The sequence below is a fragment of the Lathyrus oleraceus genome, chromosome 2 (assembly GCF_024323335.1).
Source record: "Lathyrus oleraceus cultivar Zhongwan6 chromosome 2, CAAS_Psat_ZW6_1.0, whole genome shotgun sequence".
Taxonomy (NCBI): domain Eukaryota; kingdom Viridiplantae; phylum Streptophyta; class Magnoliopsida; order Fabales; family Fabaceae; genus Lathyrus; species Lathyrus oleraceus.
Window position 1 is genome coordinate 451752192 of NC_066580.1, and position 72089 is coordinate 451824280.

A 72089-nucleotide genomic window follows, 5' to 3' on the forward strand; every position below is an offset into this window, starting at 1 on the left:
GCTCACAAGGCGAGCCGTTTTACTTACGAATCAACGACATCGAACTATATCTCCGAGTCTTACGACGAATTCGGGAATATCGTGCTGCAAACAATCTCCCTCCTACCGAAATTCCTGATCTCAAAAATCTTTTTCCTTCACCAATACCCGAGATGGCAGAACCAGCTCGTGCTCTTCGAGATTACGCCGCTCCATCGCAAGATGAGCCGCATTCGAGTATTGCTCCACCCGCAATCGAAGCAAACAACTTCGAACTTAAACCTTCGCTGCTACAGGCAGTGCAACAGAATCAATTCTCTGGAAATCCTACCGAGGATCCAAACCTTCATTTATCCGTATTTGTCCAATACGCTGATACTGTTAAAGCTAATGGTGTCACTTCAGAGGCAATTCGACTTCGTCTTTTTCCTTTCTCGTTAAGAGATAAAGCTAGAAGATGGCTTCAGTCTCTTCCTTCCAACTCAGTCACAACATGGAATGAGTTGAAGAAAGTCTTCCTTGCCCGATATTTTCCTCCAAGCAAAACAGCTATGTTGAGAGCCCAGATAAATGGATTTAAACAGAAAGATAACGAGTCTCTTTTAGAAGCATGGGAAAGATACAAAGACATGATGAGACTTTGTCCACACCATGGTTTAGAGGACTGGTTAGTGATTCATACCTTCTATAATGGTCTCTTGTACAACACAAGGTTAACAATAGACGCGGCAGCAGGTGGTGCACTTATGGATAAACCTTATGCCGATGCTTATCAACTTATCGAAAGCATGGCCCAAAACCATTATCAGTGGGGAAGCGACCGAGCAATGGTAGAGAAACCTCAAACGAAAAGTGGCATGTACGAGATAAGTAGCCTTGATCATGTTAATGCAAAAGTGGAAGCCCTTGCCCAGAAAATTGAAAGTTTGAATGTATCACCTCCAACCACCGTGGTTGCCGCAACTCAGAATTGCGAAGTCTGTGGAATCCAAGGTCACACCCCTGCAGATTGTCAACTCCTAACAGGAATCCAAGCAGAGCAAGTGAATTATGCTCAAGGAAATCCCTACTCGCACACCTATAACTCAAACTGGAAGAATCATCCTAATTTTTCATATAAGAGTAACAATGCTTTATACGCACCAGGACAAGCTCCAAATCAAGCCCCAGCTATACCTCCTGGATATCAAAAGCCGACCCCATCTACACCTAACAATAATGTTCCTAGGAAATCCAACTTGGAAATAATGATGGAGAACTTCATAGCTTCTCAACAGCAAACCAATAAAGATTTCTTAAACCAGAATATACACACTAGCGAACAAATCAAACAACTAGCAAGTAAAGTAGATGCCTTGGCTACCCATAACAAAATGCTGGAAACACAAATATCACAAGTAGCTCAACAACAAGCGCCTACTGCTGCCCCAACTGGTACATTTCCTGGACAGCCCCAACCTAACCCGAAAAGCCACGCTCATGCAATCATACTAAGAAGTGGAACGGAAGTGGAAGGACCAGTAGATCCAAGAACTGAAAACCAAAACTCTAAAAAGTCAACTGAGGAAGAAAGTACACCTAAGGAAAAGGAAGAGAGTAATAAGGAAACCGTAGAAAAGAAAGAACCTTATGTACCTCCACCACCTTATAAACCACCTATCCCTTACCCTCAAAGGCTTATTAAAACCAAAGATGCGGGCCAATTTAAAAAATTTGTTGACCTACTAAAACAATTAAACGTCACAATTCCGTTTACATAAGCTATTACGCAGATGCCCTCATATGCTAAGTTCTTAAAAGAAATTCTTTCTAATAAAAGGAAACTTGAAGATAGCGAAACTGTTACACTCACTGCTGAATGTAGCGCTATAATCCAGAATATGCCTCCTAAACTTAAAGATCCAGGTAGTTTCTCTATACCCTGTCACATAGGAAAATTTGTCATAGATAAAGCCTTATGCGATTTAGGAGCCGGTATTAGTGTTATGCCTTTATCCATATGCAAGAAACTTGAAATGGGAGAATTAAGACCAACTAAAATGTCTATGCAACTAGCAGATCGTTCTGTTAGATATCCTGTAGGAATTCTTGAAAACGTTCCCGTGCGCATAGGTCAATTCTACATCCCAACTGATAACATGAAATTATATCACATTTTAGGACTTAATTCAATTAAATTATATTATTATTTACTTTAATTTATTTCATTTTATCAGATATTACGCGGTATTTCCTTTCTATTTATCTCAGGTATCTATTTGAAGCAAAAGTAAAAAAAGGAAGAAAAGGAGGTGCAAAAAGAAGTTTTTGGATACAAATAGCAAAAGCCAAGCCCAGCCCAAAGAAGGCACAGGCGTTGTGCCTGTGACGAACGTCACAGAGGTCGTGACGAGCGTCACGCTATATGCACTTGTGTGACGAGCGTCACACATGGTGTGACGGACGTCACACCATTCCCCTATATTTGAGGCACAAGGAACGCTTCAGAGACGTTGAGAGAGAGTTGAGCCCTATTTCCACGCCCAACTATTCTGCACGTCGAATTGAAGACTTTTGACGCGGAAGGCAGTTGCAGGAGGTAGCATATAAATAGTAGCTTTTTGGAAAGCTGAGGGGTCGACGCTTTTTCCAGAATTTTGCCGTTTTCGCATTTTTCTTCTTCCAGCAGCTTAGGCATATTTTTACAGTATTACTTTTACAAATTTCTATATTGTTTTCTTTTGCAATTCTATTTTCTTTTCTAGCTCTTAATTAATTTTTCGCACAATAGTTTCTACACCGGAAACTATTGTGTACCTTTTACCGGATCTAACCTTACGTTAGAATCTAGTCTTTTTATTCCTTCGTTTTATTTTTCTGCCTGATTGAAGAACTCAAGAACAAATCCAACCGGTCTGTGGTGGAGTGTTCAAGACTGCTATTTAATTATTCAGGTTCTTTATTTATTTGTTGAATTTATATATGCTTGTTTTTATTATTAATTTTTGCTGCTTGCCTGTGATGAATCTGTTTATGCATGTTATTTATTTAAGCCTGTTTAGCATGTCTGGCTAATTTATTTAGGTATCGGTATGTAAAGTAAGCGGAATGAAGGAATCAAAACTAAGTTGGTTTATCTAAAGTTTAAAATTAAAATCACTCTTTTTACGGTCTCAATTTACAGGTTTAATAACAAGGTTTTTGTACGAAAGTAAAAAAAAACATAAAGAAGTTAAAATCAATAGAGCGAGAGTTTGAGGTTTTGACTGGACAGTGTAAATTGGACATTAATTCTAGATCAGGGCGAGAGCAATTTTTAGAGTTAATTAAATGCTAACCTTTTTCAAAAAGTATTTTTAAAGATTGAATGTGAGGGCGAGAGTTAAGCATTTGAATTTAATTATATAACCTAAGTCAACAGAGCGAGAGTTTGAGATAAGGGTGTTTAAACGATTAGTGTTTTCTTAAAAAGAGTTTCTACGGATTCTATTGTTTTCAAAAAGTGGTTTTTGACTTAACTATAAGTGACAGCTACGTTAATATAAAATCATAGTTTATTCAACAGAGCGAGAGTTTGAGATAAAACTTTTAACCAATAGCGTCAACTGAAAAGATTTACTTTAAAACCAAGAAACCAACAAAGAATTGATTCCCTAATTACGACGAACTACATACCGATATCCGCTTAATTGATATTTAACCTAGATCTCATTTTAGTTTTAACTTTTCCCCAAACAATCAAAGTATCATCCGCCTTAGCTTTACGAAGTAACCTTAGAAAACGGTATATCGATTCATAAGTCCCTGTGGGATCGATATCTTTTAAAACTACGCGATAGAACTGTGCACTTGCAGTTTGTACCCCAATTCGACTCATAAAGTCGAGCGATCAAGTTTTTGGCGCCGTTGCCGGGGACTTTTTTTTTTAGTCGATATCGTAACTCTCCTGTTACGCTGTAGAGACTAAGGCTTTTTTTTTTCTTCTTTTCTTTCTTTCGTTGATTTGTATGCCACGCACTCGCTCACAAGGCGAACCGCTCTACTTACGAATCAACGATATCGAACTATATCTCCGAGTCTTACGACGAATTCGGGATTATCGTGCTGCAAACAATCTCCCTCCTGTAGAACTTCCTGATTTCAAAAATATTTTCCCTTCGATACCCGAGATGGCAGAACCAGCTCGTGCTCTTAGAGATTATGCCGCTCCATCGCAAGATGAACCGCATTCAAGTATTGCTCCACCCGCAATCGAAGCAAACAACTTTGAACTCAAACCTTCACTGTTGCAGGCAGTGCAACAGAACCAATTCTCTGGGAATCCTACCGAGGATCCTAACCTTCATTTATCCGTATTTGTCCAATACGCTGATACTGTTAAAGCTAATGGTGTCACTTCAGAGGCAATTCGACTTCGTCTTTTTCCTTTCTCACTAAGAGATAGCGCTAGAAGATGGCTTCAATCTCTTCCTTCCAACTCAGTCACCACATGGAACGAGTTGAAGAAAGTTTTTCTTGCTCGATATTTTCCGCCAAGCAAAACAGCTATGTTAAGAGCCCAAATAAATGGATTTAAACAGAAAGATAACGAGTCTCTTTTCGAAGCATGGGAAAGATACAAAGACATGATGAGACTTTGTCCACACCATGGTTTAGAAGACTGGTTAGTAATTCATACATTCTATAATGGTCTCCTGTACAACACGAGGTTAACAATAGATGCCGCCGCAGGTGGTGCGCTAATGAACAAACCTTATGCAGACGCTTACCAACTTATCGAAAGCATGGCTCAAAACCACTATCAGTGGGGAACCGAACGAACAATGGTGGAAAAACCTCAAACGAAAACTGGCATGTACGAGATAAGTAACCTTGATCATGTTAATGCAAAAGTGGATGCTCTGGTCCAGAAAATTGAAAGTTTAAATGTATTACCTCCAGCCACAGTAGTTGCCATAACCCAGAATTGCGAAGTCTGTGGAATCCAAGGTCACACTCCTGCAGATTGTCAACTCCTAACAGGAATCCAAGCAGAGCAAGTAAACTATGCTCAAGGAAGCCCCTATTCGCATACCTATAACTCAAATTGGAAGAATCATCCAAATTTTTCATATAAGAGTAATAATGCTCTATACGCACCTGGACAATCTCCAAATCAAGCCCCAGCTATACCTCTGGGATATCAGAAGCCGACCCCATCTACATCTAACAATAACACCCCTAGGAAATCCAACTTGGAAATCATGATGGAAAACTTTATAGCTTCTCAACAGCAAACCAATAAAGATTTCTTAAACCAGAATATACACACTGGCGAACAAATTAAACAACTAGCAAGTAAAGTAGATGCCCTGGCTACTCATAACAAAATGCTGGAAACGCAAATATCACAAGTAGCTCAACAACAAGCGCCTACTGCTGCCCCAACTGGTACATTTCCTGGCCAACCCCAACCTAACCCAAGAAGCCACGCTCATGCAATTATACTGAGAAGTGGAACGGAAGTGGAAGGACCGTCTGACCCAAGGATAGAAAACCAAAACTCTGAAAAGTCAACTGAGGAGAGTGAACCTAAGGAAAAGGCAGAGAGTAATAAGGAAACCGTAGAAAAGAAGGAACCTTATGTACCTCCACCACCTTATAAACCACCTATCCCTTACCCTCAAAGGCTTGTTAAAACCAAAGATGCGGGCCAATTTAAAAAATTTGTCGACCTACTAAAACAATTAAACGTCACAATTCCGTTTACAGAAGCTATTACGCAAATGCCCTCATATGCCAAGTTTTTAAAAGAAATTCTTTCTAATAAAAGGAAACTTGAAGATAGCGAAACCGTTACACTTACTGCTGAATGTAGTGCTATAATACAGAATATGCCTCCTAAACTTAAAGACCCAGGTAGTTTCTCTATACCCTGTCACATAGGAAAATTTGTCATTGACAAAGCCTTATGCGATTTAGGAGCCGGTATTAGTGTTATGCCTTTATCCATATGCAAGAGACTTGAAATGGGAGAATTAAGACCAACTAAAATGTCTGTGCAACTAGCAGATCGTTCCGTAAAATATCCTGTAGGAATTCTTGAAAACGTTCCAGTGCGCATAGGTCAATTCTACATTCCAACTGATTTTATAATTATGGATATTAGAGAAGATGAAGTTACACCCATTATACTGGGAAGACCGTTCTTAGCAACCGCCGGTGCAATCATAGACGTAAAACGAGGACGACTCACTTTCGAAGTAGGAGAAGAGAAAATTGAGTTCATTCTTTCCCAATTTTTGAAAGCACCTGCAATAGAAGATACATGTTACTTCATGGATATCATCGATGAATGCATAAAAGAAACGGAGTTAGAAAAAGACAAATCATCTGACTACCTTGTAGAAGACAAACTTAACCAATGTTTAGCAATAACACCGGACCCTACGCAATGCCTTAAGAAACCAACCTTAGACCTGAAAACACTTCCCAAGAATCTGAGATATGAATTCCTAGACTTAGAGCTTGAACGACCAGTGATAGTTAATGCTGACCTAGGAAGACTCGAAACAGAAAAACTCCTGCATATCTTAAGAAAATATCCAACCGCACTAGGTTACAACATCACCGATCTTAAAGGAATAAGTCCTTCTATTTGTATGCACCGCATCATGTTAGAAGAAGACTGTAAAACTTCTAGGGAACACCAGAGAAGATTAAACCCGATCCTGAGTGAGGTAGTGAAGAAGGAAATAACCAAGTTATTAGAGGCAGGTATCATATATCCTATATCTGATAGCAAATGGGTTAGTCCTGTACACGTAGTACCAAAGAAAGGAGGTATAACAGTCATTGAAAATGAAAAAGGAGAAACTATAACCAAACGAATCGAATCGGGATGGAGAATGTGCATTGACTATAGGAAACTAAACAAAGCAACCCGAAAAGATCATTTCCCTTTACCATTCATTGACCAGATGTTAGAACGATTAGCAAAACATTCACATTTCTGCTATCTAGACGGTTACTCAGGTTTCTTTCAAATACCAATTCACCCTGATGACCAAGAAAAGACAACGTTCACATGCCCTTTTGGTACCTTCGCTTATAGACGAATGCTGTTTGGCTTGTGTAATGCTCCTGCAACTTTCCAAAGATGCATGATGGCGATATTCGCCGATTTTCTAGAAAACATCATGGAAGTATTTATGGATGACTTTTCCGTATGCGGACAAAGCTTTGAAGAATGTCTTGAAAACCTAGAGAAAGTTCTAGAGCGATGCGTAAAAGTAAACCTAGTACTTAATTGGGAAAAATGTCACTTTATGGTACAAGAAGGAATTGTTTTAGGACACATCATCTCAAATAGAGGAATCGAAGTAGACAAAGCCAAAATAGAGGTAATCGAAAACCTTCAACCTCCGAAGACTGTGAGAGAAGTACGAAGCTTCTTAGGACATGCCGGTTTTTACCGACGATTCATTAAAGACTTCTCTAAAATAACTAAACCGTTGACCGGATTATTGATGAAAGATGCTGAATTCATATTCGACAATAAATGTTTAGAAGCATTTCAAACGCTTAAACAAGCACTGATCTCCGCACCCATAATGCAGACACCAGATTGGAACGAACCATTCGAAATAATGTGTGATGCCAGCGATTACGCTGTAGGTGCTGTTTTAGGACAACGAAAAGATAAAAAGCTTCATGTTATATATTACGCAAGTAGAACTCTAGATGAAGCACAAATGAATTACGCCACAACCGAGAAAGAACTTCTAGCAGTAGTGTTTGCGCTAGATAAATTTCGTTCTTACTTGGTCGGAGCCAAAATAATCATCTACACTGACCACGCTGCTATCAAATACCTCTTAACTAAAAAGGATGCAAAACCTAAACTCCTAAGATGGATCCTGTTACTACAAGAGTTCAATTTGGAAATCAAAGACAAGAAAGGAACTGAAAACGTAGTAGCAGATCACCTCTCTAGACTTGAGAACCTTGAACCGGAAAGAACAGCAATTAACGATGATTTCTCGTACGATAAGCTTATAGCTACTTTAGAAGAAAATAACGCTGATAGACAGGTAGAAACTACTTTAGCAATATCTGTTACACCGTGGTACGCTGACCTCGTCAATTATTTAGCTGCCGGAATAGTTCCATCTACCTTATCCTACCAACAGAAGAAACGATTCTTCTACGATATAAAACATTATTACTGGGATGACCCCTTACTTTTTAAAAGAGGTCCCGATGGTATTTTCCGTCGGTGTATACCCGAAGAAGAGGCAGAAAGTATAATCCAACACTGTCACTCCGCTCCTTATGGTGGACACGCAAGTACATCCAAGACCTGCTCTAAAATCCTACAAGCCGGTTTTTATTGGCCAAGCATATGGAAGGATGTACATGCAACTATTAAGAAATGTGACAGATGTCAACGCACAGGAAACATATCTAGACGTGACGAGATGCCACAAAAGGGCGTTTTGGAAGTCGAGATTTTCGACGTGTGGGGAATAGACTTCATGGGACCTTTTCCATCCTCTTTCGGCAACAAATACATACTCGTGGCAGTCGACTACGTATCAAAATGGATTGAAGTTATAGCTTCTCCAACAAACGACACACGAGTAGTAACTAGACTCTTTAAGAATATAATATTTCCAAGGTTTGGTGTCCCAAGAATAGTTGTCAGTGATGGTGGCTCGCATTTCATATCCAAAGTACTCGAAAAACTACTGCTTAAGTATGGCGTAAGACATAGAGTAACGACACCTTACCACCCTCAAACCAGTGGGCAAGTGGAAGTATCTAACAGAGAAATCAAACAGATACTAGAAAAAACAGTCGCCACTTCAAGGAAAGACTGGTCATTAAAATTACCAGAAGCTTTATGGGCATACCGAACTGCTTACAAAACACCCATAGGGACAACCCCATTTAAGCTAATTTATGGAAAATCCTGTCACCTCCCGGTAGAATTAGAACATAAAGCCTATTGGGCTATTAAAAATCTAAATTTAAACTATAAAGCCGCCGGTGAAAAGAGAATCCTTGATATAAGCGAATTAGAGGAACTCAGAAGAGACGCTTACGAAAATGCCAGAATCTACAAAGAAAGAACAAAACAATGGCATGACAAGCGCATATCAAGGAAAATCTTCAAACAAGGCGATACAGTCCTTTTATTTAACTCCAGACTAAAGTTATTTCCGGGAAAACTACGATCTAGATGGTCAGGTCCTTTTCAAATCACTAATGTTTTTCCCAGTGGAGCAGTAGAAATTAAAGGCAAATCTATGGAACCATTTACCGTAAACGGGCAACGTCTAAAACATTACCACTATGCAGAAAAACAATGAAGATTCGCAAGTCTTGCACTTAGACGAAATGCCTCCAGAAATCATAGATTATAATTGATTGTTTTTATGTCGAGCTTGCGACATTAAACAAAGCGCTTAGTGGGAGACAACCCACAATTATTTTATTATTTCCCTATTCTATTATTATTATTTTTTTTCTATTTTTTTCCTTAATTATTCTTTTAATTTCTGTTTAGTATTCATTCTTAATTTAATTTATTAAAAACTTTTCTCTTCTTTCGGCATTTGGCCAAATCCTGACTAAAACTCTTGTTTTTCTTTTCTCTAGCTAACACTAACCTGATGGGACATATTGATCGTATGGGTATCAAATTCAGAGGAACAGCTCAGAAACAAAAGTTTGAGGAACTAGCCACGAGAGAGATGCTACCTAGCCTGTATGCTGATGACTGGGCAATGACTGCCCTTGGACTAAGACAAAGTGTCCTGTATTTGCTGAATCAGATAGGGTGGGAAACCGCTCCTATCCGTAGACAGTTTGTCACTTACCGGAGACTGACTCTAGAATTCCTTAGTTCTCTGATCTATCTACCCAGCCATGGAAAAGGAATAAGCAGAGGTTTTATACAGTTCAGAATGTTTAACATGGAGTACCAATTTAATATCCAAGATTTTACCAACCTTTTAGGCTTCCCTACATCCTTTGACACATTCACAGTGAGCCAAGAGGAACTTTTCGAATATAGAGAACTTGAACACTTTTGGGGTAACTTGACTTGAAATGACGATCCCGAGGAACATGAGTTTCTCTCTGGAAACATACATAACCCGACCTTCCGTTATTTCCATAAGATCCTGACCCACACCTTATTTGGGAAGAAGCCAAATAGTACCACAGTTTCACGTGATGAACTCTTCATCATATTTTGTGCTTCCCAGAACCGTCCAGTAAACGGTGCCACTTTTATGTTAGCAAATTTGGACCACCTTATCCAAGATGAGCGAGCACCAATCCGAATAGGCGGTTTGATAACTATGATAGGTAATGCTATTGGATTACGTCAGCCTATACTTGACTTAAGCCCTTTTTGTGGCATTACTACCATGAGTATACCCTTCCTCTTCAACACTTTGTTTATAGCAAACCTAGGGTCTGATGAGTTTGAGCTTATTATTGATAACCAAGTTCTTTGCCTATTCACCATGCCCGATCCTAGGACTAGTGTTCACAACCGCAACAACTGGCTCTACAATCTGAACGAAACCCCCTCTCCTGCTAGATCCACTGAATCCATCCAGGATTATGAGATTTGTGATGACTATGAGACTTATGATGACCAGATTCCTTATGCTGAATCAGATCCTCAGACACCATCTGGATATTATGATATTGATCCTCCTCCTCAACCTGCTCAGACCGAAGAATCGACAATACCCGACCTTAGACATCATATGCCCGGAACTGATTATAACACTGCCATGGAAGCTTTGATGTCAGAACAAGATGCCCTCAGAGAAGAGTTCAGTAGCTTGAGGCACGAATTTCTGGGATACATGAACAGTATGACAAACCAGTTTCACGAGTTGCTATACCGTGTTAACTCCTTTGCTCCTCCGGCCAGAGATCGTGCAGATGGATAGAATTTATTTATTTTTCTTAGTTATTTAGTCTTAAGTTAGATTAATTATTTAATGTTATTTCAAATTATATTCGTATTTGTTTCTTTTTCGCACTTTTTGTTTTTCTCCATTGTTACATTATGATTATTTTATTGAAGCTATTTATTCATTTTATTATGTAATATCTATTATGCTCTCTACTGTTGCTGCCTACATGACTTATTAAAGAACAATATATTTATGCATCATTGTGCAAAGTAGAATGACATGCAGAAAATTAAATAGCAAAATAAAATAATCAAAAGCAAAACAAAACAAAAAAATAATAAAAATAAATTACCAAGTTATTCTGAAGAACGCTAGCTGAAGCCATGCCAAAAAGACTGTGTGACGAGCGTCACACAACCTATGACGGACGGCATGCTAAGTACCTGTTACGACCGTCACGCCCCTGTGACGAGCGTAACACCTTTCTGACTAGGTGAACGTTACAGTGCCGTTGGAGACGAACGTTACACCCTTTACTTTTTACCTTCCCCATTTATTCCCATTAACCCACATTTATTCACTTTTCAACCACCTCCTTTCCAAATTCCAAATTCTTTTCCTATAAATACCCATCAAAACCCCCTCTCCATTCACCACAAAACACTCTCTAATATCAAATACATTTCTTTCTTTCCTTTACCACTCCTTTAAATTCACTCATCAGTATGGCGGGAAATCAGAATTTCGGAAATATCATCTTCCGATCCGGAGATGAAAACTATCAAAGGGAGCAATTCGAGCGCTTTCAACAGCGAGGCGTCATCTCTACCAGGTATCCTGATTCAACTTGTTTACAACAATTAGGATTACTTCAAGGTATCGAGTGGATGCTCCGCCTTGCCGATCTAACCTTTCTATGTACGCATAATCAACCCACCTACCCATCCCTAACCTTAGAATTCTTAAGTTCATACGCGTACAACACTCCAGCCGGTGAGGACGAATTCTTAACCGGTACCGCAACCTTCCGTATGTTCAACATTGAGTACTCCTTAACCCAAAACCAATTGAGTACCATGCTACAATTTCCCACAGAAGGTCAAGTCTATCCCAGAATCCCTCCAAACCTAAACTGGAGCACAGTTGCTGCTTTCGAACTCTTTAGGAAAATATCCGGAGTAGATGCCAACAACTGGGAAGAGCTCCTCGTTTCCCATATACATAACCCAACTATACGGTACTTTATCTGTATCCTACAAAACACCGTTTTTGGAAGACCGAACAACAGCAAGGTCAACACAAAGGAACTCTTCTTCCTCGAATGCGTCTTCGAACCGCAGGCTAAGGTAAACGCCGCCTCCTTCCTATTTCATCATATCCGCACCTTATGTGCTAGAGGCCGTCAACCTTTTGTAATTGGTGGATTAATCACCACCATAGCACTTGGCTTAAACCTAGGGGACCAACTCCAAACTTTAGAATCTTTACCTCCCCTATTTATGGATATAGGCTACTGTCGGTCCAGCCGCCTAATAAAGAACCGACTAGGCGGAAAATATTACCTTATGGTGAATAACCAGGCCGTCCCAAGCGTTGTTCTCCCCAACATTTCCCTAACCGATGTCACCAATCCCAACCGCCACCTCTATGATCTGAATGCTCCCGAAGCTACCGAGCCTTCGCATACAAACCCGCCTGCAGACGAGTTTGAAGAAATGGAGCAAGGTGATAACGCTCCTGAACAACAATCAGTCCCGCTCAACCCTTCCGATACTGCAGCTGGCCCATCCTCCCGACGTCGTCGACGAAGAAGGCCTGCAACCAACGACGACATCATGGATGCCATTGATGGTATGCAAGCACAGAATCTCGAAATGATGCAAATGATGCGCCAAATGCAACAACAGCAGGCAGAGAGGAATACCATAACCGATCAGCGGTTCACTGAGTTGTTTAGCAGGTTCGACAACTTAGACTTACGTCAGCGATCACCAGGCCCAAGAACAAGAGGCGGACGGCAACCTTAACTTTTCTTTTCCCTTCCTTTTTGTATTTCATTTCGTTTCCTTAAAACATTGGGGACAATGTTTAATTTAAGTATGGGGGGGAAAACCATGTTCTTTCTATCCTCCATTTTCCTTTTCAAGTATGTATTTTTCTCTTCATTTTTATTTCCCTTATAAAAAAAATATATATATATATATATATATATATATATATTATTATAATATAGATTTATTTTAAATTAAGTCCCTAGCGTGAAAGCTTTCTATTATCTATTCCCCTCAAATTTTCATGAGCCATAACAGAAATTCAACACACCCGATAAGTATAAAGGTTGCTTATTTTATAAAACTTGAGTGAAATCAAAAACAAAAAAATTATTACCATAACAACGCTCTGAGAACCTCAACACATTAGATCAGGATAAGCACCTATTATACCAAGTCCATGGACTTTTAACCTTATAGTAACCCCGAGTAGTTTATACGAGAAGTCAGCACCATCTTAATAGCAAACTACGTGGAGAGCCGATGAATATAAGTGAATGATTCCCAAAGTGACATAAAGAGTATATATATATATCAGGAAATGCACTAATTAAGTTAGGTGATCCTTACCAGATCATTTAATCTAAAGGTTGCAGATCATATAAAAGCATAATACGAGAGATCCATTATGAGTTGGTTCAATAGGTATCTGGTACTGAACTTGGTAGGGCGGACTACGGTCCGATCCCCCGCAATTTGCAATGGACTGAATAACGAAGTTATCCGACTTATGTACCAGAACTTCTAGCTAAAAAGGGATCAGAATCACTAACCGGTTACTCCACTATGTGCGCGAAGAGATAAAGGGCTTAATGTGATTTCGCTAGAATGAAAACGGGTGAAATAAGAGTAAAGGAACTAAGACAGCTATAATGGCATTACTTGAACTGGTTTGCATGAGGTGAGGTTATCTGAGGTTGTGACGTGGTTGTCAATGTCAAGATTAAACTCAAGTCACTTCTAAACAAAGTTTACATGCAACCTAATACGAATTGATGCGTGTTTTGAAATTTCATCTGGCTAAAATTTTTAAGTTCTATACCGTATTTTGCTTGAGGACAAGCAAAGATTTAAGTATGGGGGAGTTTGATAACATGAAATTATATCACATTTTAGGACTTAATTCAATTAAATTATATTATTATTTACTTTAATTTATTTTATTTTATCAGATATTACGCGGTATTTCCTTTCTATTTATCTCAGGTATCTATTTGAAGCAAAAGTAAAAAAAGGAAGAAAAGGAGGTGCAAAAAGAAGTTTTTGGATACAAATAGCAAAAGCCAAGCCCAGCCCAAAGAAGGCACATGCGTTGTGCCTGTGACGAACGTCACAGAGGTCGTGACGAGCGTCACGCTATATGCACTTGTGTGACGAGCGTCACACATGGTGTGACGGACGTCACACCATTCCCCTATATTTGAGGCACAAGGAACGCTTCAGAGACGTTGAGAGAGAGTTGAGCCCTATTTCCACGCCCAACTATTCTGCACGTCGAATTGAAGACTTTTGACGCGGAAGGCAGTTGCAGGAGGTAGCATATAAATAGTAGCTTTTTGGAAAGCTGAGGGGTCGACGCTTTTTCCAGATTTTTGCCGTTTTCGCATTTTTCTTCTTCCAGCAGCTTAGGCATATTTTTACAGTATTACTTTTACAAATTTCTATATTGTTTTCTTTTGCAATTCTAATTTCTTTTCTAGCTCTTAATTAATTTTTCGCACAATAGTTTCTACACCGGAAACTATTGTGTACCTTTTACCGGATCTAACCTTACGTTAGAATCTAGTCTTTTTATTCCTTCGTTTTATTTTTCTGCCTGATTGAAGAACTCAAGAACAAATCCAACCGGTCTGTGGTGGAGTGTTCAAGACTGCTATTTAATTATTCAGGTTCTTTATTTATTTGTTGAATTTATATATGCTTGTTTTTATTATTAATTTTTGCTACTTGCCTGTGATGAATCTGTTTATGCATGTTATTTATTTAAGTCTGTTTAGCATGTCTGGCTAATTTATTTAGGTATCGATATGTAAAGTAAGCGGAATGAAGGAATCAAAACTAAGTTGGTTTATCTAAAGTTTAAAATTAAAATCACTCTTTTTACGGTCTCAATTTACAGGTTTAATAACAAGGTTTTTGTACGAAAGTAAAAAAAAACATAAAGAAGTTAAAATCAATAGAGCGAGAGTTTGAGGTTTTGACTGGACAGTGTAAATTGGACATTAATTCTAGATCAGGGCGAGAGCAATTTTTAGAGTTAATTAAATGCTAACCTTTTTCAAAAAGTATTTTTAAAGATTGAATGTGAGGGCGAGAGTTAAGCATTTGAATTTAATTATATAACCTAAGTCAACAGAGCGAGAGTTTGAGATAAGGGTGTTTAAACGATTAGTGTTTTCTTAAAAAGAGTTTCTACGGATTCTATTGTTTTCAAAAAGTGGTTTTTGACTTAACTATAAGTGACAGCTACGTTAATATAAAATCATAGTTTATTCAACAGAGCGAGAGTTTGAGATAAAACTTTTAACCAATAGCGTCAACTGAAAAGATTTACTTTAAAACCAAGAAACCAACAAAGAATTGATTCCCTAATTACGACGAACTACATACCGATATCCGCTTAATTGATATTTAACCTAGATCTCATTTTAGTTTTAACTTTTCCCCAAAAAATCAAAGTATCATCCGCCTTAGCTTTACGAAGTAACCTTAGAAAACGGTATATCGATTCATAAGTCCCTGTGGGATCGATATCTTTTAAAACTACGCGATAGAACTGTGCACTTGCAGTTTGTACCCCAATTCGACTCATAAAGTCGAGCGATCACCAACCGATTTTATAATTATGGACATTAGAGAAGATGAAGTTACACCCATTATATTGGGAAGACCATTCTTAGCAACCGCCGGTGCAATCATAGACGTAAAACGAGGACGACTCACTTTCGAAGTAGGAGAAGAGAAAATTGAGTTCATTCTTTCCCAATTTTTGAAAGCACCTGCAATAGAAGATACATGTTACTTCATGGATATCATCGATGAATGCATAAAAGAAACAGAGTTAGAAAATGACAAATCGTCTGACTATCTTTTAGAAGACAAACTCAACCAATGTTTAGAAATAACACCGGACCCTACGCAATGCCTTAAGAAACCAACCCTAGACCTGAAAAAACTTCCCAAAAATCTGAGATATGAATTCCTAGACTTAGAACTTGAACGACCAGTGATAGTTAATGCAGACCTAGGAAAGCTCGAAACCGAAAAACTCCTACATATCTTAAGAAAATATCCAACCGCACTAGGGTACAACATCACCGATCTTAAAGGAATAAGTCCTTCTATTTGTATGCATCGCATCATGCTAGAAGAAGACTGTAAAACTTCCAGGGAACATCAGAGGAGACTAAACCCGATCCTGAGTGAGGTAGTGAAGAAGGAAGTAACCAAGTTATTAGAGGCAGGTATCATATATCCTATATCTGATAGCAAATGGGTTAGTTCTGTACACGTAGTACCAAAGAAAGGAGGTATAACAGTTATCGAAAATGAAAAAGGAGAAACTATAACCAAACGAATCGAATCGGGATGGAGAATGTGCATTGACTATAGGAAACTAAACAAAGCAACCCGAAAAGATCATTTCCCTTTACCATTCATTGACCAGATGTTAGAACGATTAGCAAAACATTCTCATTTTTGCTATCTAGACGGTTACTCAGGCTTCTTTCAAATACCAATTCATCCTGATGACCAAGAAAAGACAACATTCACGTGTCCTTTTGGTACCTTAGGTTATCGAGGAATGCTGTTTGGCTTGTGCAATGCTCCTGCAACCTTCCAAAGGTGCATGATGGCGATATTCACCGATTTTCTCGAAAATATCATGGAAGTATTTATGGACGACTTTTCCGTATGCGGACAAAGCTTTGAAGAGTGTCTTGAAAACCTAGAAAGAGTTCTAGAATGATCTGTAAAAGTAAACCTAGTACTTAATTGGGAAAAATGTCACTTTATGGTACAAGAAGGAATTGTTTTAGGACACATTATCTCAAATAGAGGAATTGAAGTAGACAAAGCCAAAATAGAGGTAATCGAAAACCTTCAACCTCCGAAAACTGTGAGAGAAGTATGAAGCTTCTTAGGACACGCCGGTTTTTACCGACGATTCATTAAAGACTTCTCTAAAATAACTAAACCTTTGACCGGACTATTGATGAAGGATGCTGAATTCATCTTCGACAATAAATGTTTAAAAGCATTCCAAACGCTTAAACAAGCATTGATCTCCGCACCCATAATGCAGACACCAGATTGGAATGAACCATTCGAAATAATGTGTGATGCCAGTGATTACGCCGTGGGCGCTGTTTTAGGACAACGAAAGGATAAAAAGCTTCACGTCCTATACTACGCAAGTAGAACTCTAGATGAAGCACAAATGAATTATGCCACAACCGAGAAAGAACTCTTAGCAGTAGTGTTTGCACTAAATAAGTTTCGTTCTTACTTGGTCGGAGCTAAAATAATCGTTTACACCGACCACGCTGCTATTAAGTACCTCTTAACAAAAAAGGATGCTAAACCTAGACTCCTAAGGTGGTTCCTGTTGCTACAAGAGTTCGATCTGGAAATCAAAGATAAAAAAGGAACTGAAAACGTAGTAGCAGATCACCTCTCTAGACTTGAAAACCTTGAACCGGAAACAACATCGATCAACGATGATTTCTCGTACGATAAACTTATAGCTACTTTGGAAGAAAATAAAGCTGATAAACAGGTAGAAACCACCTTAGCTATATGTGCTACACCATGGTACGCTGATCTCGTCAATTATTTAGCTGCCGGAATAGTTCCACCTACTTTATCCTACCAGCAAAAGAAACGATTCTTCTATGACATAAAACACTATTACTGGGATGACCCTTTACTTTTCAAAAGAGGCCCTATGGTATTTTCCGTCGGTGTATACCTGAAGAAGAGGTAGAAAATATAATCCAACACTGTCACTCCGCTCCTTATGGTGGACATGCAAGTACATCCAAGACCTGCTCCAAAATCCTACAAGCCGGTCTTTATTGGCCAAACATATGGAAGGATGTGCATGCTGCTGTCAAGAAATGTGATAGATGTCAACGCACAGGGAACATATCTAGACGTGACGAAATGCCACAAAAGGGCATTTTGGAAGTAGAGATTTTCGACGTGTGAAAAATAGATTTCATGGGACCTTTTCCACCTTCCTTCGGTGACAGGTACATACTCGTAGCGGTTGACTACGTATCAAAATGGATTAAAGCTATAGCTTCTCCAACAAACGACACACGAGTAGTAACTAGACTCTTTAAGAATATAATATTTCCAAGATTTGGTGTCCCAAGAATAGTAGTCAGTGATGGTGGATCGCATTTCATATCCAAGGTACTCGAAAAACTACTGTTTAAGTATGGCGTAAGGCATAGAGTAACGACACCTTACCACCCTCAAACCAGTGGGCAAGTGGAAGTGTCTAACAGAGAAATCAAACGAATATTAGAAAAAACAGTCGCCACCTCAAGGAAAGACTGGTCATCAAAATTACCCGAAGCTTTATGGGCATATCGAACCGCTTACAAAACTCCCATAGGGACAACCCCATTTAAGCTTATTTATGGAAAATCCTGCCACCTCCCGGTAGAATTAGAACATAAGGCCTACTGGGCCATTAAAAATCTAAATTTAAACTATAAGGCCGCCGGTGAAAAGCGAATCCTTGATATAAACGAATTAGAGGAACTCAGACGAGACGCTTACGAAAATGCCAGAATCTACAAAGAAAGAACAAAACAATGGCATGACAAGCGCATATCAAGGAAAATCTTCAAACAAGGCGATACAGTCCTGTTATTCAACTCTAGGCTAAAGTTATTCCCGGGAAAACTACGATCTAGATGGTCAGGTCCTTTCCAAGTCACCAATGTTTTTCCCATTGGAGCGGTGGAAATTAAAGGAAAATCTATGGAAACATTTATCGTAAACGGGCAGCGTCTAAAACATTATCACTATGTAGAGAACAATGAAGATTCACAAGTCCTGCATTTAGACGTAATGCCTTCAAAAGCTATAGATTATATTTGATAGTTTTTATGTCGAGCTTGCGACATTAAACAAAGCGCTTAGTGGGAGACAACCCACAAATTTTCTTTATCCTTATTTTTATTTCTTCTTTAATTATTCTTCTAAATTTTATTTAGTATTCATTCTTAATTTATTTTAACTCATAAAATTTTTATTCTTTTCTTCTTTCGGCATTTGGCCAAATCCTGACTAAAACTCTTGTTTTTCTTTTCTCTAGCTAACACTAACCTGATGGGACAAATTGATCGTATGGGTATCAAATTCAGAGGGAAAGCTCAGAAACAAAAGTTTGAGGAACTAGTAGAGAGAGAGATGCTACCTAGTTTGTATGCTGATGATTGGGCAATGACTGCCCTTGGACTAAGAGAGAGTGTCTTGTATTTGCTGAGTCAAATAGGGTGGGAAACCACTCCTATCCGTAGACAATTCGTCACTTACCGGAGACTGACTCTAGAATTCCTTAGTTCTCTGATCTATCTACCCAGCCATGGAAAAGGAATAAGCAGAGGTTTCATCCAGTTCAAAATGTTCAACATGGAGTATCAATTTAACATTCAAGACTTTACCAACCTTTTAGGTTTCCCTACCTCTTTTGATACATTCACAGTGAGCCAAGAAGAACTTTTTGAATATAGAGAACTTGAACACTTTTGGGGAGGCTTGACTGGAAATGACGATCCCGAGGAACATGAGTTTCTTTCTGGAAACATACATAACCCGACCTTTCGTTATTTCCATAAGATCCTGGCCCACACCTTATTTGGGAAGAAGTCAAACAGTACCTCAGTTTCACGTGATGAACTCTTCATCATATTTTGTGCTTCCCAGAACCGTCCAGTAAACGGTGCCACTTTTATGTTGGCAAATTTTGACCGCCTTATCCAAGATGAACGAGCACCAATTCAAATAGGCGGCTTGATAACCATGATTGGTAATGCTATCGGATTACGTCAACCTATGCTTGACTTAAGCCCTTTTGTGGCATTGCGACTATGAGTATACCTTTCCTCTTTAACACTATGTTTATAGCAAACCTAGGGTCTGAAGAGTTTGAGCTTATAATTAACAACCAAGTTCTTTGCCTATTCACCTTGCCTAGTCCAAGGACTAGTGTTCATAACCGAAATAACTGGCTCTACAACCTGAACGGAATACCCTCTCCCACTAGATCTACTGAATCCATCCAGGACTATGAGATTTGTGACGACCAGATCCCTTATGCTGAATCTGACCCTCAGACACCATCTGGTTATTATGATATTGATCCTCCTCCTCAACCTGTCCCGACCGAAGAATCGGCAATACCCGATCTTAGACATCATATGCCCGGAGCAAATTATAACACCACCATTCAGGCTTTGATGTCAGAACAGGACGCCCTCAGAGAAGAGTTAGCTAATATGGGACAAGAATTTTTGGGATACATGAACAATATGACAAATCAGTTCCACGAGTTGCTAAACCGTGTTAACTCCTTTGCTCCTCCGGCCAGAGATCATGCAGATGGATAGAAGTTGTTTTTCTTAGTTACTTAGTTTTAGTTTAGGTTATTCATTAATTTTGTTTCAAATTATTTTAGTATTTGTTTTTCTTTCGCATGTTTGCTTTTGTCTTCCAATGTTACATTATGATTATTTTATGAAGCTATTGATTTATTTTACTTTATTATGACTTATGCAAATATCTATCAATAATGCTCTCTACTGTTGCTACCTACATAACTTATTAAAGATATATATATAGTATGAAAGTAGAGTGGCATGCAAGGCAAATTAAAAATATCACAATAGCAAAATAAAATAAACATATGCATAACAAAATAACTACAATAAAGTATAATGATAAAAACAAGGTACGTTGCAAGAATGACTGTGTGACGAGCGTCGCACAATCCATTACGGTCGTCACACCAAGTGCCTGTCACGCCCGTAACACCCCTGTCACGAGCGTGACACCTTCAGGCTATGTGAACGTTACTAACCGTTGGAGACACGACCGTTACACCACCCACTTTTTAGCTTCCCCATTTATTCACGTTTACCCACATTTATTTACTTTTCAACCACTCCCTTTCCAACTTCCAAATCTTTCCCTATAAATACCCACCATACTTTTCTTCATACACCACAAACCATTCTATAAAATCAATTTCATTTCCCTTCTCCCCTTATTACCTCTTTCAAACCACTTATCGGTATGGCGGGAAACCAAGATTTCGGAAATATCATTTTCCGATCCGAAGATGAAAATTATCAAAGGGAGCAGTTTGAGCGTTTCCAACAGCGAGGCGTCCAATCCACCAGGTATCCTGATTTACATTGTTTACAAGAATTAGGATTACTTCAAGGTATAGAATGGATGCTCCGCCTTGCTGATTTAACCTTTCTTTGCACTCATAATCAACCTACCTACCCCGCTCTCACCTTAGAATTTTTAAGTTCTTATTCGTACAACACTCCTACCGGTGAAGACGAGTACTTAACCGGTACCGCAACCTTCCGCATGTTCAACACCGAGTACTCCCTATCCCAAAACCAATTGAGCACCATGCTACAATTTCCTGTAGAAGGTCAAGTCCACCCTAGGATACCCCCGAACTCCCAGTGGCATATAAACGCCTTCGACCTCTTTAGAAAAATTTTCGGTGTGGAAACCAACAACTGGGATGTATTACTTGCTTCGCATATACATAACCCAACCATCCGGTACTTCATCCGCATCCTGCAAAACACTATTTTTGGTCGACCGAACAACAGCAAAGTCAACGCCAAGGAATTATTTTTCCTTCACTGCGTCTTTGCAGCAGATACACAGGTAAACGCTGCCTCCTTCCTATTTCATCATATCTGCACCCTATGTGCTAGAGACCGTCAACCTTTTGTAATTGGTGGATTAATCACCACCATAGCACTTGGCTTAAATCTTGGGGATCGACTTCAGAATTTACAATCTCTCCCACCCCTATTGATGGATATAAGCTACTGTCGGTCCAGCCGCCTAATCAAAAACAGGGTAGGCGGAGGTTATTACCTTATGGTGAACAACCAGGAAGTCCCAAGTGTTGTTTTACCCAACATTGCCCTAACAGATGTCACCAATCCCAACCGCCACATCTATGATCTGAATGCTCCCGAAGCTACCGAACCTACGCAAGCAAACCCGCCTTCAGACAAGTTTGCAGAAATGGAGCAAGGTGATCAGGTTCCTGCCCAACAATCAGTCCCGCTCAACCCTTCCGATAATGCAGTTGGTCCATCCTCACGACGTCGTCGACGAAGAAGGCCAGCAACCAACGACGACATCATGGATGCTATCGATGATATGCAAGCGCAGAATCTCGAAGTGATGCAGATGATGCGCCAGATGCAACAACAACAGGAAGCGAGGAATGCAATAACCGACCAGCGGTTCACTGAGTTGTTCAACAGGTTTGACAACTTAGAAGTACGTCAACGATCACCAGGTCCAAGAACAGGAGGCGGAAGGCAGCATTGACTTTAGTTTCCTTTTCTTTTTTGTATTTCTTTTATTTTCTTTGAAACATTGGGGACAATGTTTCATTTAAGTGTGGGCGGGGGGGGGGGGGGGGGGGGGGGGGGGGGGGGAACAACCTTGTTCTTTCAATCTTCCCTTTCCAAGTATGTTATCTTCCCCTTTTCATTGTTATTTCCCTTTCTTACATAAAAAAAAAACAAAAAAAAAATTTATTATAATATAGATTTATTTTAAGTTAAGTCCCTAGTGTGAAAAATTTCTATTATCTATTCCCTCAAATTTTCATGAGCCATAATGAAAATTCAACACACTCAGTAAGTATAAAGGTTGCCTATTTCATCAAACTTGAGAAAAATTAAGACAAAAATTATTTCCGCCCCAACGCTCTAAACAAACCTCAACATGTTAGATCAGAAAGGTGCCTGTTATACAAGTCCCTGGACTTTTAACTTTATAGTAACCCCGAGTAGTTTATACAAGAAGTCAGCACCATCTTAATAGCAAACTACGTGGAGGGCCGATGAATATAAGTGAATGATTCCCAAAATAAATAATATATATATATATATATATATATATATATATATATATATATATATATATATATATATATATATATATATATATATATATATATATATATATATATATCAGGAAATGCACTAACTAAGTTAGGTGATCCTTACCAGATCATTTAATCTAAAGGTTGCAGATCATACGAAAGCATAATACAAAAGATCCATTATGAGTTGGTTCAGCAGGTATCTGGTGCTGAACTTGGTAGGGCGGACTACGGTCCGATCCCCCGCAATTTGCAATGGACTAAATAACGAAGTTATCCGAATTATGTACCAGAGCTTCAAGCTAAAAAAGGGATCAGAATCACTAACCGGTCACTCCACTATGTGCGCGAAACGATAAAGGGCTTAATGTGATTTCGCTAGAATGAAAACAGGTGAAAAAAAGAGTAAAGGAACTAGGCTAGTTATAATAGCATGACCCGAACTGGTTTGCATAAGGTAAGGTTATCGGAGGTTGTAACAGTAGTTGTTGATGTCAAGATTAAACTCAAGTTACTTCTAAACGTGGTTTACTTGCAACCTAGTACGAATTGATGTGTACTTTGAAATTTCACCTGGCCAAATTTTTAAAACGATTTCTATACTGTATCTTGCTTGAGGACAAGCAAAGGTCTAAGTATGGGGGAGTTTGATAACATGAAATAATATCACATTTTTGGACTCGATTTAATTAAATTGTATCTTATTATTTGTTTCGATTTATTTCATTTTATTCTATATTACTCGGTATTTTTCCTTTTATTTGTCTCAGGTAATTTATTTGAAGCATAAGTGAAAAAGGAAGAAAAGGGGGTGCAAAAAGACAATGAAAAGCAAAATCCACAAAAGCCCAACCCACAATCACAAGCCAGGAGCGCTGGACATGTGACGAGCGCCACGCAAGGTGTGACGAGCGTCATGCCCTGCTGCCTTGTGTTACGAGCGTAACACATGGTGTGACGGACGTCACACCATTCTCCTATATTTTTGGCTTCAGAAGCGCAACAGAGGCACGTTGAAGCCTATTGTTACGCTTGACTCTTGGAACGTGAAAGCTGTGGAAACCGTTACAAGTAGACTAGTATAAATAGTCACTTCCTTCCAACCCTAAAGCTCTCTCTTCTTCGTCCCTTTTTTCTCTTCCAGCCGTGCAAGCATACTTTACAGCATTACCTTTTTACAGTTTTTACTTTATTTGCAATTTTTATTTCCTTTTCCAGCAAATCTTTTAGCACTTAATTAATTTTTCACACAATAGTTTCTACACCGGAAACTATTGTGTATCTTTTACTGGATCTAACCTTACGTTAGACTCTAGATTTTTATTCCTTCACTTTTATTTTCCTGTCTGATTGAAGAATTCAAGAACAAATCCAACCGGTCTGTGGTGGAGTGTTCAAGATTTCCATTAATTATTCAGGTTCTTTAATTATTGTTTGAATTTATATATGCCCTGCATTATCGTTTATTTATATTGTTTGCCTGAGATGGATTTATTTAAGCATGATGATTGTTTAGATCTGTTTAGCATGTCCGGCTAATTTATTTAGGTATCGGTATGTAAAGTAAGCGGAATGAAGGAATCAAAACTAAGTTGGCTTAATTACGTTTAAAAATGAAATCACTCTTTTTATGGTCTCAATTTACAAGTTTAATACCAAGGTTTTTGTACGAAAGTAAAAGACTAAAGAAGTTAAAATCAATAGAACGAAAGTTTGAGTTTTTAACTGGACAGTGTAAATTGGACATTAATTCTAGATCAGGGCGAAAGCAATTTTTAGAGTTAATTAAATTCTAACCTTTTTCAAAAAGTATTCTTAAAAGTTAAATGTGAGAACGAGAGTTAAGCATTTGAATTTAATTATATAATCTAAGTCAACAGAGCGAGAGTTTGAGACGAGGGTGTTTAAACGATTAGTATTTTCTTAAAAAGAGTTTCTATAGATTCTATTGTTTTCAAAAAGTGATTTTGGACTTAACTAATAAGTGACAGCTACGTTAATTTAAAGTCATGGTCTATTCAACAGAGCGAGAGTTTGAGAGAAGACTTTTAATCAATGGTGTCCACTGAAAAGATTTATTTTAAAACCAAGAAACCAACGAAGACTTGATTCCCTAATTACGACGAACAACATACTGATATCCGCTTAATTGATATTTAACCTAGATCTCATTTTAGTTTTAACTTTTCCCTAAACAATCAAAGTATCATCCGCCTTAGCTTTACGAAGTAACCTTAGAAAACGGTATATCGATTCATAAGTCCCTGTGGGATCGATATCTTTTAAAACTACGCGATAGAACTGTGCACTTGCAGTTTGTACCCCAATTCGACTCATAAAGTCGCGATTACATATGCAAAGAGAAATAGGTATCACCCAACAGAGTCGGAACGGGATTAAGAGTAGAGAAAATCCTAATAGCGTTCACATCCACAAACTTGTCGATGTTGGGGAACAATACCAATCCATAAATGAGAAGTACAAATATGGCTTCAAAGGCGTCCTCACTCATGGCCTTCCCATATACAGTAGCTTGAGCGATGAGGAACTCAGAAGGGAAACCTTGAATTCCACCTTTGGTAGTCATATGAGCACCAACCAGAGATTCATCTATGTGCAACATGTCTGCTATCTCTTGAGAAGTAGGAATACTCTCTAAGCCACTGAACGGCAACTGGTCTAGAATAGGTATACCCACAAGGTAGGCATACTCCTCAAGTGTAGGCAAAAGCTGGAAATCCGGAAACGTGAAACAACGGTACAAGGGATCATAAAACTGCACCAATACACTCATCAACCCTTCGTCCACCTGAGTAGTCAGAAGAGAAAGAAGCTTCCCAAAACGAGCCTTGAAACCCAAAGGATCTAATACATAGGATGCCAGATTCCTTAACTCTTTCAAATCTGGTTGTCTGAAACTGTACTTCTTTATATTCCTTCTTTGTCTTTCCATGTCTGAAAATTTGCAAATAGACCTCTTAAGTTCCTTGAAAATTTTCTTCGTTATTGATGATATGGATGCAAATGGGTGCATGAATGCATGAATGCAACAATCACACTCAAGGATCAAGAAAAACACACCAAACAAAGGTCATGGGATGGATCATATCATCCTTAATATCAATCATCCATTTTGGTGGATTATGGTTTACACCTTATCAACACCCAAGTTCCATTGATATTAAGGATACATGAACGGATCAACCATGAATCAAGGGTTTGTTGCAAGTCACGAGCATGGAGTTTAGGTTAAGAACCACCCAAAGGGAGTGTACTAGGGTTTAAACCTGCCAAACATGTTCTACAAGAGGTTCCCATAGTCATTATCCCATCTTTCGGATATTATCGGAGAAACGACTACTCGTATTCCAAAAAATATTCTCAAGAGAGACTCTTATGAGTGTAGTATCGTGTAACAATCGTATCAAATCTTACATTTGAACGACTTTCGCACTACATCCTAAGAATAGGCCAAGATGGGCTTGGTAAACTAAGGTCCTTGGCTTCTAAGGTCTATATTGGAAAGAGTAATGTCTAACCACAACTTACTTGTGTGACATTATTGATCCCAACATGACCTCCACCAAGTGAATGGACTTGCAAGTCAACTTGCTAAGGAATAACTCCACACAAGTCAACAAGACTATGCCATTCTCCTATCCTAAGTGCACTCGAGTCCGGGTATAGAACTCATCTCACAAAGATCACCAAGCATACAAGAAATTAATATCAAGCAAATCAATCATTACATACAATACAGTAATCCCAAATTGCACAAAAATATGTCGCAAAACAATACAACATGACAAACATGAAAAGTAGGCAAAACCCACTAGGCAAAAGGTCCCCAGCAGAGTCGCCACTTTTCTGTAGCGGAGTATTCGTTACCATTAGAGATATTGACTAAATCCAAGGTAAATCATACAAGTCGAGTCGCCACCGTACTTCTATTTATCCAAAGGAATGGTTAGAAAGCGAACAAAAACCTAAAAGTTTTAACAAAAACTAGTAAAAGAGAAACAGAGATCCGGGTAAGGGGGTTGGTTATGCAATGGGAAGGTGTTAGGCACCCAAAACATCCTAGGTACTCCTAGGGAGCCCTTTTCATACTTGTTTCAAGGTTGTTGTTTTGTGAAAGTTTATTTGTGCAAACATGATTGAAGGGATGAGAAGAGAATATAAAAGTTTATTTACATTTTGTGTTTGGATGGATAAACCCATTGCCTACGTACCATCTTAAAAAAGATTAGGATCAAAACCTCGTAGTTCGGGGTAAAAATCTCAAAACAAGTTGGTGAATTGATTGGTCCAAAAGCCTTGAGGTATTTTGTTATCAAAGGGAGAAAACTCAACCTAAAACCACAAATCCACCATGTGAGGATAACTTCAACATGCTAGTGAGGGGTTAACCCTATAATAAGCATGGAAGACTCATTGTCCATCACTAAGGATACAGGTGAGCATTACATCTACCACAAGGATAACTCAAACCTAATAGCTAAAGGTTATGGAAAATTTGATTAAGAAAGTGGCCATTGGAACCACAAAAAGACATTTGAGTGGGTTATATTTACCAATTAGAAGTATATACAAAAGTGGTCAAAGTGGGTTTAAAGTTTCAATTCAAAATAAGTATTATGAAAAGAAGGTTTGAAAATCAAAAGCATAAGGCTTAGGTTTCTAATGTTTGAAAACAATGGTTGAATGTTTGCACAAGGAGTTTTGGCTTGGGTTAGAGTGGGGAGAAGAAGAAGAATGGCTAAGGTCCTAAGTAAAGCAAAAAGATGAGGGATGAAGAATCAAAACCATAATAGAGTCCCTCTCTTGAGATCATATTGATGATCCAAGTAGCTCCCATCCTTTGGAATAAGCAATCACACAAAGCATAAGCAATCATCAAACAAGCCTCTTAAGAGATCCTCAATGTATCTTGTGTCTTTCACTTTGGATGAACATGGCAATGGTCCTCCAATTAAGCTCAAGTGGGAACCCCTAGCACAAGAACACACACATCAAAAGTTCCATGAAGTAAAATCAAGAATGGACAAGAGTGAGTTTAGAGATTTGGTCCATATTCATCATTAAGGTCCTTTTACTCCAATTTTGCATAAGGAATGTCCTAGAATCTAAGTCTATTTCTCCATTCTTTGCATAGGATATGTCCTAGAATCTAAGTCCACTTCTTTGCATTTGGTCCACAACAATCAAAATAAAAACACAAACACAATAGTATATACACAATTATGGGCTCAAGTGAGCAAAAGGCAAATGGCATTAACATAAACATGGGCTCAAGTGAGCAAAGAGAAAAGCAAATGGATAAAATGTGCAAGAATAGTAAATTGCATAAAAGTAAAGAGCAAAAAGTAAATGTTAATTGTTAATGGTTAGTGTTAGTAGTTAGTGTGCCATAAGGCAAATTTAGCGCTATGTTAAGCAATCGTAATTGGACTTATGTAGAAGTCACAACTATTTGAGGCCGGTCAATAATAATGTAGGCAACAACACAAGTTAGAAGTCTTGATTAGTGAACCAAGTTCCAACAACTTGCCATGCCAAAAAGGAAAAGAGAATTGATCTTGTATTAGTTTAAGTCCTTTGCATGATTTAGAAAACAACCTATCCTTAATGCAAAGCCATTCACTTAATCAATTGATCAAGATGAATTAGATTTGAATCAAGGAAGATTAAGTCTCCCTAATCAATGCTAACTTATCAACCTTCAACTCATTGATCAAAAACGAAGAAGAGGATGAAGAATGGATAAGGAAAATGGAAAGATCAAAATGCAATAGTGAAATAAGATGTACCAATCCATATGTATTGACCAAATGACATTGAAAGTCAAAGTCAAACAATGAGAAATCAAACATGAGGTGAAGATTGGAGATCAAACAATAAGCAAAATATTTTTGGCATTTTTAATATCAAAATAAACTTGAAAAAGAAAGGCCAAACTTCAAAATTACTTCAAATCAACCTTGAAAGGTCCAAGTAATTTATCCCAAGTTCAACAAGGTCAAACTAAGTTTGACAAAAAATTTCAGCATTTTTAAAAGTCAGAAACTATTTTTAATCAATTAAAAATGAATAAAAAATAACCTAATTGAACTAAAATCTCAAATAAATCTTAAATCAATTAAAAAATTGATGAGAATATTTTTCATAGATCCATCATTATTCAAATAGGTTAGGAAAATATTTTTGTATTTTTTGAATATCAAAAACTATTTAAAATGAATTAAAAATAACCAGAAAAGAGAAAATTCACAAAAAATATCAAATGATAAAATAAAAAATATTAAAAATCAGAAATAAAAACTAGAATTTATTTGGAGACTAATGCAATTGGTCCCATAATTTTTGGATAAAAAATGAGAGAGTTATGAATTTTGGAAATAAAAAGGAATTAAAGAAAATAAAATCAGAAATTAGAAAATGTGGAAAATCAGGAAGCGTTGGATCACGTTCATTAATTGACGTGGCCAATCTGATGGTCCTGAGGCGCGCGCTCATGGTGAACCTTGGTCAACCGCGTCACACAAAGAATTAAAAAAAGTCATAACAAACAAAGGCTGAGATTGAATCTGGAAATGAGATCCAACGGTCCAGACTCAAACTGGAAATGGGCGGCCACCAGAGCCACCTTCTTCTCCGGTGAGCTTCCAAATTCCGGCCAGATTTGCAGGTTTCAAACCTTCACCATTTTGCACGATCCTTATACCAAAATGAAGTTGGGGTGATGTACATCACCCTTGTAACCTTGAATCACACTCAAGATTCCTATAGGTTGAGAAATTTGAGGTGGAAGATTCAGGTATGAAAAATGCAGATCAAAGAAAAACAAAATTGAAGCTACCACTAGCTTGCCTCTCAAGTGAGGACTTCAGAAAACACTTTGGCCAGGAAAATAGATCAAAGAGATGAGAGATTCGAAGCAAATACCAGTTGAAAAACAAACTTGAATTCTGGAAACTTGAGCTTGATTCCTTGCATTCTTTGCCAAAACAGAAGATCAATGAGATGCAGGATGAAGGTTTAGAAGCTTTAGATCCAAGGATTCAACCAGATGTAGTTGAATTTTGGATCTGAAAAATTCGGAGAAAAATGAACTTTCTTCTTTGTTAATGGTTATGGATTCAATTGTGCAGCATCTTAGGCGCCATTAGGTTGAGAATTGAATGAAGAGGAGCATGTATTTATAGCTGAGCTTGAAGCAATGCAAGGCAATACTCGTGTGCGTGGAATTTGGACCCTTCATGCATGGGCCTGTACAGGCGCGTGCAAAGCCCAAAAGCTGATGCAAATGAATGCTGAACACAAACCAAGTTGAATTGGACGTGTAGTTTGAATGGCATTTGCTTGTGTATCAAGATTTCATGTGAATCCCATATTTGAACCTAAACATTCACCTCTTCGAAAATGCCAATTAGAAAATCCAAACATAAGCATGTGGGTAATGGTTGGAAAGGTTTTGATGTAAGGAACAATTGTTATGTTGGGAAAAAATCCATTTGAAGTGTGGAAATTGGTGAATTTTGAGTTTAAAGTGTAATGTGCAAAACATGTCAATGCAAGGTTTCCAAATTTGGCCAATGTTCAAGCCCTTCTGTTTTGATGATGAAAGCCTAAAATGAAAACACCTCCAACACCAAAGTTGTAGATCTTTTCAAGGCAATAAAAATGGACTTAAAGTTTGCATCATTTGGATTTTTTATGAAAGAGTTATGGGCACTTGAAGTTGGACTTTTTTGCCTTTTAATACATTTGGCCCAAAATGACCTATAATGTCTTGCATTATCACATGTATTTACTTTGAGATTTTGAAATTTTGTTCAACATAACATTTGAAGTAGACATCCTAATATTTCCAATACATTTGATCCCACCTCAAAATAATAAAAAATGAATGAGTTATGTCCTTGGGAAGTTGACCCACAATTAGGGTTTCAGTTAAAATGACCTATAATGTATTGGAATGGGAGATGGCCTTCCAAGCTTCAAATAAAATTTTGATGAACATTAAAGTTGTTCATATTGTCCTTAAGAACATTTTTTCTTTTGGAACCATCTCCATTTGACCAACACATAAAACGTTAGGTCTCAGTGCATTTCAAAATAGTCAGATGAATCGACTGATCAACTTCTCAAGTCCATGACTCATATCTTGATGAATTGATGATTGAGAAAACTCAAATAAGTTCAAATATTCATGAAATGATGAATTAAAGGTGTTCCCTTGATTTCATTTGATCATGGGCTGAGGTTGCTTCAAGAGCAAGGCATTGTGGTGCACAGATGAACTAGGGTTTCCATGGGGCACAAACCTCAAACCCTTTGACTTGCTTTGATCAAAATGATGAATTGAGATGCTAGGGAGGCATATTTGATGGATGAGAACTTTGGGAACCATTACCATGCTTGCTTTCATCTCCTCTTGGCCATATCTTTGTACCAATGATTTCCTTGAAGCCTTTGACCTTGTGATTACTCAAGCTACAAACAAAAGATGTTAGTGACATATTTTTGTGCTTTTGGTTAGTAAAAAAAATAAGAAAAGCAATGATATACAATTCAAGCATGCTTGGTGATCACAAACCACTCACAAGAAGTCCCACCCAAAGGCAAAGGGAACCAAGATGCTTATGATCCTTGAGGCAATGCAAGTGTAATGTTATGATGCCATGAGGGATCTTAGGGACAAAACTGGGGTCTTACAGTTGGAGGTAAGCGTTGTTTTTTCTTTTAAGGTCAATATCTCGGTAGACTTGGTCCAAATAAGCTTCAAAGTTATACAAGAATTGGACCATGGGATCAGAGACACTGTGATGGTTGAGCTTAGCCAATAACATTCAAATGTCAATACCAAGTCGGGCTTCTCCCTCTATAGCACTGAAGAGATCAACTTCAAAGATGTTTGCCTTCAGTTACTAGATCAAGAGTTTCACCGAGTCATCATCTCTTTTAGCCAACGAAGCATATAAGGATTGAGAGGATTTGAAACCAGTTGAAAACTTGTGCAGTTTTTGAAGCCTTTTTAGAGCATATGTCGAGTTATTTCTCTTAAGGGAAAGAATTTCTTCATGGCTCAAAGAAGTGTTGGATGATGAATCATGAACAACATGTTTGGTTTCTTTTTCCGTAACAGTGGCAGGTTGATTTTCCTTTTCTGTCAGAACAGTTTCACTCGGGATGATTTCTTCCTATTCCATTATTTAAGGGATTTTCGGTGTTTGTTGGTTGGAAGATAAGTTATCATGAATGGAGGCTAAGATTTCATCTAAATCTTCAATTCTTTAAGGATACAATTATTTAACATTAGCCTCCGCTTCAGAGGTTGGTTCGGTAGAGACATATACACCTTCATCGGTTGCTTTATTTTCTAAATGAACAGAAGAGAGTCTGGAATCAATAAAGTACAACCAATGAATATGAGAGAAGGTTTTAGAAAGAATCGAAAGAGGGATACCTGTTGGTTCGTCCACCATGTTTTCATCCAGTTTCAACGGTTCCTATAAATAAAAAATGGTTAGTTGGATTAAGAATCGAAGAATAATTGTATATTATGTGAAGCATTACCTTGGGATCATTTTCTTCGATCGGGGAACCTTTTAGCTTATCCTGCATTTGTTCCTCAGTAGGTAAGTTTTCTTCTCCTTTACCTTTATTGGAGGGACCATCAGTTGAGGTTGTTGTTGCTTTTAGAAGGATGATTTTAGGTGCAACACCTTTTTTACTGACGATTGATTTGGTGGGAGTCTTCGGTTTGGGCCTTGAGAAAATCAGAGTTTTTTCATTACCCTTTGAGCTTTCGATTTCAACCATGTGTTTCTATGGGTTTTGGAGTAGCCTATTTGAAAATATGGTTTAGTTTCACTGTCATTAGAGCCATTAAAGAGGAAATTGAATATGTACCTGTGTTGTGGTAGCCTTTTGAGATTTATTTTTCTTCTTGGTTTTGGTGGTTGCATGGGAGTCGGGATCACATTTTCGATTCTAAAAGGAAGGAAATATTAGAACCATTTCAAAAATTAACTAAGTATGAAGAAAGGAAAAAAAGCTCACCTTTCTCTATTGAGGTTCTTCTTTTTTCTTGTCATCACCAGCATTGGAAGGGCCTTCGACCTTGGTGTCGCCCTTTGTTGCAGTTTCATATACAAAAATATCATATGAGAAATCAAAGGTATAAAAGAAAAGAACTTAAATGACTAAATGTATACATGTTTTCTTTTCTGGGTTCTCTTGTAAGCTAGAAAAGGCAGTCGACGACCTCTTATGGAAATTATGTTCAGAAAAGTGGCCTTGAAAGTAGCTTGTCCACCTTTTGTCGAATTCCACTATTTCAAAGAAAGATGGCTGGAAGTGGAAGGTCGGTAACTCAAGAAATTTCTGACGAGCAAAGGCCATGCAATCTCTATATTCTGTCAGGGTGAATTTCCTCTTCAACCAGAAAATGTCATCCTCCCAAGAGTAAAGCGAACTTGGCAGCATTTAGATAAAACCAAGTTGTCTAGCTACCATATTGGGTTGATAGCCAATGAAGCCAAAACCAGAGGTTCCAGTTTCAATTCTAGTGGAGAGGAGCGTCGGAGTGAAAAAAGTTGCCCATACAGAATTTGACATTGCAGCATCTTCAAAAGTTACACCAGGGGACTTGTTTCAAAACCAAGATGGACCAAACCATCTGTCTACAAAATCAACCATGGTCGAAACAAAAGTTTTGGACTCAAAGAAGAGGTTGATATATTTCATAAAGGTTATTTGGGAAGGATTGTCATAAGAGGTGATTAAGGCAAGTCTGGTGCCTTTGATACTTCTGCAATCAGTTTCTTCAAGCAAAGCTTTCAACTTAATTATGTGCAACTTAGGTTCAAAGTTGGCATTCAACCAGAGTTGCAAGAGCCATAAAGAGCCAGAGATGAGGTATGATTTTTTGATTTTGGGGAGATGTTTTAACTTGTAAGAAGCATTCCCAAGTGATTGGTAGAGGTTGGCCATAAGAACTTTAGCTAAAGAAATTTTTTGACCCTCATGGAGTTGGATTGCAAGAGGGATAAACTTTTTAGCTATTTGTAATGATAATGAACAGAAAACATAATAAGAAAGCTAAAGGGTCAAGAAGGTTATGTGTTCTTGGTCTGAAACATCATCAGTTTGCTTGTCATGGTGGTCGATAATGAATTTCTTGAAGTTGAAGCATTCAATATCAAATTCATGGTCGGTTTCTATGGTGGGGTGGAAGTTTTGCCAAAAGGATTCAATTCCGTGATGGCTGCTATGTAGAATAAGGTTGGCGTAAGCATTCCACAAGGGAACTGAAAGGTGTTAGTCGAAACTTCCAAAAATAAGATTGATGCAATGTAACATGGTCGGGTTATACCTAGGGCCAGTTCGAGAAATTTGTATCATGTCGAAGATGCCTAAATCTTCCTATTATTTTTGTTTTTTGCTTCGACTTTGTTAAGCCAGGCAAGGAATTCTTTGCTTTGGGTAGGAGGAACAGATCGAAAGACACGTGCATGTGTCTTCATAAAGGACAAGTCGAGGAGCGTTCTTTGAACACAGAGGGCATAGTGACGGGATAACATGGAAAAAAGTTCTTTACTTTTTTAGTTTATGTTTTAGCAGTTGGATATGGTCCTAAAAATGCTATCAGTTTACCAAAAAGATTGAAGGCAATAAGTACCTGTTTTTGCTAACTAGAGATCCTGTCTTTAGCCATTGGCGGTTCATGGACGAAATCCCTTCCTTCATCGTTTTCTGATGGCAAAATTGTGTAAGCCATTGGATTCTTCCCGGTATCAAATTTGTTGGATGAATCGTTATCTGCCATTGATGAAATTTGCAGAGCTTGTTGTGAAGAAAAATGGTTTTTTCTATATGCAAAATGGTTGGAAGCAAAAGTGAAGAAGATGAAAAGAGAGTGTTATGGATATATATATAATTATATATATATATATATATATATATATATATATATATATATATATATATATATATATATATATATATATATATATATATATATATAAAGTTGATCTCCATCTCAGTATCAGACACTTGGAAAATGCGTGGCAATGTGAATCATTTTTCGTGTCTTGAGAAGTGGAAGAGTTGGTAAGAAATGGAGGAATTGATGTGAGTGGAACAATTAATAAGATGTGCAAAAGCATGATCTCCTAGAAATTAAGAGTAATTATGGGATTCTGAAAATATTTTTAGTGAAAATGACAACGCGTAGTAAAGTGGTAATGATGGTGATGACGTCATCGAAGAGGTTGGAGCGGTGTCGAAAATATGTTCAAAAATGTCACCTTTCTCCATTATGATGTAAAATTGAAACATGGCATTTTAGGGGGCAATTGTTATCTAAGATTTTCAACACTAGCACTAAACTAGCATTAATGTGATAAAAATCATGTAATATGAATTTAGTGTAAAGTTAAAATAGTGAATAATGGCCATAAATTTTGACAAATGTGACTTGTCGACAAGGAATGTCACTATGGTTGAAGTCGTAGTCGGACAAGGACTAAGGAGTTAGGGACTTAGTAAAATTCAGAGTTTCCAGGAAATTCTCCATGCAGTCGAATAAGGAATAAATGGATAAGATTAAATAGTTACTAAAAAAACATGTGGAAGCTTGTCGAAGATGAAGGCAACATGGAATTGAAGACGTGACATGTTATGTGTGGTCGACCGTTGTAGACGGTTATCTTAAGATTACTATATAAGTAGCGTTAACTTTGAGTTTTAGAGGTCCACAATTGTATTAAATTCTACATAACTCAAAGTATCTGTGCGATTGAGAAAAAAGTTTCATAATGTACGTATGCGTTCCAATTTTTATAAATTGAAGCCTTTTATATTCAAACCATTTCTGCATTTTTCAGTCACTTTATTTCTTATGTATTTCAATTTCAATTTAAATTTTAGTTATTACTTTTAAACTTCATTTTGATTTTCAGTTATTATTTTCAAACCACACATTTAGACATTTATGTCAAAATCATTTAAAGTTCATGATTCACATAAAATATTTCTTAGGATCTTTTCGAGTTTAATCCCTTAAGTAAATTGAAACTTGTTTTTGTTTACTAAATTTCACGGAAAACACATACCTCTATATAGCTTCTGGTCCACCTTGGTGCTACTTTCTTCCTTGTTCAGACAACATGTTGGATGCATAGGAGTTGACATAATCTTACAGTCTTCAAGATTAAACTTCTTTAGAAGCTCCTTTTTGTATTTGGCCTGATGAACATGAGTTTCATTTTTACTTCGGTTAATTTGAATTCCTAGGAAGAACTTTAATTCTCCCATCATATGCATCCCAAATCTCAGGCTACATAGTCTCCGAAAATTCTTTGCAAAGAGAGGCATTAGTAGAACCAAAAATTATGTCATCAACATAAACTTGGACAATCAAGATTTCCTTATTCAGAGTCTTTTCGAATAGTGCAGTGTCAACCTAACCTTTTTGAAAATATTTTTCTAACAATAAATTTCTCAGTCTCTCATACCAAGCTCTTGGAGCTTGTTTGAGTCCATAGAGTGATTTCTTGAGTTTAAAAACAAAATCTAGGTGGACAGAGTCCTCAAACCCATAGGGTTGTTTAACATACACCTCTTCAAAAATGACTCCATTTAAGAAAGAACTCTTGACATCCATTTTGAAATTCTGGCGTAGTCAGATTTCAGATGTTCTACTCCAAGTTATGACATCTTATCCAACATTGCTACAACTACAGCAAGCTAGTTATACAATTCAAACCCAGTACTGATATGCACACATTCACAGATGTCACGACATCTGCTACTATATCACCATAATATGGAAGAACACCCAGTTCTGTCCATCTGGTACAAAGACACAGCAGAGATCAACCATAGCACTTACTTCTGTTGAGCCTGCACAGTTATCAGCATGATGTCTCAACATTGACTTGAACATCACCTGTTACAGCATTACAGGTTTACCTTATTTTATAACAAACAAAATTATAACATGCAGAAGGTAAAAACACAAGTAATTGTTAACCCAGTTCGGTGCAACATCACCTACGTCTAGGGGCATACCAAGCCAGGAAGAAGATCCACTATCAGCAGTATTAATTCAGAGTTAAACTCCCCCGTTTACAACTCTTCACTTAATCCCTACCCAATGCAATCTATACCTAGGAACTCCTAGATAGAAACCTCCAGTTTCCATTCCTATCACAACAATTACAATGTAATGCAAAACATCTTGAACTTGCTTCACAGCTTCGTTCAAGCACATAATCACTCTTGCCTACAGGCTTTGAGTTACAAAAACTCTCAGCTTTGAACATTGAGAAACACATGGTAACCTTCCCACAGATTGGGAGGTTTACCTCACACACACCCCTAAATTTTCATTCTAAGAGGCTTACAAAAACTAGGTTACAATATGCTATTTATAACCTAATCACCCAACTGGATTTGGGCCTTCAGAAATCGCAGCAAACTTCTTCTTTGCTGTTACAAATATCAGCAGAAACTTTTTGCTACAAACAAGGTCTTCAATCTTTTAGTTCCTAAAATATCTCCATATTTAATTCCTAAAATATCTCCATATTTAGTTCCTAAAATATCTCAAGACCTCCACAAATAATGCCACATAGGATTCTAACTAATTTCCACATATTAGTGTGCTAACAAATAGGCTATTTGTTAGGTTCCTTAATTGTAGCTTGGTTGTTGGTTTCCTGGATTTTAGCCTGAGAAAAATGCTGAAACAGAAAAACTAAACAACCTACAATATAGCATATGCTGTCAGGAATGAATGTCACAACATTCAGTTTGACTTCCAAATCATTAACCATATGCTAAGTCTGTTTTTCCTGAAAACAAACTGTACAATTTGTTGTACTGTACAGAACCAATCTGTCCATACTTCAGTATCAGCGTACAATAATAAATGTCAAAACCTCCAATTTGACATTCACACATAGAGCCTTACATCAGGTCTGTTATCCTCTTGATAAGCAGACTGAGCTGTATACTGAAATGTAGCAGAAAATCAATCTGCCTATTGTTCAGTAAATGCTGTCAATGAATGTCATAACATTCAGTTTGACATCCAGACAGTAGGCCTTATGCCAGGTCTGTTATCCTCTTGATAAACAGTCTGAAACTAAATGTTGAGTTATAGCAGAACACCCACTGTTCTATTCCTCAGTATCTGCTGACAGGGATGAATATCACCACCTCCAATTTGACATTCAACAAATCCTGTATTAGCTAATCCTGCAGTAAGCTTCACACCATGTCATGACATCAGTCAAGACATTAGAATCCAGCTAGTGTTTTACCATACAATGCAGCCAATTAAACACCTACAAACTCCCCCTTTGGCAAATTTTTGGCTAAAACACTTTGATCCCCATAACAGAGTTCATAGCAGCGGAAATCACACATCTAGCAGGAAATAGACCTAGCTAATACACTCAGAGTGGCAGCACACTCACACATATGGAAGTTAAGTAAAAACTTCACATAACAGCACACATACAGAAGTTAAATAAAAACTTCATCACACATCAGCTGCAGGGGAGGGGATTTTGAATCTGTCATGAATATCTGTTTTAACACAATAACCTGTTGTCCTGGGGTATCACCTGTTACTCCCCCTTTTTGTCAAAAATGTTGCCAAAGCAACACTTTAAATTTCAGACCACAGAAAAAAACAGAATTACATACAAATAACAGAGTTACAGACTTGGTTTTGCCTCACAGTTTCAACCAAGTTAGCACCCACTTGATCTTGCTTCACAGCTTGGATCAAGTAGTCACACACTCTTTCCTAAAACCACTTTCTTATCTCCAGTGGTAGCTTGACATCTAGCACCACTACAACCAAAACAACAGTAGATGGTTACTCCCCCTGTACCACACAACTGTAACACACAGGCTCATTCTAATATATCATAATGAGACACACAACATCCATATTTCCTTATGACTGTAAGTTTTGGAAGGAAATAACAATATTGTCCAAGGCAATGTCATGACATCCGGTCAGACATTTTTCTGCTCACTCAGCCTTGACACACACCACATCATCCCACTAACTAATAAGGTGCCATACCTTGTTATCTGAGAACACATAGACCACAAGCTTGATGATTACTTGCAGCGCAAAGACAGAACTCCCCCTGTCATGAACAACCAACTCTCCTCTTGAAACTTGGAGGTCACACATGAACATATCCAACACCCCAAAGTTGGACCTTCACATACTTCCTGATTCAAAGAGAACCCAGACCACTTGATGAATGGAAAACATAAGACGCATCTTCATGTCTTCAAGAGAACACCCTCTGTTCAACCCTCTTGGCTGAACACATCCACACTCTGTGCCAATCTCTCTTCTAACCAGAACAGAAAACCACTTCACTAAGTGTTCTAACATTAGTTAGGACATCCTTCACAAAGAACACCATCTGATAGTCTTCAGATATCACTGAGTCACCAGCTTGATCCAAAAGAACCCAGACATAAATTGGGACATATACATTGTCATCCCATTACAAGAGACAATCTTCCATAGATAGCTCAGAACTTCTACCACAAGCTCCAAGAGATGAATAGAAAACACCTCCTTTTGTCTTCCACTTACTACTTTTCTGCTCAAAAGTAATTTGTCTCGGACTTTCCTCAAGAATAATCAGCTGCCATCTGTTGATTATCTTGATTCTTCGAACTCACTTCTGAGATAGACCAAATGCCACTGGTTGATTACCTCCTTCATGAATCCTCATATGAAAAAGTCAAATGCCATTCTTTGACCTCTCCACGTCTATCAGACCTCTCCCAAAGATATTCTGACCTTCCAAGTGAGACTTGAACTTCAAGCTACATGTTGAACAAAACTTAGATTTTCTAAGACATGAACATGTAACATCCTTTCTATCCAGCAACTCCAAAGAACTGCAACAAGGACGACCTTTTTGAAGTATCCAATCTACAACCCTGTAGACCCTTCTATCTCAAGTTGATGTGCCACTTCACCAACTAAGAATCTGATGTTGAACCAAATGTCACAACATTGTGTTTGGACATCTAGCTGTTGAATTCAGCTCCTTCTTCTGCCACTTGAAAGAACTTCCTTCCTTCACAGAACAAGAGTTCAATGTTCTCATAGACTTGATTGTGGAACCAAGTTTGAGTAAACAACCTCCATCCTGCGGGTTTGCAGTTAAGTCATCCAAGCTCACACCTTGATGAATTTCTGCTTCTTCTCCAAAGACATCAGACACTCTGATGCATGAGTCTTCAGAAGGACCAGTTAGAAACTAACCCTTCAGCTATACCAAGGATTCCACTTCCTAAAGCAAGGTTGTTTCCATGATGTTAAGAATGCTGCCACTTGTTCTTAACTTCATAGTGTGCATTAGCCAATGCACTTCCTTACTTAGATCAGAGATAAACTGAACCAAGTAACCACCATCAAGACTATGATGTCTTCTTCTTCTTGTACACACCAAGGCTGAACATGTTTCTTGCCAGGAAACCTTTTCAGAGATCATATGCTTTTGCTGCCACCAAAGAGATAGATCATAAACCAATGTACTATCCTTCCTGTGATTCTGCACAGGGTCTTGAAGAAGAGATGTTCCAACATCTTTAAGAACATCAGTTATCTTGAGTTCCAAGGATAATCAATTAACTACTTGTACTTGGCACAAGTTGACATTGATCTTAAATCCTTTCCCAATATTCCTTTCAGATACTTCCACCATAAGACTACTTTGAAAATACTCTTCTAGTGTCAACATCTTCTGCTTGCAAGCACTTCAACAGTTTTGAAAATCTTCTCAGATTAAATTCACCCTTAGGAATGAGAGAGATGAATTCTTCCTTGCAAATGTGTCACACAACCACCAGAACTCATGTGACACAGGTCAACAGCCAACCAGACCCTAGACTGACCAAATGTGAGGAGGTTAACCAAAACTCCCCCTCAAATTAACAATCATGGAAACTTCACACCAATATCCATGCATTGTACAGACATGTCTCAACATGACATACACCATCCCTACCAGTGGCACCTAACTCTAAGAGTTATACCTATACATACTCCAATCACTCCAATCAGACTTCAGCTGACCATAAGTACTAGTGAAAAACTACACCAGTCAATAGTAGATATGCATTGCCAGAGCATACTACCTCAACCAACCTCTGAATCTTCATATTCTCACTCCTTGAAGGAACTGCCACTTCTGAGCGAGGTGTTTGAGTAACAAGATTCATGGTCCCAATCCTCTTAAATGGAATAGCAGTCAGGTTACCCCATTATTGACTTCTATCATCCAGGGACTTGTCTTCCAGCACAACATAGTACTTCAGGGAACAACTATCCAACCCTGATCAAGTTATAGGAATAAGGCAAATAGCAGGCAATTGCACAATGTCACATCTCAACCAGCTCCACTTCTAGAGATCAGACTTCTAAAAGTGACCTTCTTGAGCACACACACAGTTGACCCTACCCTTGTCAACTTAGCACACACAGATGTCTCCTCTTCCAGGTCAGAAGTAGGTTCCAAACAAGGTCTCCCTTTGTTTGACACCTAAAACATCTGCTCTTCAACCAGTAGCTGCATACTTGTTGAACACCATGTTCTAACATCACATAGAACATTAATTCCACCTCCTTGGAACAAACTTTCCTTGAAATTCTTCAAGGTCTTCATATACATTACCCAAAAGAGTAAGAGAATCAGTGATCAGTTGATTCTTACCATCCTGAAGTGAGAGCGTCATGATGAGTGGTCTTGAGGAGACTCGAGTATCTTTGACATCTTCAATAGATTATGATGAAATCTTGAATACCGCAGCCTTTCATCCACATGAGTGGAAACTACATCAGAGTTTGAGTTTTTCCAGGTATTATGCAGCGGAAATCATAATACAACTCAACCTATGAACACACACCTCACCAGATCAGCCTCAAAGACCATACCAAGTTTGAAAGTGATTCAATATTGGCACAGTTGTCCCACACAAAGGCCAATTGCCAACCTCCAGAGACAGGTACACACCATTCCCGTCATGAACAGTTCATCCACCTACTTCAAGGGACCATTCAGGGAAATTACAGAACCTTTCACAGGTTCCAGCATCAGTACTAACATAACTCCTTGCAAGATACCAGAAAGTATCACCCATGGATCTCATCCAGAAACAGACAGGATGCCTGCTCTGATACCATTTGAAATTCTGGCGTAGTCAGATTTCAGATGTTCTACTCCAAGTTATGACATCTGATCCAACATTGCTACAACTACAGCAAGCTAGTTATACAATTCAAACCCAGTACTGATATGCACACATTCACAGATGTCACGACATCTGCTACTATATCACCATAATATGGAAGAACACCCAGTTCTGTCCATCTGGTACAAAGACACAGCAGAGATCAACCATAGCACTTACTTCTGTTGAGCCTGCACAGTTATCAGCATGATGTCTCAACATTGACTTGAACATCACCTGTTACAGCATTACAGGTTTACCTTATTTTATAACAGACAAAATTATAACATGCAGAAGGTAAAAACACAAGTAATTGTAACCCAGTTCGGTGCAACATCACATACGTCTGGGGGCATACCAAGCCAGGAAGAAGATCCACTATCAGCAGTATTAATTCAGAGTTAAACTCCCCCGTTTACAACTCTTCACTTAATCCCTACCCAATGCAATCTATACCTAGGAACTCCTAGATAGAAACCTCCAGTTTCCATTCCTATCACAACAATTACAATGTAATGCAAAACATCTTGAACTTGCTTCACAGCTTTGTTCAAGCACATAATCACTCTTGCCTACAGGCTTTGAGTTACAAAAACTCTCAGCTTTGAACACTGAGAAACACATGGTAACCTTCCCACAGATTGGGAGGTTTACCTCACACACACCCCTAAATTTTCATTCTAAGAGGCTTACAAAAACTAGGTTACAATATGCTATTTATAACCTAATCACCCAACTGGATTTGGGCCTTCAGAAATCGCAGCAAACTTCTTCTTTGCTGTTACAAATATCAGCAGAAACTTTCTGCTACAAACAAGGTCTTCAATCTTTTAGTTCCTAAAATATCTCCATATTTAGTTCCTAAAATATCTCCATATTTAGTTCCTAAAATATCTCAAGACCTCCACAAATAATGCCACATAGGATTCTAACTAATTTCCACATATTAGTGTGCTAACAAATAGGCTATTTGTTAGGTTCCTTAATTGTAGCTTGGTTGTTGGTTTCCTGGATTTTAGCCTGAGAAAAATGTTGAAACAGAAAAACTAAACAACCTACAATATAGCATATGCTGTCAGGAATGAATGTCACAACATTCAGTTTGACTTCCAAATCATTAACCATATGCTAAGTCTGTTTTTCCTGAAAACAGACTGTACAATTTGCTGTACTGTACAGAACCAATTTGTCCATACTTCAGTATCAGCGTACAATAATAAATGTCAAAACCTCCAATTTGACATTCACACATAGAGCCTTACATCAGGTCTGTTATCCTCTTGATAAGCAGACTGAGCTGTATACTGAAATGTAGCAGAAAATCAATCTGCCTATTGTTCAGTAAATGCTGTCAATGAATGTCATAACATTCAGTTTGACATCCAGACAGTAGGCCTTATGCCAGGTCTGTTATCCTCTTGATAAACAGTCTGAAACTAAATGCTGAGTTATAGCAGAACACCCACTGTTCTATTCCTCAGTATCTGCTGACAGGGATGAATATCACCACCTCCAATTTGACATTCAACAAATCTTGTATTAGCTAATCCTGCAGTAAGCTTCACACCATGTCATGACATCAGTCAAGACATTAGAATCCAGCTAGTGTTTTACCATACAATGCAGCCAATTAAACACCTACACATTTGATATAAAAAAAATATCATGATTAATAGCATATGAGGTAAGAAGTCTGATTGCCTTTAACCTGGCCACATGAGCAAAGGTTTCATAGGAATATATACCTTTTTGGTGATTGTAACCTTGAGCTACAAGTCTAACTTTATTTCTTACCACTTCTTCTTGCTTGTTCAGTTTGTTTCTGAACATCCATTTTATTCCAATAATGTTTTTCTGACTTGGTCTGGGAACCAGATCCCAAACATCATTCCTCTGGAACAGGTTCAACTCTTCTTGCATGGCTATAATCCATCCATCATATGATAAAGCTTCATCAACATAAGTTAGCTCTATCAAGCAAATAAATCCTAACATAGAGTTATCATCTCTAAATGTTGATCTAGTTCTTAGAGGATCATATTTATTCCCAATGATTAGCTCTTCGGGATGAAAGGATTTATACTTAAAAGATTTCTTGGGTAGAGTTGTAAATTATGAACCATCTTGGGATTCTTAATAATTTTCAGCTTATGGGTGAGCTTCCGAAATTGGGTCAACTTCTAGTATACCAGCATCTGAGTCTTCATCTTCTAAGCTCCTAATTTCTGAAGGGTCAACCTCTGGATGATCTTCAAAAGCCGAAATATATGCAAAACTTTCAACAAGCTCTGACATATGATAGTCGGGCTCTTTGTCATAAAATTTGACATGTATAAACTCTTCAATAATTCTAGTTTCAGAGTTATACACCTTGTATGCTTTAAAGCTTTCAGAGTATACCAAAAAGATACCCTTTTGAGCTTTAGCATCAAATTTCATTAGGTAGACTTTATTGTTCTGACTGTAACATGTACAACCAAATTGATGAAAATAAGATATTCCTGGATTTCTCCCTTTAAATAATTCATATGATGTTTTGTTCAAAATTAGTCTCATATAGATTATGTTCCGAACATAACAAGATATATTAACAACTTCTGCCCACAAGTATTTGGAAAGCTGGTTTTCATGGATCATTGTTCTAGCCATTTCTTGAAAATACTTGTTCTTTCTTTCTACAACCCCATTTTATTGAGGAGTTCTAAGAGAAGAGAACTCATGGATAATTCCATATTTTTGACAGAAGTTCTCAAATGGCTCATTTTCAAACTCACCACCATGATCATTTTTTACTTTTAAAATCTTTGATTCCTTTTCAGATTGAACTTGTGTGCAAAAGATGTTGAATACCTCATATGGTTCATCTTTAGATCTTAGTAGTTTAACCCAAGTCCATCTGCTATAGTTATCAACAATGACTAACCCATATTTATTCCCATTGATTAAAGCAGACCCAATATGATCAAATAAATCAATGTGAACTAATTCTAAGGTTCTAGAGGTAAAGACAACATTTTTAGATTTAAAAGAGGTTTTGTTAATCTTTCCTACTTGGCATGCTCACAGAGAGCATCTAAGTGATAGTTTAGATCTGGAAGCCCTTTAACAAGTTGTAACTTACTTAGTTTAGAGATCAATATCCAGTTAGCATGACCTAACCTTCTATGCTAGACCCATTTCTCATCACTCACTGACATAAGGCAAACTACCTTCTGATCAGTAAATTCAGAAAGATTAATTTCATAAACATCTCCCTTCCTTTTACCTTTGAATAAAATGGATTTGTCAGACTCATTGATAACTGAACAGAAGTTCTTATTAAACAAGACTTCATAACCACTGTCACAAAATTGACTAATGCTCAGTAGGTTAGGTTTGAGTCCACTTACTAACCAAACATTATTAATATAGATTAAGGAATTACCAATAGTACCCATACAAATGATCTTCGCTTTTTGTCCTCCTCCAAACCCCACACTTCCTTCCTCTTTTAGAGTCAGGATTTTGAATATATGATTTTGTCCCATCATATGACATGAGAAGCCACTGTCCAAGTACCATGCTTGTTGTCTTGTTTCTCCCTTTAGGCATATCTTCAGCAAACACAACTTCAGACCTAGGTACCCACAATCTTATGGGTCCTCTATTGTTAGTTCTGAAATGCTTCCTTTTATTCTGAGCCTTTTCTTGATAAAAGGGTCTAGACTCATTCTAGACTTTTTGCTTATAATATTTTTATCGTGGATAAGTTTTGACCTTGGCTTCTGAACTCTTCAGAACCTTTGATTTATAAGTCTCGGGTTCTGATATCTTTATAATCTTTGACTTCTGAATTTAGGTTCTGATTTCATTAGGATGCTTGAATTTGAAGTCTCAGGTACTAATTTTTTCAGGACCTTTGATTCTGTTATCTTAGGTTTTGATTGGTTCAGAATTTTGCCTTTATTAGAAGTAGGCACAAAAAAGTTTCCAGCTCTGTTTGAGCATTGCTTGAAGAAGAATGGTCTGAAGGTCTTTTTCAAGAGTTGAGGTTTTTGATTAGAACATATTTCACTGTAACCCATGCCTTCTTCTTTGCTCTTACATACTCCATATATTATGGAAGCAAGCTTTGCTCTCTCAAGACCAATTATGATAGAATTTTGAAGAGCCATTTCATGCTCACTCAAAGATTTATCAGACACTTTATCTAATTAAGAAATATGATTTTTTCTAAAGATTCAATTTTATTTTGTGAAGATTTTAATTCTTCTTTCAGAAGATCATTTTACTTTTTCAATGTTTTCACGTGTCTTGCCTTGTCTTGGCAACGACTTACGAGGTCTTGAATAAAAGTGATTAGGTCAGAACAAGATAGATTAGAAAATACCTCATCTTCTTGTTTTGACTCTGAATCATAAGTTGATTCATATTCTATGTCAGAGGATGTTAAAGCCATCAGTTCCATATTTCCTTCTCCTTCATCTTTATATGAATTGTCTTCATTATCAAGTTCATCCCATGTTTCCATGAGACTATTCTTGAATTTACTTCTGAAGTTGTCCTTCTGGAAGCTTCCTTTCTTTGGTATGTCTTTCTGTGTATCTGGGAAATCGGATTTGAAATGACCAGGCTTCTTGCAGTTGAAGCAATTCTTCTTATCATCAGCTTTGTCTTTGTAACTAGATCCTCTGGAGCCACTGCTTTTACTAGAGATTCTCTTGTTCCTTTTTGTTAGTTGTTGAAATCTCCTAATGAAAAAAGTCCATTCTCTCATCATCAGAGTCACCATAAAAAAATTCTTCATCAGAAGCTTCTTCTGTTTTCCATACTTTTGAGAATATGATGGCTTTACCACTAGATTTTTCAGCATCTGACTTCAAAGCCATTGTTTTAGATTTCATCACAGGCTCATCTCCATTTAGTTCCATCTCATGGCTCTGAAAGTTGCTTATCATACTTTCAAGGCTCAGCGTATTCAGATCTTTAGCCTCCTGAATAGTTGTGACCTCATGTATATATCTAGCAGGGAAACTTCTTAAAATCTTCTTTACTTGGTCAGATGTAGTGTAACTTTTGCTCAGAACTTGAAGGCCTGATACAAGGACTTGAAACCTAGAAAACATGGTTTCAATATTTTCATCATCCTTCATTCTGAACAACTCATAATGTTATACAAGAAGGTTGGCCTTAGCCTCTTTGACTTGTTAGTTCCCTTCATAAGTAGAACACAAAGACTCAAAGATGGTTTTAGTAGTTGACTTATCAATGATCTTGATGTACTCAGAATGAGGTAGAGCTTCTATCAGAATGCGTCTAACTCCATGATGTTTTCTGTAAATTTTCTTTTGAGCTGGTGTAAGAGTTTTCCTATCCTTTACCATTCCAACACCATTAACTTCAATTTTAATTTCGTCTTTAAGGATATCCCACAACTCATCATCAAGACCAATAATATAAGTATTCATTTTACTTTTCCACCATTCAAACTGAGTGGAGTCACCACTGAATGTAGGTGGTTTAGATGAGTAATCACTTTTCTCAGTAGTATTATAGTCATAAGGTATACCACCAGTACCAGTTATTCCAAATGCACCCGACATGAAGGAACATGTATTTTTCTAAGGATCTTTTATTGTACCACTGTAAAGTATTTAGCATAAACCATGCTCTGATGCCACCTGAAGGTGAGAAAAATACACAAGAGTAGGGGTTGAATTGTGTATGATAATTCTTTTTCACTTCTGAAAAACTAACTTAAGAGTTTGAACAAGTTTAGAATCTGATCTCAGTGTTAATAGCAACAGAAGAATAACATTCAGAAGCAAGTAGTAGAGCAACACACATAGTTTATCCTGGTTCCTCTCCTAATTTTAGAGTAGTCCAGTCCCATTGTCCAACAAGAAATTTTCACTATAATTAAAATGATTACACTTTGCTCAAGCAAACTAGCAAGAGACTTCAACTGCTCAATCACACTATAAATAGACTTCCGATCAAGAAATCCAGCAAGAGACTTATGCTCAAGGACATATGCAAGAGGCTTCCACTGCTCAAGCAAACTAGCAAGAGACTTCCACTGCTCAAGAAAACTCTCAAGAGACTTCCACTGCTCAAGCAAACTAGCAAGAGACTTCCTCTACTTTAAACAAGCAGTTTAGTATAATAGATTACAACTATACTTTGATGTACAATCAGAAGTATAGAAGTGATACGACAACCACAATAATTCTTAACACTTAAGATTTCTAGGATATACAAGTATAATAAATCTTAAGAGCTTGTGCAATAAACAGATAAATACCTTAGCTCAAAGTTATTCTTGTTAGACTATTCGTGAGTTGTTAACCTTCCTTCAAATCTTCAGCTCCCTTTTATAGAGGCATAAAAAGAGTAATTGGAAAGTACCTTTCACAAGTGATCTTTGAAAAGAAACAGTTCCAAGAGAGAGACGTTGGAAGATGAATCTTGTTAATATCTTCAACCATCGTGTAATAACATTGTCTGTTGCTTCTTTTTCATACTAGATATATATCATACATTGGGGCAGACTTAAGATGTCCCATCAACTTTCCTTGAGCCTTGCACTAAGAGACTCTAGTTGACTTTTTCCATAAGTCTGCCGTTGACAAGAAGTGTCTGCTATAGAGGCAAAGTATGGATCAGAAGCTAAGCACCTTTAGCTGATGTCTCTAGAGTCTGAGCTATCACCAGAAGCAGAGATGCCACATTTAAATTATGAACCTTCAAAAGCTGAAACACCACATTCAGACTCATCGAATTCTGATCCTTTAGAATCTGAGTCTTTTATCTTTTCTACACATGCTTTCATCAGGGTCAATTATGAGTTGAATTTTAAGCTTATGATCCTGCGCACTTGAACATGTGTTAGTATACCCAATTTTTCTTTAAGTACTTTGTTATCATCAAAACCCAATGAATATCAATAATTTTGTTCCAGCAATCTTCCCCTTTTAGATGATGACAAATAAAGATATTTAAGAATAATGGTTGGTCTGTTTAACTAACTTGAAAACATTAGAGTCTGAGGTTTGCAATCTCCCTCTAAGTTTAATAGCTCAAAGGTTAAGTTTTGTAAGCTCCCCCTAAGTTATATCCAAGTTAAATAAACTTATCTTGATATCATAAGAAAATAAACTTCAGATTTAAACATAAAATGAGTTCTGACATGGGTTTAGGTATATATAAAAACACTCGGAAATGCTTTTATCCTCTTTAAATACTCCCATGATTTTCTCCCCCTTCTATTGGTAAATAATCATTTATTTCACAAATTCCAAGATGGTGAAAGCTAGTTTCTGAAAACATAGCATAGGAGGCAAGATTAAAGAAACATAGTCTTCAAGACTGAAACAGTTTGGCGCAAAAATATCTCTATAAAATTAGATATTGATTTAGCAACTTGATCATATTTCTCTAGATTTTTTCTTTGCAGTAAAAGAATGGACAAAACAAAGCAATTCAAGGCTAAAAAAAGAGACTTTACAAAGGAGATACACAACCTGATGAAGAAGCGAGCAAGGAAGGAAAAACAAAAATCTAAGGAAATTGAAAAGGCTCAAAGATCTACAGTTGTAGAAGATGAAGACTCGTCTATTAGAGTCTTTGAAAAGGGCAAGACCATAGAAATAAATCTGACAATTCTCAAGAAGAAGGAGTTGGATGATCACTAGAAGGCTTATTTGGAGGCACAAGGAAGAAAAAATAATCAAATATGAGAATTCCAACTGTCTTTGAAATAAAATGAATGTAATAGGATTTAGAACTTCCCCGATCTGGAATTAGTGGATGGTTTTGCAGGAAAAGGGGCGCAGTCAAAGAACTTTTTCCTCTGTAACTTAGCTAAGTGAATCACCTGAGTTAATGAGATTGATTGGAACACTTGCACTTTATGACAAATAGTTGGTTTGAGATCGAAGATGAAATACCTCAAGTAGAATGGTGGCGGAAGGCCAAAGATTCGGTTGGCCAAAGCTTCCAACTATGTTTGGTGGTCTTTAACCGACAATGCTTGGTAGAGCTTAAACACATCACCTTTGGGGTCTTCATACAGGGAAGGAGCAAATCAGGACTCCAAAGCATGGAGGAAAGTGTTCCAAGTGAGAAAGTGTTACCCTCCACGTAGAATGAAGCGACGTGCAACCTCTGCTCATGACCGTCTTTGAGGGTGTGCAAGGTGACCTACTACACAATGCCTCACACTTTTTCATGATAAAACTATGGCAAAAAAGGAATCCATACACATATTCCACAGTTAAATAGGGCCCCATAAAAAATTTCACTACTTAACTAATGCTAACTTCAGCTTCTTACACAAGGCTTCTAAAAAATTTGAGACAACTCTGCCTTTGCTCATCTGGTGTGAGATGATAGTAAAAAAATTGGTTGATCTTGAAGATCCAACCTAAAAAACCAGTGTCTTTGAATCTAGGGATGTCCAGCTTCAATGAGGTAGCTGGAAACATAGTGAATTCCGGTCCCTATGGGGGACCTGGAGAAGTAAATCCCGGCGGTGGAATGGGAGCCCAGAGGTCGTAAAAATTGGCAGTGAGGGTGCTGATGTTAGCACAAACATTTGCGTGAAATGCTTATTAGCTATCGAGGAATTGGAAAATGGTGGTTGTGAGGTCTTCGAACGAGGGAGGAGAACTCATGATCATTGAGAGCACCAATTTATTATGAATTTTCTACCAAGAATGGTAAGCACTAGCGAACAACAAAATTAAAACAAGGGGATAACTTCTCCATAAAAAGTTGGATAGTATACCTTTAACCAATAAACTAATACCATATCATTTTATTATATTTAAAAATTTATTTAATAGTTTAAATTTTAAAGATTTTCAATGCAATTTATGTAACTCTATCCAACTTTTTGAGGTGGGTAGATAAAAATTCACCTTAAAACAATATGGCAAAACTATTTCCATTAACTTTTTTTTGCCTTCTTCATTGTGCAAAAAGGGTAATTAAGTAGTAAACCATTAGCAACAGACAAAAGGTACATTCCCTATTGTGCTCCATGCATTTGGTTATAAGTAAATCATTGAAGTATTTGGGTTTGGTTGTATTTCTTTTGGCTCTAATTTGAGGAACCCTTATCTTATGAACTTCTTCCTCCTCATAATATTCCTTATCGAATTCTTGCTTCATAACATAACCTTTCTATTTTTTCAATGAGTTAATCAAACTTATAAAACCTCTCAATTTCACATCTTTAGAATGATAATATTGTTGTGTTAAGATTAAAGCAAATACGAACTTAATTTTATTGTTTAATAAAGACTTATTCATCGTATTTATATGAAAATGAGTTATTTGTTTTAGAATAAAATTTTGAGCCATATTGTATACATTATCTTTTTTCACTACAAACTATTATTCCCTCATTTCTACATTGAGTAATTATGTTGATGAAAATAATATTAATTAAATAAAACAATTCTATCGAAGAAAATAGTATTAATTAAATAGTATAATTTTTTTAATATAAATAATTAATTGATTATAGGATGGAGAGAGTATCAATATATTATAACAAAATATTTAAATAATAACGTTTATATATATTTGCTAAGAATAAGTATTTATGTCTAAATACAAAATTTCCTAGCAAAAATAAATTTTTTTAATGAAATTTCATTTAAACTTTTTTATACATAATATTAATTAATTCTCTTTTAAATTATATATTTATGCAACTATATCAATTATCAATAAATATAATAAATGCAAATCTTTCTTATTGTCGGTAATATATTAAAAGTTATGTTATATTAAATTCACGTCTTCTAAGCATTTTTATTTTTTATATTTTATTCAATACATTCTCTTTATTTAAAAGAAGTTATATTAAGTTGATGAAAGATCCAAGAGCAAATAAGCTTAAAAACACCCGCCTTAATTATAACATTAAGCATTACGAACTTGACATTCTTTTGCCATTTTACTAAGCGACTCATGAGAAGAACCAAACAATGACAAAGCTTTCTCTCCACTTACCTTATACTCCTTAACTTTAATCCTCATGGCTATACCTTCTTCATCCACCATCACTCTTCTAATCTGCTTCGCTATCTGTTCCCTAAAAACAACCCCTCCCTCCGCCACCGTTGCCCGCACTGCAACCCCAAGCTCCTCAGACAACAATGTAGCATTCATCTTTTGCTCTGCATAAAGCGGCCACGTAACCATTGGAACACCGCTAAGGATACTCTCCAACACAGAATTCCAACCGCAGTGCGTCACGAAACCACCCGTCGCAGGATGTTTCAAAATCTCACTCTGTGGGGCCCACCCTGGGATACATATCCCGACTTCCTTTGTCCTACTCAAAAACCCCTCAGGCAAATAATCCAACACCGTCGATCCACCACCACCCTTCGTTTCGTCGAAAAACGCCGCACATGCATCATCTTCAGACGGCCGCCGCACTACCCAAACAAACCTCTGCTGACTCAACTCTAACCCGTAAGCCAATTCCCTCGTCTGAACTTCTGACAGAGTCCCACCACTCCCGAACGAGAGAAAAATCACCGACTCAGCCGGTTGTCGGTCAAGCCAATCTAAAATTAAATTCTCATTCTCACTCTCCCTCTTCTCTTCCGGTTCAACTGTTCTTACAAGCGGTCCAACCGGATAAACCGGTCCTTTCGCAAATCGTCCTAAAATCTCTTTATCAGTAACAGCCTTAGTTGCTACCGGCTCCAGATCTTGCCACGTGTTCATCAAAATCCCATCAACGGATAATATATTCTTTGCATTATTAACGAAACCGTCGTGAGTAGGTCCCCACGGGGAATCAAACAGTGTATCCTCAAACCGAACCGGTTCACAACCCGGAATCAAAAGCGGTTCGTGATTATTAACATGTATTGAAAACGCTTCATTGGTGATTAAAGGAAGATACATGAAAACAGCAGAAAACCAAGCGTTGCTGGTAATAAAAACGTAGGTAGACATGTCTAGATCACGCGCCATGGGTAAAGCCGTAGTACCGAAGATATCCACGATAAGAACCGATGGTGGAAACTTCATGGATAAGATTTCGGAACGAATAAAAGGTAGGGATTCAATCATAGTTAAAATGATTCTTGCACTTAAGGGTGAGTCGCTTGGGTCAATTTTGTCAGAGACATCAACGGGAGGTGTAACAATGATGTTGAGGCCATTAATGTTGGATGTTTGTTGAAGTAAAGATGATTTTATTGTGTCTGATGAATCGGTGGTGGCCATGACGACGAAGATGGTGACATCGAAACCGTGGTGAGTGGTAAGACGTTTACCTAATTCGACCGTGGGAGTCAGGTGTCCCACACCAGGGCTGGCTAGAAGGACTGCATGAGTTTTTGTGGTCACCATGGATGTAATAGAAATGTGTGATCTACAAGCTATTTTCTCTTATAGACTGAGCTGTTTCTTGACGAAGACGAAGGGGGTATTTATGAAGTATGGGGGTTAGACAAACTCGTAGGGGTGGCAAAATGTGGTCATGTGTTTTAATTTTCCCCCGCGTATTAAAATTCTTATTAATGATTATAAATGTTATTTAATTTATAAAATAGAAGGTATGTATGTTATTCAAAACCTGTTTCCAATTACGAAAACAAGTAATTAAAGATTTCTTTATGAATTAAACAAATACTAAAAGTGACCAAAAATAATATATGTTAAAAAATTAAATGTATGAGATACTCTATATATTTCTCTTTTATAAACAATTTTACTTTTTAAGTTTATTAAATAAATAATATATTTAAAATATAGATTACATATATTAATTATTTAATTAATTTAAAAGATAAAAGTTACTTATAAAAAGAATAAAAGAAATATTATATTAGAAAACATATCATATATATAATTTGATTTGTTAAAAAATAACGGATAGTTTAGGCTCTCTTCTGTAAAAAATAGTTGTTAGTTGATAAGATAGATGATAATTTATAATTTAGTTAATGATTAATAACTTATAACCGATAAGTTAATTAATTAAAGTATTAGATAAAATTAATGGTTCAATTAGTTGATAAATTAAAAGGATTTAAAAGATATTAAATAAATAATTATTTTATTTAAATTAAGATAAAATACATCTCTCTCTGTAAAAAAAAAGTATAAATACATTTTATTTATTTATTATTTTATTATCTATATTATTATTAATTAATATATAAATTATTAATTAATATATAAAAGGAAAAACATGAATTTGGTATAGTCGTTTTTCTTTTAAATATACCTTTTTAAATTTTATTTTAAATCTTAACTTTTCTTTTCCATCATTGCGGTCAAAAGTAATTTTACTTTTTAAGTTGATTAAATAAATAATATATTTAAATGATATATAGATTATATTTATTAATTATTTAATTAATTTAAGAGATAAAAGTTGTTTATAAAAAAGAATAAAAAAATATTATTTTATAAAGCATATATATCATATATAATTTGATTTGCTAAGAAAATAACAGATAAGAGAAAACATTTATTTATGTGGTTTAGATTATGTTCGGTAAAAATAATTGTTGGTTGATAAGATAGCTGATACTTTATAGTTTACAACTGATAATTCATAATTGATAACAAATGGTTTGTAGCTAATGACAGATGATTTATAACTGATAAGCTAATTAAAGTGTTTGATAAAATTAACGGTTTAATTAGTTGATAAATTAAAATAATTTAAAATTCATTTAATATATAATTATTATTTTTAAATTAAGATTATATATATATATATATATATATTATATATATATATATATATATATATTATATATATATATATATATATATATATATATATATATATATATATATATATATTATTTAATTGAAATTATAGAGTTATAATAGACATAAAACCAAAAGTTGGGTCAAGGAGTTTCAAACCCAGGCCATTTGCCTAAGAGATGACTTGTTCAACTAACTCAGCTCCTCTTATTAGTTATAAATTTAATTCTGTTATTTCCTCATGGCTTTTAGAAGGCATGTTGGTTATGAAGCTATGGTATGTATTCTATTCTTCAATTCAATCTTTATTAGTTTGTAGTCAACAACACTATTTGTTCTTATAATGTGATGAAGCTTTCAATAAATTTTTCAATCTTCCCTAACTTTTTTAGTTTGCTTCATGTTGTTTTTTAGAGATGGTTTGCAAATACTTGATTTTCTGACAATTTTATGTTTGAAGGTTGTTTTAGAAAAAAATTCTTTCTGGCATGCTTCACAAAGAGCATCTAAAGAGAACTTCAGCTTAGGTAGGCATCTAACTAACTCAAGTTTATTTAGCTGAGAAATCCTCCTCAAGCTAATGTGACCCAAACATCTATGCCACAACCATTTCTCTTCATTTACATACATTAAACATTTTACATTTTGATCTTTTAAATCTGAAAGCTTAATTTTATAAATGTTGTTCTTCCTCTTACCAGTGAAAAGGACTGTGCCATTTTTCTGATTAACAGCTTTGCACATTTTTTGATTAAAGATTATATCATAATCATTATCACTTAATTGACTTATGGGTAACAAGTTATGCATTAATCCTTCAACATAAAGGACATCAGAAATAGAGGCAAGAGATCCATTACCAACTGTTTCAGATCCTCTGATTCTTCCTTTCTGGTTTCCTCAAAAACCTACGAAGCAAACGTCTTTAAGTTCCAGGCTTTGGAGCATATGCTTTCTTCTCATCATGTGTCGCGAGCATCCAGAGTCCAAGTACCGTGATTGGTGTTTTAACTCTGTTGCACAAGATATCTGCAACATATACTATTTTATCTTTTGGTACCCATAATCTTTTGGGTCCTTTATGATTAGTTCTCCCAGAGTTTCTGAAAACTTTGGGTTTTCTAACATTATTAAATTTATGTGTTTGTGCATGTGTGTAATGATAAGAAAAAAGAGTTTTCAGTTTGTTTTCTGCATAAGGTTTTAAAGCATCTTCATCAGAGTCATATACAATTCCATTTTTCTTATTGTGACTAACACCGTAAATCATAGAAGCCATTTTGCTTCTTTCAAGCCCATTGTTCAGAAATTTCTGAAAAGCTTTTTCATATTTATATATGATGGTTTCATAAGTAGGTGGAGCTTTTGAAAAGAGTTTCTTCAAGTTTTGATAGTTTTTGGTTGAAAATTCATTTTCTTTTTCAAGGATAAAGTTGCTTTCTTTAAGTTCAGAAACTTCTTTCTCAAGCTTATCACACTCTTCAACTGTCTCTTCATGAATCCTTTTCAAGTTCTTGAATTTCAATCGAAGCTTCTGATACAAGCTCAGAGATTTTGATAAACAGGCTTCCATATCAGAACGAGAAAAGTCATAGAATACCTCTTTAGAGTCAGATTCTTTTTCGGATAAACTTCCAAATATGGTGGCCATGAATGCATCATTTGCGTACTCCTCTTCATAATCAGATTCTGAAGCGCCAGATTCAGAGTCATCCCATGTTGCCATGAGTCCCTTCTTCTTTGCTTTGAAGGAGTTTTTCTTGAACCCTTCCTTTCTGGAGTTTTCTTTCTTGAGCTTTGGACATTCATTTATGTAGTGTCCAGGTTCTTTACATTCATATCAGGTTACCTCTTTGTTGGGTCTGCCTCTAGAGATTGACTATGGATGATCTCCCTTCTGTCTAGGTCTTCTGAAGTTGTTATTTCTTTTTCTCCAGAGTTGTTTGATTCTTCTGGATAGAAGAAATAACTCCTCTTCATCATCAAAATCTTCCTTCTCAGAGTCATCGTCGTCTTCTTTTTCAGCTTGAAAGGCTTTGTTCCTTTATGGCTTTCTTCTTTCTGATCTAGACTTTAGAGCTACTGATTTGCTTTTCTTCTGAGGTTCATCTTCCTCTAGCTCTATATCATGACTCCTGAGGGAGCTGATAAGTTCTTCAAGGCTTATGTTGTTCAGATCCTTGGATAACTTCAAAGCAGTAACCATAGGTTTCCACTTATTTGGAAGACTTCTGATTATCTTCTTGATATGATCTATTGTGGTGTATCCTTTTTCCAAAACCTTGAGTCCTGCAACTAAATTTTGGAATCTAGAAAAGATTACCTCAACATCTTCATCATCTTCCATTTTGAAGGTTTCATACTTTTGGATTAAGGCCAAAGCCTTAGTCTCTTTGACTTTATTATTGCCTCTGAGGGTCATCTTTAAGGAATCAAAGATTTCTTTAGCCGTTTCCCTGTTGGTGATCTTCTCGTACCATTGTAGGATATTGCATTCAACAAAATAGTTATGGCTTTGTGGTGATTCTTAAAATCACGCTTCTGATCATCACTCATTCTGCTTCTTGGAATGGCGATACTAATAGGAGAGATGGGTGGTTCATAACCATTTGTGACAATTTCCCATAGATCAGCGTCGTAGCCTAGGAAGAAGCTTTCAATCACGTCCTTCCATTAATCAAATTTTTCTCCATCAAAAATTGGAGGTTTAGTGTTGTAGCTATCTCTTTCATTTGTGTTAGCCATGATGTTTTCTCACGTTGGATCTCTCTATATTGTTAATTGTTTGATTCAAAAATCAATAATAAAGTCGAAGCTCTAATACCAATTGAAGGTGGAGAAAAACAAGAAATGGGGGTTTGAATTGTTTTCACAGTAAATAAAAACTTTTGCAACACCACACACAAAAATAAAAGCAAACAACACAAGAAATTTATCCAGGTTCGCTTGAAAATCAAAGTTACTCCAGTCCACCCGGCCAAGGTGATTTCGCCTTCAATAAGGATTTAATCCAATAATCTTGAAAGATTATAACAAACGTCTAAGAGTTCAGCAATCTCTTAGCCCTCTCAAGTCTACTGACTTCACAAGTCACTTGAGGAATCACAACAACTATTGAGAATTACAAGTGTGTGTTTAGTGCTTCTAGACAAGCAGTATGAACAGAATTAAGAGCAGATGATCAATGATCACACTTTAAGTAACAACTCTTGTGTGATTATTGAATTTTACAATAGCAAGTCTTTAGTATATAGTTCAAGATGTATTGTAGAATTCTTGTTTAATTGCTTCGTGTGTTAGTATGATGGTAGTGAGACCTTTTAATAGAGCTTGGAGATGATACTGTTGGAGAGAAAATTGATGGTGATATCTTGCCTCTTATGGGACTTGATGACATTAATTTTCTTGTCCTTTCCATAATAGTCTTGGGGTGTACTAAATATTGTCCATATATATATTCATACCATACTTAGAATACTTCTTGATTAAGTTTCTGATTTTGATGAGTCAGATGATCTGTTGGGCGTGAATCAGAGTGAGCGGAGTTCAGAGTCTTTGAGCAGAGCTTGTATTCTTCAGATAGTTGTTTGATAATTACTCTTTAGTGTTAACTTGATTGATCTTCAGATAGAGATCTTCTGAAGTGAGTCTTTAGAGTCTTCAGGTGTACAGTCTTCAGAGTCTAAATCTTTAGAGTCTTCAGGTGTACAGTCTTCAGAGTCTAAATCTTCAGAGTCTTCAGGTATACAGTCTTCGGAGTCTAAATCTTTCAGAGTCTTTAGATGTGAAATTCAATGATAGATTATGTATGTAATTTATTCAAAAGAGTTCTTGTCCGAAGTCAGATATGATATCTTCAATGTTGGATCAACTGTTCTGGACTTCGTTAGTTGTTAGATATTGTTCTCATCAGATTTATTTTTCCTTAGATATATGCACACTTAGATAATTTTGTTAGGGTATAAAATTGTTTCATTCTTTGTTATCATCAAAACTTAGAGATATATTGTAGAACCAAAATCTTATTTTAACAAATAATAATCTCCCCGTGCATGGAAACGCTGCGGTGAACACGATTGAAGATGCATCTGATGGCTTTATGGTTAAGAAGGTTGGTGGTGTTAAAATTCCTTTGGAAGTATTCCATGCCCGATTGGTGGATGCTGGTTTGATTTATGTTCATCATGTAGCAGGAAATTCAGGATCATCAAGCTATGGATAAGCTAGACATCAAATAACAAGAGTCGCCACCACGTTTTTATTATTTCCAAGGGAAAAGGGAAAAGTACAAACAAAACCCAAAAATAAGAAGTTTTCAAATCAAAACTAATAAAATGTCAGAGATTACAAGTAAGGGGGTTGGTTACACAGAGGGAAGGTGTTAGTACCCAAAGTGTCCTAGGTACTCCTAGGAAGCCCTTTTTGTGTGCATATGTATTTTGTACAAAGTGATGTTTACAAACAAATAGAATGGGGGGATGAGAAAAGAATTCATTAATTATATTTTTTTTGTTTGACAAGACCTTCGGACTTGTGCCTACATACCAACATATAAATGAGGGATCAAAACCACGTGGTTCGTGGTATAAATTTCAAAGTGGATGCATTGTTTTTATCAAAAATTAAGTTTGAAAGGCACAAATGCCTAAAAATGGTTTGAATGAGTTAGTTCTTTTTTGTCTTTTTGAAAGTTTAGGTCAAGTATAATTAATTCTATTTACATGTTTGATTAAGAAAAGAAGTTTGAAAATGCAATGGCATAAGGCCAAAGTTTCTAGTTTGCAAAGTGGTCAAAGTTTAGAATAAAACCAGTTCAAGCAAAGAAGAATTTTTAAAAGGAGGGAGAGATTTTGAAATTAAAGAAGTGGGGAGGAGATGAAGAGACTAATCCTATGTATAAAATTAAAAGTTAAGAGTTGAGAAGATCTGACTAACGGGTAGCAATCCAATAGACAAGAATGTCATATAGAAACCCAAATTCCCTTGGACATTTTAGAATAAAGCAACACACAATGCATATTATATCAATCTTGAAGAGCAAGGCATCAAATAAAGATAGCCATATCCAAGCTTAGCCACTCCATGATCTTCTTCAAATTAGCCCATGTAGCAGATGAATTCCACAAGTCACAGGTTCAAAATAACAACTACACAATGACCATGTTGCAGATGAACTCAAAGGGATCTTCAAAGATGTATCAGATGAAGTTTCAAATTGCAAGCACTTGGTTACATGAAAGTTGGTATTGGCCAAGTCCTTTTGCATAGGGATGTTGTCTAAATTCTAAGTCCAATTGTCCAAGATCCAACCAACAGTCCACACAATAGTTTTTTTAGGCTTTTTGTTCTTATTATGTACATTAATGGTCAAAGACCACACAAACAAACAAAATATACACAAACAAGATATATCACACAATATGGTCCAAGTGGATAAAGTGAAACTGGCATTAACATAAACAATTAGAATGGTATGAATAATGGCAAATGAATAGAGCTTAAAAATTAAAGTGCATTAAAAGTAAATGGCTTGAAATTAAATGTTAGTTGTTAATGAATTAGAAGTTAGTATTGTTTTACTTTTTCTTTTTTTGGTTTTAAGTCATTCTTTGGAGAACACTCAACCCACTTATCACAAGCATGGATCCTTGAGCCAAGACATCTTCCAAAAGAAGGAAAAAAGACCAAATTTCCACACAATACCATGAAAGAGAGGAGACTTACAATCTCACTAATTAGAATGCTATGCCTTTTGTGTCAAAAGTTTAGCGCTATGTTAAGCAATCGTAATTGGACTTATGTAGAAGTCACAACTATTTGAGGTCGGGCAATAGAATCTTGGTGTTAATGCATGTTAGAGATATAGTATAATGGATTATGCTCATGAAACATACCACACACAAAAAGAATATGCAAAAGAGGTGGCCTAATCTCATCCATACTTATGTTGATTTTGCAATCAACTAGCCTTAGGATTTTGAGATGTCATAGGCCAAATGAAATGAATGCATAAAGAAGGGGAATTAGATGAAGAGGGAGGGGAATGGATCATAACTCAAATTGGTCAAAGGAGGACTTTTACCAAGTTAATATCATTCATTCATTTTGGGAGATGGAATGTACATTCCATCAATCCCCTAAATCCAATGATATTAACCTAGTAAAGTCAAATCAACCTTGACCAAGGCCCAACAACACAAGTCAAACTTACACAAACTATCTCAAGAGGTCAACACAATTATTTGGCATTTATTCAATATAAAAAAACTAAAATAATTCATTTAAATTAAATATGATTTGTCAAATTCCTAAAACCTCATCAAAACACCAAAGAAATGGTCATGAGATTTATCATAGGTCAACCAAGGTCAAAGGACCTTGGAGAAAAAAAATCAGAATTTTTAAAGACTTAAAAGTATTTTTAAACATTTAAAAATAATCACAAAATCAATTAAATCATGAAAAATATTAATAATGACCCAAAAAATAATTTTAATTCAAAATATGAAAGAGGGATTTATTTAAATCTTTTTGGTGAAACTCTCATATTTTTTGGATCAATATTAAAATTAATATGAATTAATGAAAAATAAATGAATTAAAACAAAAATAAAAAAAATAAAAAAAGCGTGAGCCACTTGAGCTCCCTCATTAATTGAGGTGGCAAATCAAGTGGCTGGAAACGCGCGTTCCATGGTGGAACTTAGTCAGCGCGCCACACACGTGGTAATCAAAATCAACGCCTAAGATTAAAACATTTCAAATGGATCTTGTGTTCTGGAGACGTGCCAACACAACGCCGGAGCTAGAGCTCCGGTCTTCTTCTTCGGTGGACCTCACCGGACTGGTCCATCCTCAACCATCACCAAAATAAAAAAGGAGGACATGATCTGAAAGAAAAAATGGTGTAGAGCACGAATCTGACCTCAATTTCAACTAACTCCAAATATATAAAAAGATATGAGGAGTTGAATTTTGAGGTGTGACAACTGAGTTGCTTCGGTTTGATCGCAAAGCAACTCAATTTTCTTGTCTACATTGGTAGGACTTCATACAACCAAAGATCCAAGAGAATTGATGAGAATTGAGTGAGAATCAAAGAGATGAAGTTTTCTGAAATTTACCTTCAATGCTGTGCAGAAATGGATCTTGCTTGCTTCAACCTTGATCTGATCACACTTGAGAAGCTTGCAGGAGAGGTTTGGCAATGGTACAAAGCTTTGGATCCTGGAGTTTCTGAATCTCCAAACAGTGAGATTCAAACTCAATTTTCAAGTTGAAAATTCTCAGGTTTTCCTTTGAATGGTGAGGGTTTCAATTGGGGGGAAAAGCTGGCGCGCAAAGTATGTTTTAATTGAGCTCCAAGGGCCTGTATTTATAGCAATTGGGACTGATATTTGCACACTTAAAAAATTGCTAAATTTGGACATTTCATGCACAAGCTTGCATGAGCGTGTATAGGCCTATGAAGCAATCCAATTTGATCCACTTGCAACTGTTATGAAGTTCAAATGAGGCTTGGATGTCAAGGCAATGTGAAATGGGATTTTTGGCATTTGATTTCTTCCAATCATGCAGACCTGTTAAAGCCATGTGCAACCCTAGCAAACTTTATCCAAAATGCATGAACTTGGATTCTTTGGAAATCTTAGATCAAGGGGAACAACTTTGATGTTGGACACTTTTTCTTTTGGAACTTGGATCATGGTGAATTTTGAGGTGGAAGTTTGGAAATTTCAACATGTTGAAATTTTTCTAAGTGTCAAGCCATATATCTCAATATTCCACCTTGCTCAACTTTTTATGTGAGCTTCAAATAAAAAAAATGTATTCATCAAAGTTGTATCTATTTTAAAGACCTTCAAAATGGTCACCAATGTCATGTCATTTGGATTTATAATGATAGAGTTATTCATTTTTGAAGTTAAGGAAAACCACTTGTTCAATGGTATAGGTCAAAAATGACCTATAATGTATCCTCATATCACATGCTCACAAAAGTTGAATTAGCTCTTACTCCAAACATAAAAGTTGAAGTATACATCTTGAATTTGATTATGAAACTTGTAAATCTTTCATCTCATAAAAATTGAGCAAGTTATGGCCTTGGGAAGTTGACTTTTAAATTAGGGTTTAGACAAAATGACCTATAATGTTTCAACAAAGGAAATGATTTTCCAAGCAAAACTAGATCTAGGTCTAAACATGAAAGTTTTTTGGAATGTCATTTAGAGTAACTTTTATTTTGGAATAATTTTCATATGGTGAATATTGTAGAAGATAGGGTCTAGGGGGACCAAGTTTTGATCAGATGAATTCATCTGACCAACCACCACCAACCAACTTGCTAACCTTCAATTCTCTTGGATTTCTAGGCTCATGGTAGATCATATATATATAAGATTATTAATTTTGAAGTATCCCTTAAGAAATTTTATCAATTGGTGAGATAGCTTGTTGGAGAAGTTACTCAAGATACCTAGTCAAACTAGGGTTTCCAAGGCTAATCACCTCCAAACTCTTGAAGAAAACTTGATCAATATAACATGTAGAGATAATTGGGACTCATATATGATGCTTTGAAACATTTTGGATCAATCCATGGTTGTGCTTTTAGTCACGAGGGTCTAAAACCCTTGATATGGACTTGATAGATCAATGAGGATCATGCCCTACCTACAAAAAGTTAGGTAAATGAGAAGACATTTTTTTGGATTTTGGTTAGTGAAATGATAATATACAAGTATGATACAATCATATGGTGCTTGGTGATCTCTCTCAAAACAAACCCAATGAGAGAGGGGTAAGGAGGATGCCAATGTATGATCCCAATGCTAATGCATATGATGAAATTGCATGAGGGATCTTAGGGTCAAAATTGGGGTCTTACAGCTGCCCCTATTTAAGGACATTCTAACTGAGGAGGTGAAGGTTAAAATCTTCGTGTCGACTCAGTAGAATGGGCTTAAATAACAACATATAGAAACAAATTATGGTCCCTAAGAGACCTCATGATGCATATGATATGTATGTAAAAAGCAAATTCTCTGTGGGGAAATGTTCCCACAAAGGAAAAGAAATCAGAGAGACCGAAGATCCGCAGGAGTATAACGCTTTCTGTGAGGAAATCTCATTGGGGAGACAGGGACTCTAAGGGGATAAAAGGTTACGCGTAGGCCAGGCTACGACTTAAAACTGATGGACGGACTAGAGGAACTCCATAAATTGGAAAGACTCAGTCGGGGAAACAAAACACCTACAGGGGATTACAACTAGATCAGGATAAAACTGAAGTTCTTGAATCAATGCAGGGAAAAGCAATTTCACTAAGGAAAAGCGCACTCAACTCAACTGGGGAAGAAATAAACTTCAACACAGGAGGAGAAAAAATTCATTATCCACTACCTGCTACTGGGTAAGGAGATAATAAAAGTTTGACAAAGAGGACACCCGTCATCGGTTAGGATGAACATATCAAGGATGACTCGCTGGGGACCACCAGGAGGGAATATTCATTACCGATTACTGGGTAAGAATAGCCTTGCTGGGAAAAACTGCAGAAATATGATTTACAACTACCAGTTACTGGGCAGAAGACCGAAGATGAGAATATTTGTCACCGGTTAAGGTGAACATATCAAGGATAGACTCAAAGGAAAGAAAATCCGTCATCGGTTAAGATGAACATATCAAGGATAGTCTTGCCTGGGAATTGTTGAGGAGGATACTGTCGCATCCGCGAAAAACAACCGGCGGGCTGAAACAAAAACAACACAGAGCCGCCACCGTGCGTTATTTATCCCAAAAGAGGGAAAGGAAACGCTCAGAGTAAACCTGGGAAAAGCATGGTCTCGCGACCAAAGAGATGGGATCGGGAGTCGGTTACGCAAGGGGAAGGTATTAGCACCCCTCACGTACGTCGTACTCGACGGGATCCACGCTCTAAAAGAAAGAAAAGGTTGCTAAAACAAACATCACACACACACACTGAAGACAACACAGGTGGGGTAAAAGAGGAGAGGGCTCGCTAGGACATCGCATCCTATGCCTACGTATCTCGTCTGGAACGAGAATCAGAGCTACCGTAGTTCGGCTCACGCACGCCGAAACAGGACACATACAAACACAGGCAAACCGGGAACCCGAACGCCAATCGCTGGACTTACATCGGCTTCCGAACCAAACAAACACAATCAGGATACGGACAGCCAATCGCTGGTCTTACATCCATATCCCGACACACAAGAAGAAACAAGCAACAAGTTACTAAGGAGTCAGGCACTCGAGCCTAGCAACTGTCAAGCAAACACACACAAAAAAGAAAAAAAAGTGCCCAGAGAGACCTCGCGCGGTCTCCTGCCTACATACCTCATCTGGTATGAGGATCAGGGCGACGTAGTTCCCCTGAAAGGGAAAGAAATTCTAGCCAGAAACCAAGGGGAGACACACTACCAGGGAGCTGTACTCGAGCCTAGTGTTATCATGCATCATTGCCCTAGGTTATAGTTTCTACCTACTTGCACAACAGCAAGCTAATCCTATCCAGGAAGAAAGCAAGCATGCAAGCATCAATCAAAATAAAGCAAACATTCACATAGCACACACTATATCCAGTCAAGTGAGGCTCAAACAAGGGTGGACTGCCGAGGCAAGTCATCTGTACAAGGGTAGTGTTCGCTCTTAACCCTGACATTGAGAGTCAGGGTGAAGCAGATGAAAGGTGAGTGAAGATGAGACTTCACGGCTCTTATCCCTGGCCAGGGAGAGCTTCAGACAAAGGAGCGTGGGTCCAGAATGGAGGAACCCTTCTACGCTCAAGACTCTGACTCGACTGTGCAACAGCACAAGATCTTGGGTTTGTGTCCCAATGCATCAACACAGTGGTGTGAGCAGAGGGACGACTCAACAGAATAGCGGGGGATAGATTGCATATCCCTTTGATCCGCCAATTGCCTCATAGAGGTCTTTACCTGCTTGGGGACAAAAATAAACAATCACAATCATCGCCTCTTAAGGAGGACTTCAGACAGTTGCCTGGCTAAATAACAAGCCAGGTCTTCCAGACTACATGGAGACAAGAGAGTCTACCTCTATTGGTTTAAAAACCAAGCAACAGCAATCAAGTTCTCAAGGAACTGTAAGCAACTTAATGTACCTGAAATCAATCAAGTATCATCAGTACTCAGACAAACCAACAGTAAACAGCAAATGTTAATCTGTACAGTCAAACACAAGTTAAGGCACACAAGTGCAAGCCATGAGCTCAAACTCAAGCATCAAACCCTACAACACAAAGTCAATGTTAGTTTACAACATCAAACAAAACTCAATTTAATCAGCTTGCAATTTTCTCCTTAAGCCTTTTGCATTTCAACCTGAAAATCCAAACCAAATGTGAGAAACTAGACCACTAGGCCAAGCCTAGGGTCCAAAGGAGATGAAAAATTCAAAACAGCAAGTGAAAATTATCCAAAATCACAATCAAACAAATTAGAAGCAAATGCAATTGGTCCCATGCTCATATCAATCACCATTATCATTTTATGCACAAAATAGCATCAAACATGCAATTTGCAACTTCAAAAGACCAAACAGAACTATCTCAACCAAAAGCATATCAAAACAGCTCAATAAATTCCACAAAAATTCCCACCTAAACAGGACACATTCAATGAGTAGCATATCAATTTTCAGCTCATTTGGATTAATGGAAGTATGGAAATTAAATTCATAAAGTTCAGATAAGTTCAAGCAAGCCAACACATGGTATCAAAACAAGCACTAACTTCCAAAAATCATAAATCAGTGACAATACATGATAAATGAATGGGATCAAAACCACAATGACCTATAATGTGTCTACAATCACTCCATCAAATTTCATATCCATACAATCAATGATAAGAATTTCACAAGCAAAATACAATCATGTGTCACACAATGTCACAAAATGAGCCAACAGAAGAGAAAAATTCCAATCAAATAGGAAATGCAATCAAAAAATCCAGAAAAAATCACATGTGATCTCCACATACATATGCTCATTCATGCAAAAAATTGGCTCAATCTAACATCCCTAAGCCAGGCAAATAAAATCATGAAGTTCATCAAGCTTGGTGTGACACAAATTGTCACACCTCTATTCAAAAATTCCTATCTCAACAACCAGGTATCCAAAAATTACAAACTCTACATCAAAATCACCATCAAAATGTCCAGAATATGCACAAAAAATTTCATCCATTTCTTTGAAAGCATCATCATTTTATGAAGGATATGGCAAGACATATACAAATGTGACACATTCAATCAATCCCTAAGCATTTTAATTTTTTACGCGTGCACAAAAATCACAAAAATCATGATTAAATTCTACACATCTCAAGGAGTATCATGAAAAAAAACCTCACTCAATTTGGATAAAAAATGAGTTCTCTATGAATTTTACAAGTTCATGCATCAAAATGAAATAACAAAAATGAAAAAGAAATAGAAATAATATAAATAATATTCAATAATGGCAAACTTGTAATTTTAAAGAACTTGGCCAAAACGACGTAGTTTCAATTAAAAGCCATGGCGCTCTCTCATTGGTCCAGGCGCGCGGCAAACAAGATTTTGAAAAGGAAATTAGCACGAACGGATCAAACGCGCTTCTGGCCATCGTTTTCATCAAGAACACACACAAATTCTCCAGAAATGCTCATGAACAAATTGCAACCAAATGCATCGTGCCATACATCAAAAGAACCGTCTTCCAACAAGGATTAAAGATATGTAAACGATTTCTCCTAATTCTTAACATGGCAACGGGATCGAGCGAAAGAAGAATCACATCCAAACATTCAAATCAATATATCTCTCTCTACACTTAACCAAATCGAAAACCAAAAGCATCATGTTAATCTACACTGAAAGATCTACAAAAGCCATGTGATAGTTCAAGCAATCGAAGAATTCGAATCCTAACCTCTTGAAGATGGCAGAGGTTGATTTGTGCTTTTCCACGTGTAATTCACCAAAACAGAAGAAGATCCAAGCTATGGAAGTTGATTAGAATGATCAGCTTAGCTCGATGATGCTTCAATTGCAAGATTCAACCATTTGCCATTGTTGTGCAAGCTTTGGACAGTTGGAATTCTTGAAGCTTTGGCCACGAATTCAGCAAAACAGTTCCTCTATGATGATGATAGAAGATGAATCCAAGAAGAATGAACCAAATTGATGAAGATTTCTTGAAGAAATGTTGAAAAATGATTGATGAAGTTTTTGAGAATTTGAGAGAATTGGATGAAAAAGTTTGTTAGATCCTTGGAGAATGTGATGTGGTTAACAATTTCTGTTATGATTAGTGATATATATCATCTCCTAATCCCTTTCCTTAATCACAATTACCAAATTTGAAGTGATTAGCACAAATGAGATTTTAAGTGCAAGGGCAAAAATGACCTTTCCAAATAATGCAATGTGACAGCTCATGACAGCCCCAACATGTTCTATTTGGCATTTGGAGTGTGTTGGAAGTGGTTTCATGTCCATAGGCCTTGTATTTCTCAATTTCACTATCTCACACCAAAAATGCTAAATAGTCCACTTGAAATTTGACTTTTTGCTATGACCATTTTTGATGAATTTGGACCATACACCATGAAAGTACATGTGAAATGGGGTTTGCTCACAAAAAGATCACCCAAATTGGACATTCCATGTGAAAGTTATGCCACTTTGATTATAGGCATTTTTGGAAAATGAATGGACCATAACTTGTCAACCATACATGGGAATTTCAAGTTCTTGGACTTTTTGGAAAGGTGAGAGCAAGATATACAACTTTCATGTTGAACAAATTTTCATTTGAAGCATTTTTGGACACGTAGTCTTGAGGTGAAAAACTTTCCATTTTTGGAAACTTCCATTACAAGTCACTTTCCATTTTTGGCAACTTTTCTCCTGATTTTATTTTCTTCATTCTTGAGGTTTGAAATGTCAAATGAAACTTGTTTCAACATGAATGAAGTGTATCCAACTCTCTCCCACCTCCAAATCCATCAAATCAAACACAGTTGACCACAGTTGACTTTTCTAGCTGATAGATGAATTTGGCAATACACTGCTCAAGTTGAGCCTCAATCTTCTGATGAAATGGCTCAATGATGAAACCCTAGCTTCCACAAGCTCAATATAATCACATGATGATCCCCATATCCATTGTAGACCCCATCCCCTTGCCATGCCCTGATTGGCCCAATACAACTGATTCAACTGATTAGGGTTGACCAGTGGTCAAAACCCTAATCCCAAGGCATCTGATCAATCTCTTGAATCTCTTGATGATAACAAGACCATGATGATGATGATGTATCATTTCAACCAAGATAAAGACCAATCTCCCTTGAGAATCAAAACCCTAATTTTGACACACATCCTCAGATGGCTAATGATCCAGTCCATAAACCCTCAGGCTTGAATCTCAACCTCTTATCTTCTGATCAAGACCTAGGAGGATGACTTGCACAATGTTGCCACATGATATGCAATATGCAATGCCTAATGACCTAAAAAATGATATGCAATATGTTAAGCTAGTCCCAAGAGAGGAGGGCAAATTTTGAGGTGTTACAGCTGCCCCTATTCAATCCACTGTGAACCTGTTGATATGAATAGCCTCGGCTTTCAGATGATCAGGATGAAGAGTGATTGAATACCAAGAACAGACGAACAATTTGCACTCCGATGGGAAAATAATTAACCCTGCCTGTCAGAATCAGCAAAGAAACAATCTTGAAGAAAAATCCGTCTGGTACGGAGAAAGTCGGCCTGAATACCGAAGCGAAACGTCGACCTGGATACCAAAATAAATGGTAACACAGGGATAACCATGGCCTGAACACCACATCCACTAGGGATTATTATCTCTTTCCTTTTAATGCTTTTCTTGAACCCCGAAATTTTTCTTTCGCGCAAATGATCCCTGATCACTGCATTTGAACCCCGACATCTTGTTTGCCAAAATAATGAACCCCATTCTCCATTTGAATCCCAGTCGCCTGACGATAACTCGTGATCGCCAATGTGAACCCCGTTCTCCAGAAAACACCTCGTGTCTCCTTTTCTCCATTTGAACCTCGCTCTCCAGAAAATGCCTCAACACTTCCTTTTCTCCATGTGAACCCCGTTCTCCAATTTCTCGTGATAATTCCGCTGGCAACGTCGGAAATAACACCCAACACCACTCTGAGGGCGACTTGTCAGAGGGTATACCTTCACAAAAGGAAGGTAACATGTGCATCTCTTCTTCAGAAGACACCCATAACGACTTCCATTGGCCCCCGCCAAAGTCTTAGGTGACACATGAACAGAAGATAATCCTGCGGACCTCATCCCGGATATAATCTTCAACTCCAATCTCCATTTGGACCCCGATCTCCAGAAAATGTCACAAAATTTCCTTTTCTCCATTTGGACCCCAATCTCCAGAAAATGCCTCAACATTTCCCTTTCTCCGTTTGAACCCCGATCGTCGCGCTGATCGCGTAACGTCCTTAGATTTTATTTCCATCTCCGCCCGACGGAAAATTTCCTTCCAGTATCGCACTACTGGGGAACATTGCTGATCTGACGTCATTATGCTAAACTCCTCAGAGTAACACCTTCAACCAGACACTGACTAATGACTGGGAAGAAACTCGACGTTTACTGGACATCGAACAATAATGTTTACTGACACCAAAGAAAACTCGACCAGACACTTACTGATGACTGGGAGGAAACTCGACGTTTACTGGACATCGAACAATGATGTTTACTTGACACCAAAGAAAGCTCGACCAGACATTGACCAATGACCGGGAGGAAACTCGACGTTTACTGGACATCGAACAATGATGTTTACTGGACATCGAACAAGGATGTTTACAGGACATCGAACAAGGATGTTTACAGGACATCAAACAAGGATGTTTACAGGACATCGAACAAGGATGTTTACAGGACATCGAACAAGGATGTTTACAGGACATCGAACAAGGATGTTTACAGGACATCGAACAAGGATGTTTACAGGACATCGAACAAGGATGTTTACAGGACATCGAACAATGATGTTTACAGGACATCGAACAAGGATGTTTACAGGACATCGAACAAGGATGTTTACAGGACATCGAAGAATGATGTCTACAAGACATCGAACAATGATGTTTACAGGCATCAAACAATGATGTTTACAGGCATCAAACAATGATGTTTACAGGCATCAAACAATGATGTTTACAGGACATCGAACAAGGATGTTTGTTGACAGGACATCGAACAATGATGTTGACAGGCATCAAACAAGGATGTTTACAGGACATCAAAGAAAACTCGACCAGACATTAACTGATGACTGGGAAATACTGTTGCTCCAAAATCACGATACTGAACCCCTCAGAGTAACATCTTCCAACTTCCATCTCGCACGATAGAAATCTTCCTCCAGTATCGCACTACTGGGGAATACCATTGACCTAACGTCACAATGCTGAACTCCTTGGAGTATCATCTTTACTGACCGGCAAAACCCATTCTCGAATGGTAACCACTGCTCAAGTCGCGCTGATCGCGCAACATTCCCATCTCTGTCCGACGGAAAAGTCTCCTCCAGTATCGCGCTACTGGGGAATATCATTGACCCGACGCCACGATGCCGAACTCCTCAGAGTATCAACTTCACTGATCGGTAAAACCCATTCTTGGATGGTAACCACGGCTTGGGGTTAACTTATGCTTGCAGCGCTGATGTTGATCTTCATTTTTCTGCGTAATGCTCCATAATTATGGAAATGCTACGCGATTTATTATGCAATATGCTATGCTTATTCTACATGATGAATGCATAAAAAAGTATCCCCCTCAAGGGACTCTTCTGAGGAGCTCAAGACACTCTGCCGAGGAACTCGCCAACACTCCGATCTCCAC

General features: G+C 37.2%; 1 protein-coding gene and 2 non-coding genes across 3 annotated transcripts; all 3 read right to left on the minus strand.

Annotated features, from left to right (window-relative positions):
• Positions 1–530: 530 nt before the first annotated feature.
• On the minus strand, positions 531–637 carry LOC127124961 (small nucleolar RNA R71). Its single transcript, XR_007804432.1, has one exon. It is a non-coding gene; the product is annotated as a small nucleolar RNA R71 (small nucleolar RNA).
• A 3868-nt stretch (positions 638–4505) lies between these two features.
• On the minus strand, positions 4506–4612 carry LOC127124015 (small nucleolar RNA R71). The gene has a single exon (XR_007803660.1). It is a non-coding gene; the product is annotated as a small nucleolar RNA R71 (small nucleolar RNA).
• Positions 4613–52246: 47634 nt separating this feature from the next.
• LOC127121525 (UDP-glycosyltransferase 72E1) lies at positions 52247–53835 on the minus strand. The gene has a single exon (XM_051052006.1). It carries the CDS (start codon positions 53754–53756, stop codon positions 52308–52310), a length of 1449 nt encoding a protein of 482 aa, XP_050907963.1. The 5' UTR covers positions 53757–53835; the 3' UTR covers positions 52247–52307.
• Positions 53836–72089: the final 18254 nt, after the last annotated feature.

Excerpts from the sequence above, each read along its gene's own strand:
- LOC127121525 (XM_051052006.1), bottom strand. The coding sequence starts at position 53,756 with ATGGTGACCACAAAAACTCATGCAGTCCTTCTAGCCAGCCCTGGTGTG.